The 71,468-nt window shown below is 46.4% G+C and overlaps 1 protein-coding gene across 1 annotated transcript; it reads left to right on the plus strand.

Annotated features, from left to right (window-relative positions):
- Nucleotides 1-9,502: 9,502 nt before the first annotated feature.
- On the plus strand, nt 9,503-57,609 carry PECAM1 (platelet and endothelial cell adhesion molecule 1). Its single transcript, XM_010983982.3, has 16 exons — nt 9,503-9,787; nt 9,874-9,900; nt 17,620-17,913; nt 21,158-21,463; nt 24,664-24,936; nt 27,300-27,548; nt 28,788-29,063; nt 31,930-32,217; nt 32,853-32,960; nt 34,042-34,069; nt 34,658-34,734; nt 36,523-36,576; nt 37,585-37,647; nt 43,415-43,471; nt 51,691-51,713; nt 56,581-57,609. Exons 1-16 carry the CDS (start codon nt 9,724-9,726, stop codon nt 56,608-56,610), a joined length of 2,217 nt encoding a protein of 738 aa, XP_010982284.1. The 5' UTR covers nt 9,503-9,723; the 3' UTR covers nt 56,611-57,609.
- The last annotated feature ends 13,859 nt before the right edge of the window (nt 57,610-71,468 follow it).

Genomic DNA, 71,468 nt, shown 5'->3' on the forward strand with positions numbered 1-71,468 from the left:
TCTGGTGTACAGCATAATGTTTCAGTCATACGTGTACATACATACATTTCTTTTCATGTTCTTTTTCATTATCAGTTACTGTAAGATATTGAATATAGTTCCCTGTGCTATACTGTAGAAATTTGTTGTTTATCTGTTTTTTATATAATGGTATCTTCAAATCTTGAACTTCCAATTTATCCCTTCCCACCCTCTTTCCCACTTGGTAACTATAAGTTTGTTTTCTATGTCTGTGAGTCTGTTTCTGTTTTGTAAATAAGTTCAATTGTGTAATTTTTTTAGATTTCACAAATAAGTAGTATCAATTGGTGTAGTCATACTACATGAGGTAAGCCAGAGAGAGAAGCATTCTTGAAACAGACTGCTTCCCAGAAGGGGTCCTGAGCGAGGGTTGTCAGATAAAACACAGGATGCCCAGTTACATTTGCATTTCTGATAAACAACAAATAATTTTTTGGTATGTCCCATGCGAGGGGTGAGACATGCTTATGCCAAAAAATAACTTGCTGCTTCTGTGAAATTCAAATGTAACTGGAGATCAGGTACTATTATTTGCTCTCTCTGGCGGCCCAATCTGAGCTCACCCAAGGTGGGATCAGAAGTGATTATCAGGATCCTCTGGGGAGGCCTGGCCTGGCCCATTTCCAGCCCTAACCACCTCTCACCTAAGGGGAGAATATGTGAGTGGGCTGAGGCTGCTACCCACTCAGGCCCCGTGGAGGACCAGGCCCCCCAGACCACCATACCCACTTCTTCCTTCACGCCTGTGGGCTTCTCAGACCCTAGTCATCTCTGCTGGTCTCCGGCCTGCCCTCCCTTCAGGGCTGAATCTGGCCTCCTTGTGCTAGGAGCTGACATTGGCCCTCTCTGCCTCTAGGGAGCCTAGCTCAGCGCTGAGGCCACCATCTGGAACAAATCTGACACCATGGCCTGTGCATGGCCACCTTACCTGATGACCGTTTACATCTGGCTGTGCTTCCAGCTCGTTCACTCACTTAGCAAATATTTCTGCAGGGCCCACTATATCACAGATATTGTGTTGACTGCATGGGCACTGCGGTGAGCCCAAGAGACCCAAGCCCATCCTCATGGAGCTGACAGTCTAATGGGGTAGATGCTTCTTGGGGATCATGTTGATACATACGGGATTACCAGCAGTGATGGGTGCGATGAAGGGGCAGATGGGGAGCTTTGAGAACAGGCAACCGGAAGCCTGTTCTGGTCCAGGAGTCTCCTTTGAGCTGGGCCTGGAGAGGAGGAGTTACCTAGATGGGGGTGGGGGGGGGTTAAGAAGAGCTTTCCAAGCAGAGGGGCAGCCTGGCTGCAGGCTGATGGGGCAGGGGGCAGGGAGTCTGATACTTTCCAAGGCTGAGGGGAGGCCAGTGTGCAGGAACCTTTCCACCCACCTCATCTCATCTGTTCCTATTCTTGCCCAAAGTCACACGCAGGACCAGTTACATGATTTGTGGATCTATTGCAAAATGAAAATGCAGGGCCCCTTTAACAGCATTATTAAGAATTTCAAGATGCCACCCACGGGGTGTTAAACCCAACATGGACTGTTCTGAGCACAGGGCCCTGTGCAATGGCCCAGGTCATACTCCTGAGGAGCTGGTACTGGTCTCATGATTCGTGTGTGTCAGGTCATGGGCAGGATCTGAATCTTCTGCCCACGAAGGTACTTTATAAGGTCAGTTACTGAAGGCCCCAGAGCAAGCCAGATAGGCATCAGCAGGTGGATGTGACTCTTGAGAACTGGTTGATACTTCACCTTCTGGCTGTTTTGCCATCTGTAACAGGGATCATGACACCCTCTGAAAAGGGCTGACAGTGGTCCCCTCAGATATCAGGTCCTAATCCCTGGAACCTGTGAATTCTACCTTATAGAGAAAAATGATCTTTACAGATGTGATTAAATTAGGGATCTTGGGATGGGTGGATCATCCTGGATTATCTGAGTGGGCCCTAAATGCAATCATAAGTGTCCTTAAATGAGAAAGGAGATTTGACACACAGAAGAGAAGGCAATGAGAAGACAGAACAGAGGTTTGAAGACGTTGGCCTTGAATATTAGATGGATGCAGCCACAAGCCAAGGAAAGCCAGCAGCTGCCAGGAGCTGGAAGGGGCCAGGAGCAAATTATCTCTTGGAGCCTCCGGAGGGAGTGAGGGCATGCGGCTCTGCTGTCACCTTGATTTCAGTCCAGTGATACTAATTTTGTATTTCTGCCCTCTGGAGCTGTGAAAAAAAATAAGTTTATATTATTTTAAGCCTAAACCTACAAATCTACTTTCTGTGTCTATCGATTTGTCTCTTCTGGACACTTCATATGAATAGAATCATACACTATTTGGCCTTTCATTCTTGGCTTCTTTTCACTTAGCGCGATGTTTTCAAGGTTCATCCATACTGTGGCATGTATCAGGACTTCACTCTTTTTATTGCCAAATAACAATCTATCATATGAATATACCCTGTTTCGTTTTCAGCTGGTGAACATTTGAGTTGTTTTACTTTTTGGCTATTTTACATAACGCTGCTGTAAACATTTGTGTACAAGTATTTGTGCAGACACATTTTCATTCCTTTTTGATATGTACCTGAGAGTGGAATTGCTGCTGGGGGAACTGCCAGACTGTTTTCCAAAGTGGCTGCATCATTTTACGATTCCACCAGCCTTGTAAAGATTTCTACGTATCATCCTCAACATTTATTATTGTCTGTCTTTTTAATTACAGCTATCCTACTGGGTGTGAAGTGATATTTCATTGTGGTTTTGATTTGCAACTCCGTAATGACTAATAATGTTGAGCATCTTTGCAGGTGCTTATTGGACATTTGTATCTCTTCTTTTGAGAAATGTTTATTCAAGTCCTTTGGCCATTTAAAAAGAAATGGTTATCTTTTTGTTGTTGAGTCATAAGAGTTCTTTAAATATTCTGAATCCTTATCAGATGTATGATTTCCAAATATTTCCTCCCATTCTGTGGATTGCCTTTCAGTTTCTTGCTGGTGTCCTTTGCAACACAACAGTTTTTAATTTCAATGAAGTCCAATTTATCTTTTTTTTTCTTTTGTTGCTTGTGTTTCTGAGAACAGAAGGCACAAATACCTATTGAGTGTTTCACTTCAGTGCCTGGGACATGGTGAGGCTCTTGCGCCTCTTTCCAGACCAATTCCTGGGCCACTTGGGGAAGAAAAGAGCAGACCCCTTGGCCCCTTGGGCCATTGTGCAGCTGACCTGCTGTCAGGGCAGACTCGGCCGTTAGGCCCAGGAGGTGCAGTGCCAGGGGCCACAGTGCTTTTATGGGCCCATGAAAAAAACAAATTTTGGGGTTTTTTTTTCTTTTCTCTTTTTCTTTCTTTCTTTCTCTCTCTCTTTTTTTTTTTTTTTTTTTTAAATTTTGGGGAGAGATAGTTTTTTAATTGAGATACCGGAGATTGAACCCAGGACCTCGTGCATGCTAAGCACACGCTCTACCACTGAGCTATACCCTTAAAAAAAACATCGTTTTTTTTTTTAATCAAAAGAATATAAAAGAACTTTTAGGTCAAGTAATTGTGTGTGTGTGTATATATATGTACATATATATGTACACATTGTTTATTTATTTAATATATTCTTATTTATACCAATGCAGTTGTAAATATATATATATATATATATATATATATATATGTATATATATTTTTTTTTTTAATGGAGAAAAGGGCCCTCAGCCATGAATCCTGATATAATCCTGCCTTTCTCCTTTCAGTGGAATGGAGGGGGCCCTCCAGCAGAGGAAGGAACAGCACTGTCCCAACCTGCCTCCCTTTTGCACTGCTGCCCACCTTTGCAAGGGGCCAGACTTGGGCCATGAGGGCAGGACCTGGGTAAGCACTGAATTAGGGACTTTAAGCCCCTCCCCTTGAGCTCATTAAGACAGCTGATTTGCGAGAACAGCAATTCAGATAGGGCAAGCTGGGGCCCAAAGCAGAACTACAACTATTGTTATTACTCTTACTGTTTTTATTGTTACTGCGTTCTTACTGTGCTCTGCTGGTTAAATGTGCTTTCAAATGCTGCTCTCATTTGCTCTTGATAACAAGCCTGTGAAATGGGTAGAGTGGGCATATTATTCCCATTTTATTGGTGCGGAAAGTGAACCTCAAAACACTTCCGCCATCAGACCGCAGAGAAGGCGCTGAAACCCCAGGCTTCTGGTCTGTGTATTAGTACGTGCACTTCTGTTCGGTGACTTTCAAATCTGGCAAATGGGGTATTAGTCCCACTCATAAACTTGCCGGGGTTAATTAGTCAGGACACCAACCCCATCCCACCTCCCACCCCCCGCCATCACAGACTGGTCACATGTCACAGGCTGGGGGAGGTGGCCAATATCTTACTTTCTATCACTGTGGTCATGAAATAGATGGGAGGTTGGTCCTGCCTGGTGCCTGTAGCCCTCTGACATCACTGCTGCCTGCCTCCCCCACCTTTCCTCCTCCACCCATCCCTAGCTTCTCAGAAAAACCACTTCCTGAGGTTTATTCCACTGGGCAGCTTCTTCAGGCAATTAATGGATTGCTGTGATTTGGATTTGTGACATCCCTGGAATTTGAAGGCAGAGGCAGAGCACATAGAAACCACTCTGTGCCCCTTCACCTGCCTTTTGGCTGCGAAGAGGAAGAAGAAGGTAGTGCTGTGGGATAAACAGTGTCCTGGGTGGAGTGTGTTGTGTCTGCTGGGTGCGCCTGGGGTCTCCATCCTTGGCGATGTAGGAGTCAGTTTTCTTGATTAATCACCAAGGAGTTAAAATAGTCATGTGGAACCTTTTTTTTCCTTTCTGATTAAGGAATTCACTAAGAACCAGGGGAAGGAAGGGGGAAGGTATGTGGAAGCCAGACACATATAAAAAGCCACTCAATTTCCTATTTTTAAAAAAGTGAAATAGAAAAAATTCCTTTTGCACATTTTTAACTTTAAATAAGACACTCATGCTTTACAAATAAAGAATAAGGAGCATAGTTATCTTTTCGAAGAATAAAATAATTGACGGAGAATATATGCTTCAGTTCTTATCTCTAAGTTGTTATAGCCAAGGCATAGAGAGGAGGAAGAGGTTTCCATGAGAGCTAGAAGGAGTAGTTTCCCAGGAAAGAGAATGAGAGGGAGACAGACAGGCAGACCCATGGAGAGTAGGTGGAGGAGGAAGACTCTCCCATGAGTATCCGCAAGCGCTGTGAAGGACCAGCCCAGTGCTGATCTGGCACTGAGGCCCCAGCACAGGTGGCCCCACTGCAGCACTAGCTGGCTCGGCTGGAGTGGGTACAAGCAGCCATTTCAAATGATTTCCAACCCCCGAGGCGCAGCTTTTATTTTAAAATGCAATTTCTTAATTTGATTTTTAATAGGAATGCATTTACATGATTTATAAACTAAAAAGGACACAGAGGTTTATAATGAAAAGTATACTGAAAACTGTAAAACACTGCTGAGAGAAAGTAGACTTAAATAAATGGAGAGATATGCCAGTTCATGGGCCAGATACTCAGTGTTGTCCGTTCTCCCCAAATTGATTTATAGAGTCAATGAAATTCCAGTCAAAATCTCAAAAGGCTTTTTTTTTTTAATTGAGAAGCTGATTTTAAAATCATATGGAAGGGCAAATAGAATATTCCAAATAACTTTGAAAAGGAAGAAAAATTAGGACGAACGCTACCTGACTTCAATGTATTATAAAGCTACAGAAATTAAAGCTGTGTGGTAGTGTATAAACAAATAGATCAGTGGAACAGAATGGAGTCTCCAGAAATATATACGTCCATATATGTGGACAACTGATTTATCAACAAAGATGCAAAGAGAATTCACTAGAGAAAATATAGTCTTTTCAACAAATGATGCTAGAACAACTGGACATCCATATGCAAAAATAAATAAATAAATAAAAAAGATAAGAACAACGTTGATCCATACCTTGCATTGTATTCAAAAGTTAATTGAAAGTAGAGAATAAATCAAAGTGTCAAACCAGGGGGGAGATTGTTTAAGACCTTGGTAGGCAAAGGTTTTTTTATATGTGATACCAAAAGACTGATCATAAAAGGAAAAATCGATAAATTGGACTTCATTCTTTAAAATTTAAAACTTCTGATTATCAAAAGACAACTCTTAAGGATCAAAAGACAAACTAGCAGAAAATATTTGCAAATCACATAATTAATAAAGGATTTGTATCCAGAATATATAAATAATTCTAAAAACACAATACTAAGAAAACAACCTAACTAAAAATTGAGCAAAGGATTGTAATAGACACATCAGATGGCAAGCAAACACATAAGAATATGCTCAGTATCATTAGTCACTCGGGAAATGCCAATTAAAACCATTTCCTATTAGACAGCCCTGCACTCCCCAGTAGAATGGCAAAAAATGAAAAGATTGACCTGCCAAGTGTTGGTGAGGGTGTGGAGCAACTAGAACTCTCATACCTTGCTGGTGGGAATGTAAAATGGTGTAATCAGTTTGGCAGTTTTTTAAAATGCTAAATGTACACCTACCATATAGCCCAGGCATTTTATTCCTAGGTACTTATCCAAGAGAAATGAAAATATGTGTCCAGACAAAAGCTTGTTTATAGTAGCTCAATCTATATTAGCTCAAACCTGGAAACAACCCAAATGTCCCTTAGCAGATCAATAAGCAAACTGATATTTTCATGCAATGGAATGTTACTTGGCAATAAAAGGGAATGAAGTATTGACTATGCTTATTGAAAGAAGATAGGCCAAAACCAAGAACAACAAAAGTACATAATGTATGAGTCCATTTATATGAAATTCTAGAAATGCAAACTAACCCACTATAAGAGAAAGCAGATCAGTGTTTGCATGGGGGATGGTAGGTATGGGGAGATGGGTGCAGGGAGGAAAGGATTACCAAGGGGCACAAAGAAACTTTTCGGGGTGATGTATATATTCATTTTCTTAATTGTGGTCATGTCACGGGGTTCACATACGTCAAAATTTTTCTAATTGTAACTTAAATATATGCAGTTATTGCATGTTAATTATACCTTGATAAAGCTGTTTAATTTTCAATTTCTTAAAAATTTAAAACGTAATATAAAAAAGAGATAAAAATAGTCACATAACTTAAAAACTAAAAAGTACAAAAAGTTTACAATAAACTACTATAAAAAATAGATAAACAACAAGGACCTACTGTATAGCACAAGGAACTATATTCAGTATCTTGTAATAACCTATGATGGAAAAGAATATGAAAAGGAATATATATATATATAACTGAATCACTTTGCTATAAACCTGAAACATTGTAAATCAACCTTATTTCAATAGTAAAAAGAGTTTGTATCAAAAAAAATTTTACAATGAAAATTCCTACCTGCCCAGGTTCCACCACCCATCCCCCACTACAGATAACTTGCATTGCTATCAGCCTTCCATAAGTAAATGTTTACCTTTACTGACCATAAAATATCCTACTTAATATAGTAAGTAGCAATTCAAACAAAGATTTACATACCCCCAGAGAGTCAGGTAATTCCTCGGAGAGCCTCCTAGTCAGCAGGCAGCACTGAAAGAACACATCGTAATCCTTTTTGCCTGTCTCTAAATTTCAGATACTTTTTCTTATATTATCTATGTGTTCATTCTCTTTACCCATTTTTCTTTTGTATTGTTGATCTTTTTCTTCTTGATTTCTGTGAGCATTTTACATTTAGAGAGGTTAGCTCTTTGTCTATGATGTGAGTTGCAAATATTTTTTCTGGTTTATGTTTTTCTCTTGACTGAAGTTTTTTTGCAAAGCAGAACGTGTATTCGTGCAGTGTAATTTATCAGTCTTTTGTATTATGACATACTTCTGGATTTTAAGTCCTAGTTAAACCAGCCTCTGCCCAAGGCCATGAGGAATTCTTTCATGTTTCCTTCTTGAACTTCTATGATTTAATTTGTACCTTCAGATGATTGGTCCTTTTGGAAATTTATTCTGGTGCATAGAGTAGGTTGTGGGATATAGTTTTTCTGCTTTTCTTTTAAAACATTAACCCTTGGTTTTGAAATAAAGCTTTATTTTCTTCTGCTTTTTAAAAAGTATTAGCATTGTGTATGAAACAATGACTAATTTTTAGTTTACTTTGGAAGTTAGGAGCATGGGTGGGACATTTATCACTAGAGCTTGAATGTCACTTTGAGAAGCAAAAGTTGCTTACACTACAGTATGTAAAAGTTAACCTTTGAAGCCAACATTTATTTTATTACTCATGGTGTTTTCTTTTTTTTCTCTGTCAAATCAAAATTTGGTAGATGGGTGGGGATAATTTCCAGTAGGTTGCCAAAGAAGATAGTTTACAGTGGGGAATGGAAAATACAAAACAAGAAAACAACCAAAGTGAAAAACACAATGGAATAAATTCCTTTATGCATGTATCGCTCTTAACAGCTCTTATCAAAACTTCCACTGAACCATAGATCAGAGAGAGGAATTGTTCTCTAGCTGGAAGCCATCACTTCTCGGTAATTGCCCTGAGGCAGAGAAGGCTTTAGTGTCTGTGGTCCCAGTTCAGATCTGACTTAGCTCTACCATGTGACAGTATTAAAGGGCAGCATTTCAGAAACTGGCACCGTGACCCCAAGGTGATGATAATCTAATCTAGACAATACAGTTAACTTGTCCTCTTTCACTCAATCACCCATTTTACTAATTTTTTTTGATCATCTACTAGGTCCCAGGCACTGTTCCTGCCACCACGGAGCCACCAGTCCACTTGTGGGAGGCACGGCCATTATGGCAGATGGTAGAAAGTGTCTGTCATAGGGCAGACAAGGAAGATGAGGAGCCCAGAGGAAGGGCAGCTCAGTGTGGGGAAGACGGGGGAATTCCAGAGGAGCTGATGCCGAACCGGAGTTATGATGAGGGGGTAGGAATTTGCCAGAAGAGAAGAAGGGGACGGGTACTCCAGGCAGGGGAACAGCATTGGCAAAGGCACAGACATGTGACATGTTCTGGGAACTATAAATTCTAGCAACCAGAATATAGGGGCAAAGACAGAAGTGATGAGAGAGTGGGCTGGAGAGGTAAGCGAGGGCTGCATTGTGAAAGCTGGGAAATTGACTCTCTCTGGAGGGTAATGGGGAGCCATTACAAGGTCTCCCTGATAAACCTGCAATTTTCTGGAAAAGTCAGAGCTCTCTACAGCCTTGGCAGGAGAAGCAGGAGGTCCAGACTCATGCCATGTGACAAGAGCCCCTTTGTGGGGGGCCAGAGGAAAAAGCAGAGAGATTTGGTGAGAGTCTAAGGAGAGAAGCCCTTTGAGGGGAGGTTGGAGAGACGGAGGAACCCTCTTACCCTGCCATGAGAAGGGGCCCTAAATCTGGGCGAGGCAGAAGGAGGGCTGAGAGTGCTGAGTAAATGTCACTGGTACCTTTTTTTTTCCCCCATGAAAAAGCTAAACAAAGCAGCTGCGTTCAGTGGCCTCTCAGGAAAGCCAGTCATTTCCTGAGGAGATATTAGGCGGCCCAGGCATTGTTCCTGGTTTCCAGCATGGCCGCCATTACCTGACCAGCGCCAAGGCCAGTCTCTCTGCAGCTCCTGGAGAAGCTCCCAGCGTGGTCTCTGCTTTTCACAGGACAGGCTTCTCATCTGTGTCTCGTGGGAAGTGTCTTCTGCCCCCAGGGCAGAACTAACTGCCCGAAGTCTCCGCTCTCAGGATGCAGCTGGGGGGGACCCAATGGGGCACAGTGTGGCTCACAGCCCTGCTGACACTTCTGCTGTGTGAGTTTTTACTCTCTTCCCGCATCGCTTAAACTTCGGGAGCATTGATGCTCATGAAACCAACATATTTCTTCTGTCTTTTCCAGGTTCAAGCCTCAAGGGTCAAGAAAACTGTAAGTTCTAAAATTCCTACCTGGCTTCCTTGTGTCATTCTGTGACCTTTTAAAAACTCATATCAAATTACTTGAGTTTAATATTTATAACAATTCAGAAACATACTCCAACTGGGAGCTAAAGTTGATTCCTTTCCTTATTTTCAGAAGGTTTTAGAACAAAACGCTTGTTCTAAGCCAAGTTTTAATCAGCAGTTTCTCGAAGTAGCACACATTTTCTAGATCCCAGTGAACTTCTTTTTGTTAGGATTGGGGAGGAGATAAGAAAGTGATTCCATAGGTTATTTTTTGTTGTTCTACCATGATTTCTTATTTTTCATATTCCACCCTATCCTCAATTGTTTTTTTTCGCAAATGAGACGGAATCAATTTGTGAGATTCATGAAGCCAGGACATAGTTTAAAGATCGTTATTGTGACTTTTTTTTTCTCTTAAATGATCTAAAACAGATTAGATTTCACTTCCCATCCACCCAGGAGGCTACGATGATGTCAATAAGCAATGTTTTGTGCTTGTGCACAGGATGGGGGGGCTTCTGCCTGTCTTCGAAGTCTGGTTTATCATCCCCTTTAGAGCTAATTTTGAATCTCTAAGGTTTTGTTTTGTTTCGTCTGGGATGATGTGAATGAAAGAGGGGACTGGGCTGAGTCTGGGGGCTGAATGGAGGGATAGCCTACAGAACAGGATGCCCTTGTGAGAGGTCACTTCAGTCAGTGAGGAATCGGGATGACCGGGTTGCAGACGGTTGTACAGCTATTTGGAAATGATGTGTGTGGGCGATACTGGTTGTTTGAGACAAGGCTTGGAGCTGTAGCTCCAAGACAAGGAGGGCTGGTGTGGCTGCTTGGCAGAGCTGGCCTGGTGGGTCTCCTGCTCGTGTCCATGTGTTTGATCCCCATGGCAACCCATGGAGGCGGGATGCCCATTATCCTCAAATCATCCTCAGTTGACTGATGATGTCATGACACCCCAGAGAAACAATGGACTTGTCCAAAAAGAGCCAGTTCGCAGGGCACCAGAACCTCCCCTCCCCAAATCCCCCATCGTTGGAGCCGGCAGCCAGTGGCCTGACTCAAATCTTTAAAGCCACTGTTACTCTGTCTCTTTGAGCCTTTTCCCCTCACTCTGTAAAATGAATGTGATAAGAGTCGGTATAGACAGGAGATTAGATAAAAAGGTGACCCACCTGCCTGGCATGTGGTGATTAGTATACAGTGGTTTACTGTCAGCCCTAGCTCACCTCTACAACCTCAGCTCCTGTCCACTCCAGCCCACATACCCCCTGCTCTTGTCCAGACCACACCCTGCCAACACTGGTGCCCCTGGGCTTCTGCGTCTCTGAGTCCTGTTTCCCGGGACCTCCAATCTCCCATCTTCCTTCCCATCGCAGGTGGCAGTAAATCACTCCCTGCCCAGGTTTTCCAGAAAGGTCTTTGTACCTTCAGGGGAAAACTTCAGAACTGCAGGACCTAGAGCAGGAAGACCCTCCAACTGCCTCTCCAAGCCTCCACCCTGTTTTCCATAAGGTACTTGCACTGTGTCAACTCTGGTGCTGACAGAGCTGGGGCTGAGACCCAGGCCTCCCATCCCTTAAGCCACAGGAGACCACACTGGACGTGCGTGTGACCTGCCAGCCTGCTCAGAGTTTGAGGGGCTTGGTCAGCCCTGGCCCTTCCTCCCCCTTTCCCTCAGGTCCCCACCCAACCCCAGCCCGCGCATCTCAGGGGATGACCTCAGCTGCATCTTCACCTAGAACACAGTGCTGTTTGCAGGAAACTCCCTCCACTTCCCGCCCTGCTGGGGCCTCAGGCTTATCTGCCTCCCCACCCGTCCCTGGCTTCCCTCCTGCTTCAGATGCCATGTCCACCCCATGGCTTCTCCAGGCCAGCCTGTCCACCTGAACCTGGAGCCCATCCCTCTCATCGCCCCCTAGGACCAGCCCTCACCCCACTTTTAGTATCTCTACCCCCATCTTTCTGGCTCTTTCCTTTCAGTCTACGGACAGTCTCTTGTTTTTTTAGGAAGAAGAAAACTCACCCCCACCTCCATTTATCTTGTGTCCTCCTACCTGTCCGTTCCCTTCCTCCGTCAGGCTTCTCCGAGGCCTGGTTTGTAATCACCGTCACTTCTTCCTCACCTCTCAGGCATCCCTACTTAGCGGCTCTGGCTTTGGCCCCCACCACTCCCTGCAATTGGAATCCTCTGACTAAGGGGAGATGCCAGATGCCCCAAACACCTCCAGCCCTTACCTTTCTGGTCCCCTGCATTGCCTCTGCACAAAGCCCCTTTCCTTGGCCTTCTAGACCCTCCTCCCTGGTGTTCACCCACCTTTCTGACAAACCCTCTTATCTTCCCCCCTGGGAGACTTGGACTTTCCCAGGGTCCGGTCGTCTCTGGAGCTCAGCCTCCCCTCTCTACACCTCCACATGCCCACCCTCCAGTCCAGTGAAGCCCTGGCCGCTGCCCTGAGCACCTGGCTTCCTATGGGGCCAGTGGTTGACATCTCCTCTGGATCATCACCCCCCAGCCCCCCAATCCCGGCTGCACCGCAGGGACTTTGTCCCCGTCCTTATCCTTTTCTGGCCTTCCCTCCTGCAGTCAGCACACACATATCCTCCTGCAGGGGGCACTACCTAATCCAGGAACCTTATCTTCCACTCTCTGCCTCGATCCCCGTGTCTTTTTTTCTTTAATTGTAGTAACATACATATAACAAATGTTATTAATGACATTTAGTACATTCATAGTGTTGTGCAAACATCACCATTGTCTAGTTTCAGGAAATTTTCTTCACCCCAAAAAACAAGTCCTTTTGCATCCACTAAATATTTCTCAAGTCCAACCCTTCCCTTCAGCCCCGCTGTGTCTGACCTAGTGCAGACCTCCTCAGCTTTGACCTGAACCGTCATCCAAGTTGTCATAGGCCTTCGATATCTCCCTCCAGCCCACAGTGATCTTTCTAAAGCTCCAGTGTCATCCTGTTACCCCTCCCACACCCCCTGAAGACCCTCAGGACAGGACCCAGCTTGTCAGAGGGCAAGGCCTTCTGTTCTGGCCCCTCCCAGCTGGCCCCCTGACCCTCTGGCCCCACACTCTGGTTCTATAACTGCTAGTGCCCAGAATGCATTGACTTCTCCTGCCCCTATGTCCTGGGACATGCTGTTCTCTTGCCCGGAGCATCCACCACCCATTCCTGTCCTGGTCCAAGTTTCAGTTCCCAGGTCACGTCTTTCAAACTTGACCTCTCCTGGCCCCACTTCCTCTTGGTGCTTGCAGCATTTTACTCCAGCTATCTGGGTCCCCACCAGCCTGCATGGTCTAGGACAGCAGGGATGGTTTCTTATTCACCTTGTAAGCCCCACACCTGGCACAGGTGCTTGATAAATGTCTCACTGAAGGGTACCCAGACTGAACTTAGAGGTGCTGGAGATTCAGATGAGCTGGGTCAGCACACTCCATGCTGGGCCTCAAAAGTTCATCAGTGACTCCAGGCTTCATGGCTCCCTGTATTTTCCTGACAATGCAGGGTGGCCTCTCCTCTGTCCACTCCCCCCTTTCTTTCTGAGTCATTTCCAGGTTGAGAGCTAAGTGTCTGGCTGAGTCATGATGCCTCACCTTCCCGGGGAGCATCAGCATCCGCTGACTGGTGTCTTGAGGTAGAGGGAAGTGGATTCCTTTGTTTTAGGGCTTGGGGACTTAGCACTGTGATCCCAGGGTGCCTTTTCTGAGCTGTGGTGACTTTGTTCCTTTGAATCGTCTCCATCAGCCTTCATTTCTCCAGGTGGAAAAGATCTGGCCTCTTTAGGCTGTTCCGTGACCCCGTCCTTCCATTACAGTTCTGAACCTTTTGGGTCCTCTTCCCAGAAAAACACACACTCGCATATAATTGGAGGTGGTTCATAGGCCTCCTAACTCCCATCCTTGAACCTCCAGGAAGCCCAGGGAGCCAAGTTGTATCAATCACTCTATTGTGTAAATAGTGAGACCTGTGCACAGTAATCTAGTTTGGCTGTTCCTGGAAAGTTATTCACAAAGTGGATAGTATTTTCCATATTAGCTTAATAATCAGGTAGAGATTTTTAAAGATTGGTCGGGTGGTGTACTTGTTATCTGTTGATGCTTAAAAATTTACCCCAAAACCTAGTGGCTTTACAGTAGTGATTTGTTGGTTTGTTGAGAGGTTGCTGATAAAATGTTGGTCAGGTTACAATTGTCTGATGCTGGGGACTCTACTCATGTGGCTGTTCCTCGCCATGTGGGCCTCTCCATGGGGATGCTCGGGGATGCTCAGAGCAGGGCAGATGGCTTTGCCCAGAGTGAGTGATCCCAGAAAAGGAAAGAGTGACTAAGATGAAAGTTGCAACATCTTTTATAAACTAATCTCAAATGTGACATACTAGCATTTCTGCAGTACTGTTAGTCATAAGACCAACCCTGGTGTGATGTGGGAGGGGACCACATGCTTGTGTGATATCAGAAGACGAGGCTCTTTGGGGGCCATCTCGAAGACTGGATACCGAAAGGGCGGTGGAGGATGTGGTGGTCATGGTGACAAAATCTAGGCTACTTACCCTGTTGCATCAAATCAGTGAGGTTAAGTTGAAGAGCTGGCATTCATGTATTGATACATTTTGTAAAATGCTTTTCCCTCTGTCCTGTCCTCATTGCTTCTCCCTTGTCTGTTCCAGCTGGCCATGCAAGTGTGAGGTCCCTACCAGTGAATCACTTGAGTTAATTTATTAAGCAGATGTGTTTTAGAGTTGTTTAGAAAAACAAGGTGGCAGGAGTGCCTTGTGTTTTTTAGAGAGGCTTTCATCCTCTCTTAAAAACCACTACCTTCTGCTTTAGCCAATTTTAAAATTGTGAAACAGTGGTAGGGTGCCTATAAAAAGGAAATGAACCAGGGCCGCTAAGCAGGAGACCCAGGCAGGGTAGGCGCTGAGGCTGGAAGGCCTGGAGTAGCGAAGAATTGTGAAATGCAGACTGTGTGCTCCAGGCGGGCAGGAACTGTGCCAGTCTCACTCTTTTCTGAGCCCCCAGTTTTGGGTGCAGTGCCTGGCACAGAGTAGCCCCCCTGAAGTGTCTGCTGAGTACGCAGTGCTAAGGCAGCTGGAAGGAAATGTCAGCCAGGGGCCAGGCGTTGGACAGTACATACTCCATCCCTTCAGCGCCCTCAGCCACTTGGTTCAGTCACTGTTCAAGGTTAAAATGTGAGGGGAGGCAGGTATTAGAACTCCTGCTTTATAGGAGGAGGAGTGGGAGCCTGCAGGGGTTAAATAACTCCCCACCACACCCAGCCAACGGCTGTCGGATGAGGGGTTTGGACCGCTGTGTGCCTGACTTGCTTTATTCCTGCTCCCAGTTCTGTGTCCGAGTCTGAGGGGCACCAGCTACGGGCATGCCTTTCATTCAGAATGACTAACAGTAAAGTAGCCCAACACAATGGATGACCAACACTGGGAATCCGGACAAGTGGTTGTAATTCACCTGGGAAATTTAAAAAATGGTTTTCTTTTGAAAAAGTTCACTAGAAGTATGGATTCGAGAAAGAGCCTTTAGTGACCTCAAGACTCAAGAGTTGGTTTTATATCTGCAACTGGCAGAATCTAGCTAACATTTCACCTGTACCAGGAACTGTGCTCCAAGGACTTAAATGCAGGTTTTCACTTACACTTACTATTATTAGGTCCATTGTATGGATGAGCAGACTGAGGCTCAGAGCTCAGTAACTTACCAGAAGCAGTTTGTGAACAGAGATGGGATTTGGCCCAAGAAGTCGGGCTCTGCACTTATCTTCTGCTCTCTATCTCCTGAGAGAATCACTATACTAAGCAGTGTGGTTTAAAATGAAGGGGGAGGAACTGAAGGGGTAGGGAGACCTGCCTGTCTCCCTGGGATGGGAAACTAAACACAGATGAAAGAAATTTCTGTTCTGAGAGCTCCCACCACAGGCTTATCAGACCAGGAGCTAATAAGGAATAGAGAAAGACGGAAAAAGGAGCACTAAGATTAATCCTGCAAAAAATAACTTATACAATCACCTTGTCTCATGACTTATCAGGTGCCATTTTTTGTTAAATTAATTGCTCATAAGAAAGGGATAGGGATGGACTGTTGTATTCATTTTAAAACCTGAGACATGTTACAGACAAGTTAGATTCAGTTATTCCCAAAAGGTTTGACTTTATTAAAAGAGAGGAAAGAAACACCATTTTGCCAGTATCTCTGGCCAGCTAGCTACGTTTGCTTGTAAAATGATTTGGGACCACTTATAAAATAAAAATGATGTATTATCATTCAATAGGGTAAAAATAGATGAGGAAATCGGAGTGAGAAGAAAATAAAGGCAGACAAATAAAACTGTGGCCCTTTTAGCACACGGAAGTGCATCCCAAAGGTTGCCAGAGGTAAAATTTTGAGTTTATATTTCTTAGCAGCCAAAGCAAAAAGGGAAGCAAGACCCATTAGAAAAAGAGATTTCAGGGGAAGGGTATAGCTCAGTGGTAGAGTGCTTGCCTAGCATGCATGAGGTCCTGGGTTCAATCCCCAGTGCCCCCATTAAAAATAAACAAATAAATAAATAAACCGAATTACTACCCGTACCCCCCCCCAAAAAAAAAACTAACAAAAAAGTGGTTTCAAGTTCTTACCCATCTGGTGAAGCTGAGTTCATTAGATAGAAAACACCAGCTGAGACTGTTCTTATCTGGTCAGGCCTGGGCGGGGGTGGCAGGGAGGAAAGTTCCTGGGCATGACTATCTGATTTCATGATAGCACAATGGTAGCCATCATTTATTAAGCAATTGCTGTGTGCCAGGCACTGCGCTGCGTGCTTTCCTGCTCCTCTTCTGTAAGTCTTGCAGTAACCGACTACGTAGGTACTGTTACTTCACTTTCTAGATGAGGCAGTTGAGCTCAGAGAGATTAATTGCGCAAGGTCACACAGTATGTGGTGACTTGAATGTTTGTCTCCCTGAATCCTTTGCTCCCTGCAGGGGCGGTGATATGGCAGCTCATAGGCTGCGGGCATCTTAGGGACACGTTTCCTCGATCACAATCAAGGCTGCCCCCTGGTCTTGGTGGGAACAGGATCGTGCCTGACCTACCACACACAGTCATTACCACCTAGCCACTGTGGGCATTTGAGACCCCTGGACACTATACTGCACAGGATGTGACAATATCAGTCTGACGTGGTGAAGGTCACCAGGACGCTGTTATTTCTTTCCTTTTTTTTTTTTAAGTTTTGATTTGCATTTACATTTTACTTATTTATTTATTTTATTGAGGTACAATCAATTACAGTGTGTCAATTTCTGGTGTACAGCACAATGTCCCAGTCATGCATACACATACATTTTTCATTTTCATATTCTTTTTCATTAAAGGTTATTACAAGATATTGAATATAGTTCCCTGTGCTATAGAGAAGAAACTTGTTTGTTTGATTTTTTTAAATCTATTTTTATATATAGTAACTAACATTTGTAAATCTCAAACTCCCAAATTTATCCCTTCCCACCCGCTTTCCCCGGTAACCATAAGACTGTTTACTATGTCTGTGAGTCTGTTTCTGTTTTGTAGATGAGTTCATAGTGTCCTTTTTTTCTTTTAGATTCCATGTATGAATAATGTCATGTGGTATTTTTCTTTCTCTTTCTGGCCGATGTTTTTTTCTGAGATAACAGGTGTGTCTGCTATCTTTCCCTTGGCATTTAGCTTTCACCGTCAACAGCATCGAAATGGCGATCTTGCCAAGGAACGAGGTGCAAAATGGGGAGAACCTGACCCTGCAGTGCATCGTGGATATCAGCACCACCTCACATGTCAAGCCTCAGCACCAGGTGCTGTTCTATAAGGATGACGTGCTGTTTCACAACGTCTCCTCCGTGGAGAACACAGAGAGTTATGTTATTCCCCACGCCCGGGTCTATAACACAGGGATATACAAATGCACTGTGATCCTGAACAACAAGGTGAAAACCACTGAGGAGTATCAGGTGTGCGTGAGAGGTGAGTCCATGGAATTGAACATAGCTGGAGTAGATGAAGTGTTAACACAAGCAGTAGCAAGAATAGTAATTGTATGAATAGTAACACCAGACCTACCTGCTCGTCTGTCATCCTTCTCACTCAACTGCCTGGCGTTTTCCTAGCCTGAAAATGTAGGCATTAGACTTGCTCCCGACATGCCAGGATTTTCCTCACCTCCGTGCCTTTGCGCATGCTATTCCGTCTCCCTGGAATACCTTCCTTCATCTCATCTCCTCGTGAGCTGCTGTTTCTCCTTCAGCATGCAACTCAGTGATCTCTTCTCTGACACTTTCCCAAACAAAATTGATGTCCCCCCAGGTCCCGGTCCTTACAGCTCTTATGCTCTCTCTGCATTTAGTAGTATTTGTATAAAGGCCATTGGATTTGAGTGTTGACACTGGATTCTGCAGGTACTCTGCCTAGATTCCAATCTGGACAAGTCCCTTAACCTCTCTAAACTTTAAACTTCTCATCAGTGAAATGAAGATATAACACGGCCCAGCTCAGGGAGTTACTGAGAGGATTAAAAGATACCATGTTAGTAAAGAGCTTAGTGCAATTTCCAGCACATAATGAGTTTCCAATAAGGGGCAATTACTACTTCACTTGATATTGCAGCTTTCTCACACATCTGTTTGTTCTTCTGGACTGTGAGATCATGAGGGAAGAGATGGTGTTTGGTCTATTTTTGTATCTTGAACAAAAAAAATCTGGCTCATAGGCACTCAAGTAATTGTGGAATAAATTTAAACAGGTGAAAAGAGCAAGTAGAAATAGACAGGGATTGAGCAACAAGAGAAATATCATTGTGTTAAATTTGGGTTCATAGATAAAGTTTCAGCCACTCATTCATTCATTGATTTATTCCCTCAAGCAGCATGTCCCAAGGCTGCAAGTCATGAAAAAACTAAGTGCTAGAGAAAAATGCATCAAACAGGTCCTAACTCTAGAGGCAGTTACAGTCCTGTGAGGAGGAGAGACATTTGAGCACATCATTACAGTCCAGTAGTTACATGATCTGAGTGCCTTGGGAGCACAGCAGTGGGAGGAAACAATTCTGCATAGGGAAGTTAGGGACTGTTTCCTGGAAGAAGGGACACTGGGTCCAAATCCAGAAGATTGTGTAGGAGTTTGCTGGATGGTGAAGTGGGGCAAAGGGCAGAGGAAAGTGCTGGAGCATAAACGTGAGAGAGCAGAGGCTGAGAACAAGGTTACTATACCAGCAGAGTGCCCCTTGATCGAATTCCCCAACTTCTTGAAGACAGGTCATCATTTCCTGTCTCTGAAATACAAGTAACTGATTACTATACATACCCTTGAAGGTTATTTTGTTTTGAGGATAAACGGATAGCAGATAAAACCTGTTTAGTGGCCAAGTGTCAAATGAATGCACGGCCTATCAGGTGCAAGTCCCTCGGCCAGACTATCCTTAGAAAATAAGAGCCCTTTCAGCAAACAGGAAGCAGGAAGATGCAGTGGGCAAGTGTCTGGGGGCACTTTCCTTTCAAAAGTAGACAGCCTCTGATCACTTTCCCGTCGGTCTTTGAGGCTCACACAGAGAACGTGACTGCATCGTCCTCCAGGCCAGTTCCTCCTGGGTGTCTTACAGACATTTGGGCCTCTGCTGGCCAGACATCCCTTTGTGTCACCAAGGGCAACAGCCACAGGGATGCAGACCAGCTCTTCATCTCCACTGAGGACAGGGGAGGAGCCAGCAGGTCTGGGCGTTTACATTAGTGATGAGGAAAGATTGGCAGGCTAAGAGTCTGGGAAGTGTACGTTAAAAAGAAGTGTGCTGACCACAGGGGATGATTTAATGGACACAGTGAATTGAGCCCTGTGCTTCCTTAACAGCTGCTGCCACAACTGTCATTTCTGCATTTTTGTGCTCACTTTTGTGATCAGGAGAGTCATTCATACTATTGTTACTTCCAGTAATAAGAACTACCACTTATCAGGTCCTCATGAGATAAAATGGTTCTAAGTGCTTTACATACATCTCATTTTACTCCTGCCACAGCACTGGGAGATAAGCAAGTTTCCTCCCATTGACATATGTGGACACTGGGGCTCTGAGAGGTTGAGTGGCGTGGTCACATCTCATAGTTCATCAAAGGCAAAGCCAGAGTTAGGACCGAGATCTATCTATCTATCCAAAGTTGGCCTCTAGCTTGATTATTAGGATAGGTCTTTGAGGTAGACAAAAGACAGTTCATTCATTCAGTAATCATTTATCCAGTTCCCACTCTGAGCCAGGCCGAGGACCTAACAGTGAGTAAGACATGTTCCCATCCCTTGGGGAGCTCATGTGAAGCAGGGGAACACCTTCGCAAACAGCTGCCACCACAAGTACCCATAGTGATGAGAACACAGTACAGATGTCTCTCCCAAGAGGACAGCCCTCCATCTCTGAACTGGGGGGGGAGTGTCAAAAAAAAAAAAAAAGATGTATGAGTCCTAAGTGATGGGGTGAGGTAGCACATCCAGGAAAAGGCAGGGTTAGGATGCAAGCAAGTCTGTGTGACTCCAGGATGGAGTTCATGACCACCAGACCATGGGGCCAGGCTAGGCTCTCCCAGCTCCTCCTAATCTGACCCTGGCTCACTGCCCATTGTACCTTCCCCTCCCCCCCTTTCTCTGCTCTAGACCACCCTCCTGAAAAGCCACTCATAGTCCTTGGCACAAGCAGTTCCCTGAGCACCTGTGCACCCTGAAATGCCTGTCGTTAGCCCCACCCTACTTCATCTGTCCAAAAAAAACCCTTCCTCCAAGACTCCTCTCAAGCCCTATTCCTTTCTAGAATCTTCTTTGATTCCCCAGCCAAGGAGGGCCTCCTCCTTTCCTGACTGCCCCGTCACTCACTGCCTCTGTGACACATTCTGATGTTTGGTTATTTTCAGCTTTGCTTTTTGAACCGGGAGGCCGTGCATCCCTCCTCTCCCCCTGCCCCTGAGTCTGGCTCTGGAGTCAGATAGACCTGGACTTGAATCTCTGGGCTCTGGGGCTTGATGGCTGTGAGCTTTTGGATGAGCCTTGAACCTCTCTGAACTTCACCTTCTTCATCTGTAAAATGAATGTAATTTTCTCTTTCATGCCCACCCAGGAGGTTTATAACGAGAACTACATGGGGTCGTGGATATAAAGTCAATTCTAGCTTGTGATTGACATTCAGTAAGATGTAACAACAGTCAAACATGCTAAACGACTTTCTCTTCCCCCAAAGGTGTGTCCGATCCCAGGGTGACGCTGGACAAGAAGGAGGTGATAGAAGGCGGGGTCGTGGTGGTCAATTGTTCTGTCCCAGAGGAAAAGCCTCCAATACATTTCACAATTGAAAAACTGGAACTAAATGTAAAAGGTTCCAAGCAAAGAAAAAAGAAAACTTCTCAGAACCAGAATTTTGTGACCCTGAAATTCACAGTCGAGGAACAAGACCATGCTATATCATTCCAGTGTCAAGCTATGATCTTTTCTGGGACCCACATGGAGACCTCTAAATCCATCAAGAGTGACCTGGTCACCGTGAGGGGTCAGAGTCCTACTCTCCTTTTTATCATTCTTTCGGGTTTGCTGGTTTGGTCTGGGGAGAAAGCTGAGATTTGGAAAGGGGCTGGGGCTTCTGGCCGGGCTGCTCTCTCAAGACTATTCTAAATCACTTTATATTTTTCAAACTTTTTGGCTGTGACCCAGTTAAAATATATATATACACACACATATATATACATATATATATATAATGTATATATGTATATATATGTACATGAATTTCCCCTCCAAAAGTTTTCCATATGATACTTAACCTTAACATATGATGCATTTTGCTATTTTCTTTTCCATTCTGTTTCAGTTTTTTAAAACACTGGCCATGACTCACTGAAATGATGCCTTGTGTGACCTGCAGTTTGGAAACCGTGGCTTTAAGCCAGTGCAGATCAGACCCAGGAAGTGGGATCTGAATAGGGAGGGGGTCTGCAGGGAAGAGGGGCCAGGTCCTCTGCCTTTGCCGCCCACATTTGATGAGGGACTCCCCTCCTCTGTCCACCCCAGAATCACCAAGACATTGGACAAATAGCAAACAAATGAGTTGACCTGAGAAGTGCTCTCAGGAGAGAAAGACACCAGCAGTGGAAAGCCTGGGTGTGAGTGTCCAGGACAGAGAGTGTCCAGGCAAACAGCAGCTCCCTGTGACCTGAGGGAGAAGGACTTGTGAAGCAGGGAAGAGTCAGGGGAAGGCACACTCTAATGCAGAGAGCCTCAGATATTTTCAAAGTAGGAGCCCTAATGTTTATCATAAATGACTATCTGCTTTTGACACCTTCTTTCCCCCTGCCCATTGTGTATACATAATGCTATATGTATTATGGGTACATAATACATTTACTATATAGTATTATGTGTATATAACATAGTATTTTATATACACAATATTTTTCTGATTATAATACATGAGCTGAGTTAAATTTTCAGAAAATATGGTAGTGTATAAAGTGTAAAGTGACAATCCTTCATGGTGCCACTCCTCCAAAAACCTCTTGTATGACCTTCTAGATTTGTTCTGCTCATTTGTCATGCACTCACAGTTTCTGCTTGTTTTTCTTTGTTTTTACAAAAAAAAAAATAGGGCCTGAGGGGAGAGTATAGCTAAGTGGTGGAGCACATGCCTAGCATGCATGAGGTCCTGGGTTCAATCCCCAGTACCTCCATTAATAATAAATAAATAAGCCTAATTACCTCCTCCACAACCAAAAAAAAAAAAAAAAAAATAGGGCCTGTTAAACTTTTTCTTAACAACCAAAGCATGTATGGACTTTTGTCCAGATCAAGAAATATGTATCTATACCATTTTAGTGACAACTTGGAATCCTGTTGTAAGGATGTGCCGTAATATATTTGCCTCACTTTCTATTGATAGACATTTAGGTATTTTCCCAGTTTTTTGCTACTAAGACAATCTTGCAACAGCCATACTTGCACTTATAACTTGTGTACTTTGGCGAGTATTTTATTATTTATGGGGTCAACTTTTTTATTCAAATGTTTTGTGGATTTTCAATATTGATGGATATTGCCAAAGTGTGCCTCAAAACAGCTGAACATTTCCATCAAAAGTGTTCATTTGCCCACATGCTTACCGACAGAATATTATCAATGTTTTTTTAAATTTTTTTTAATTAATCTTTCTTGGGGGGGGGAATTAAGTTTATTTATCTATTTATTTAATGGAGGCACTGGGGCTTGAACCCAGGACCTCATGCATGCTAGGCATATACTCTACCACTGAGCTATACCCTCCCCCCATTATCAATGTTTTATTATTTTTGACAAGCTAGTTGAGACACAATGATATGTCATTGTTGTGATTTACATTTCTTTGGTCTTTAGTGACTTGAGTGTGCTTTTTTTGTTTATTGGTCTGTTACATCCCCCTGCCCCATAAACTGCCTGTTCATACACACTTTGCCCACATTCACCACTTCTGATTGATTCGTTTGAGCCCTTTATAATTTAAGGGATTAGCTCTTTGTCAGGTACTGTGCAAATATTTTACCCACTTTTTCATTTGTCTTTTATTTTTATTTCCATGAAGAAGCTTTTAATCTTTAGTTAATCATATTTATGCATCGTTTTTCCTTATGATATCCAGTTTTGTGATTCACACCTAAAGTTCTTCCACACTCCAAGATTGTTAATGAAAAAATGCCCCTATGGTTTCTTTTAAGGTTTCTGTGGTTTAATTTTTTTTCTGCATTTAGATCGCTGGTGTGTCTGGAATTAGCGTGCGTATCAGAAAAAAAACCTTTAGTTATTATCAAGCTGGCCCAGAGGGTACTTGTTGAATGTCCCAAGTCCCAAGAGAATGTCCCTTCTCTCTTTTTTTGTTTGTTTTCGACTTTTACTCAGGAAAATAGCCCTTTTTTTAAATGATAGCTTTTTATTGTGAATTTCAATGACTTTACAGTTAAAAAAATAACTAATGAATATTAAAGTATTATATCACTCTAAATTCCCTATTCTAAATTGGCATTTTTAAATGCCCTTAATTGTATTTTACATAGTTATAATTTGTGCATATACTTTCTTATGGTCTGCTATTGTTTTGGTGGGAGCAGAAGCCTAGCCCTACTTCACCATCTTCTGAAGGTCCGACATCCTGGTATTTTATTAAAACAGTGTTTTTCAAACTGCATGAGCCATGAAATCAATTTTGTCAGTCACACCAGCATTATTTAAAAAGAGGTAGAATAGACTAGAAATCACTTTTTGAGGGCATACAGTTATTTAAATATGCATTTCCATGAAGCTACTCTTGAAAAGCTATGGAATATCTATGCTGAAATGCCAAAGTCCCATGAAATGGTATGAGAAGAGCCTAGAAAGTCCTTGCTGGGCAGGGGGAAGGGTCTGTTTCTAACTGCTGTGATTATTTCTGAGATCATTTGAAGAAGGTCCTGCAGATGAGGGCTAGGGAAGATGGGTTGGCCTTTGGGAAGCTCAAGAAAGTTAGAGAATTGAGATTAAGAAGCCTGAAGATGCAAGAATGAGCGAGAAGGGAGGGAGCATCCCAGCAGCCTAGGCAAAGGTTTTGGAGAAGAAAAGGTTGAAAAAATTGTTTTTAATTAATAAGGAAAAACTGTGGTGGCATCAAAAAGAGTAAAAAAGGGGAGGAATTGCCTTCTCCCCTTACCCAGGTTTGAACCTGAGTCCAACCAGCTTGTCCTCTTCTTGTAGAATCCTTCTCTAACCCCAGGTTTCACATCAGCCCCAAGGGACTGATCACAGAAGGAGATCAGCTCCACATCAAGTGCACCATTCAAGTGACACACCTGGCCCAGTCGTTTCCGGAAATCATAATCCAGAAGGACAAGGTGATTGTAGCGCATAATCGCAGCATCGAGGCCCAGTTCTCAGTGATGGCCATGGTGGAGCACAATGGCAACTACACTTGCAAAGTGGAAGCCAGCCACATATCCAAGGTCAACAGCATCGTGGTCAACATAACAGGTAGGGCTGCTGTCGGAAGGTGTCGGCATATGGCGGGCTCAAGACTCAGCTCTGCTGGAACCCAGGGTGGACAGTGAGAGCTGACACTTCTGCTCCACTGGTCTGCACAGGGGTGTGGTACTTGTGGGGAGAAGTCATGGCAGGTTCCTGTATCGCTGTCCTCACAGGGTCAGGGATGAGAAAGCACTAGTAAACTCAAAAATAATAGTAACAGTTCCTCTCTGTTGAACATTCGACGCCTGGTTACTTTTCCATTTCATGCTCATAGCTCTACTGTAAGGTAGGCGTTATGATTCTGGCTTTACAGATGTGGAAACTGAAGCTGAGAAGTTAGGTAACTCACGCAACAATTACAGGGGTGCCAAGTGGCAGAGCCAGAATCACTCCCAGGCCTGTTAGATTTGCAAAAGTTCCCTTGGACTCCTTCTGCCTTTACCTGCCTTTACTTCTCTCACAGCACTTACCACCAGAAAGACGTGGCCCTTCTTCCTGTGTATTGTGTGTATTCAGGCACCAGAATATAAGCTAGTGAGGACAGGAACTTTATCTATTTTATCCAGTGCCATATCTTTAACACCTAGAACAGTGCCTGGTACATAGTAGGAATTCAATACGTATTTGTTGGATAAACAAATGAGCATTGGATGACAGTGCTGCAGAGGGCAGAAGCAGCACTTCTCGGTTACCAAGTAAAAGTGTCCATTCGTTCATCATTTGTTCACATTCTTGATTTGTTCAATCGTTTACTGAAAGCTTCCTCCTTGTCAAGCATTGAGTGCATGGTCACAGTGACAGTCCCCGGTGTCATAAGTACGCTGCCAACTGCCCAACTAGGTGACTGGCATGTGTTGGATCCTGCTGGTCTATACCAGGTTGGATCCTGGTAACAATTTAGTTTATTATTTTTATTTTGTTTTATTTTATTTTATTTATTTTGGGAGAGGTAATTAGTTTTACTTATTTATTTATGTTTAAAGGAGGTACTGGGAAGTGAACCCAGGACCTTGTGCACGCTAAGCATGCACTCTACCACTGAGTTCTACCCTCCCCCCTAATTATTGATAATGGCATATTTTGATGGGACATATTTTTCACTGATAAGACATACATTATCTCATTAGAGAAAAGTATTCAGTTCAACATCTACTGAGAACCTTGTGTATACTGGGCAACATTGAGGGGAATGGAGAGCTGCCTAAAGCCAGGCTTTGCCTTTGAGGAATTCACAGACATACACAGATCGTTAGAATACAGTGAACAACCACACTAAAGGCATGGGTATTCTGCTGTGAGGGCAGCAGGAACCAAGTGGCAAACACATGGGCTATTTCACCCTTTAAAGCAGCACCCTGACCTTTGGGCCAAACTACATTAGGAAAATATAAAGCATCATTAGACCATCAGATACTCTTGTGGTAGCTGACCCCCCACATCCAGAAGTCTGAGTCATACAGGGTCTATAAGTCAATCAGGAGCTGGGTCTCCCCAGCCCAAGAAAGCACAGTGTTCTGCTTGGCCTGCCCTTCCCAGCCCCTCAGCCTAGGGCTCTGTGATCCTGTTCCGTGGAGAGCTCCCCAAGCCATGCCAGGGCTGGCAGGCAGCACCCCCACATTCAAGTGCTACAAGCCTTTGGACATGGTTCCAGGCCCATGTACGCATCTGGTTTTCCACTCCTCTTTTGCTATCAAGCCTCACTGTGAGTGACTCCATACAGTGATGTTGGAGGCTCACAGTAATTTTGTGAACATAAGAATCATTTAATTAGTCATTCATCTTTGGATGGGAAGTGGGTTTTCTTCACCCCCTACTGTCTGCCTTTTCAGACCCAAACTGTCATCAACTTTGCTGACTCTCAACTCTGTCCTGTCTTCTCATCTCTGCAGTCACACCCTAATGATTCTCCAAGCCTAGGTTCAGCGTCCCCTAGTCTATGGGCTCTGCTGCAAACGCTGCGTGAATCACCCACTACACATAAACACTTTGGAGTCAATGACTTTTTCACTGCTATCTCCCCCAAGCCAAGCACAGAGATGACCTGAAATAAATACGTGTGGAATGAAATGAGTGGATGAATAAATGAGTGAATGCCTGAATCATTACTTGCTGCCTTGCAAGTTGCACATTTTTTCTAATCCATTTCTGTGAAATAAATTGGATTTATGGGGGAGGAAAACCTGCCACTGGAATCCCAGGCAAAGAATGAACCCTAGCTCTTCAGTTGTGTGATCATCAGGTACATGAGAAGCAGAAAGCGGGGAATTGATTTGCCAAAAGCATCTGGGCCAAAGGCCTCTCCCTCAAGGGGGACTCTGGGGTCGGTACCAGGGAACATCTCACCCCGTTCCCACCCACTGTTTTTTCAGAGCTATTTTCCAAGCCAAAGCTGGAGTCTTCCACCACACGTCTGGACCAGGGTGAAGGTCTGAACCTGTGGTGCTCCATCCCGGGAGTGCCTCCAGCCAACTTCACCATCCTGAAGGAAGACACGATTGTGTCGCAGTCTCAAAATTTCACCAAGGTAGCCTCAGCGCGGGACAGTGGGGCGTACATCTGCGTCGCAGGCATGGGCAAGGTGGTCAAGAGAAGCAACGCGGTTTGGATAACTGTGTGTGGTGAGTATGTCCTCGCCGGCTCAGAGAGTCCCGGGATTGAATGGGAGAAAGAGAATTTATCACCAGCTGCCACTCTCTCCAGTCTGAAGGCAGTGCAGACTGAAGCAGGGTAAGAACTCGGGGGAAAGAGAGAGGAGCGGAAACAAGAGCCCAACAGCAGCAAGTGGGTATTTCTGCTCAGAGTACAGGAGAAAGGCCATCCGAGGAAGATGTCGCTGGTGAAAGTCACGTGCAGGGCTTTGTTGTGGCTGCGTGCTGATGATGTGGCCTCTGAATTGGCAAGATTCTGGCTGCTCAAACAGGCACCCACCCAGAGGGTCAGGGAGGAAACATGGCTTAGTCAACGCTGAACTTTAAGATCTAAGTTTCAGTTTTCAATCCATACCCTGGCTGACCAGAAGGGCTAGCAGAAATAGGTACTGGGACCACCTAGAGCCAGGCTTCTCAGATTGAACGTGCCCACAAAATCTGGTTAGGATGCAGGGCAGGATGGGGCCAGATTTTGCACCTTGGGGATGCTGCTGGTGCTGGGCCCTGGACCACACCCTGAGTAGGGAAGTTCTAAGAGGATGTGGAACTCCAGTCCAGCTGTCACTGTCACTGTTCTTATTCAGTCGTGGTCCTTCAGTTTAGCCTGTGGCTTTGGTTTATCTAGCCAAGATCTTAGTCTCAGCCAAAGCAGGATTTTAGCCGTCATCTAACATGAGAGACAAATGTGGGTCATTCCATTTTAACCTTTTGTCTTGCTGTAGTTCTTGGGAGGAGGTCATTTCATTTTATAAGCTAATTTCTAAATAATGACCTAGTATAATTTATGTTTCTGAGGTGTGAAATTTACTATTTGGAGAGGCTGAGGCACTGAGAATTTGTTTAAAATATATTCTGGTTAGATATTTGTTATAATTTTTAATGTTTTCTTGTGTCTCTTCTCAATACGAAAAAAAACCACCCACATGAGTGTGTACGTATGTTCACATAAATAAGATATGTGAAAATATAAACATGTATTTAGGGGGATGTAATGTTCTTCTTGAATTTGTGTCATCCTTTTTTGTTTGTTCTCTTTTCCTCTCCCTCCTCAACAACCTTAAAGAAGTTCTATAAAGGTAGATAAGGCAGACAGGCATTTTAAATCACAGTAATGACAGAGAAAGCTAAGCCCAGAGTTTGGAGAAGGAACCCCTTGGGCAGGATGTTTCACTTCAGACTGTTTCTCTCTCTCTCTCTCTGTCATTCTAGAAATGCTTTCCAAGCCCAGTATTTTTCATGACTCCAGGTCTGAGGTGATAAAAGGACAGACCATAGAAGTCAGTTGTCAATCCATAAATGGAACCTCGCCCATTGATTATGACCTTTTAAAAGCAAGTAACCTGTTGGCGAGTCAGAAAATAGGCTCAAATGAGCCGGCGGTATTCAAAGATAACCCAACAAAAGATGTAGACTACCAGTGCCTGGTGGATAACTGCCATTCCCACGCCAAAGTGGTCAGCGAAGTTCTTCGGGTCAAGGTGATAGGTAAGTTGCTGTGCCGGAGAAGAATTCACGTGGGATTGGGGCTTTAGTTGACATTCTCAAAGGTTTAGAGTGGACTGGAGAAGTGAGTGGTTCTTGTGCAAAGTTCCTACACACGACACGTGGCAAAGCAGGACCAAGGCCCCAGTAAATGGGGCGGGAAGGTATGTGGGAGTTATTGGTGTGGCCAGTGTCACTTCTTTCAAACAAACTGCTAAAATATAAGCGGGAAGTGTCCCAACTTCAGGAAGTGCTTTGAGGCCCCGCCAGCACTCGCTCCTGTTTAGATGAACTGACAGCCATCTCTGAGAGTTACAGGCCAGAGCTCTCACACCATGAGCACTCGGCGGGGCAAGTCTTGCCACATGTGGAACGACCAGCAGTCTGAGCTGCAGGCTGCCGCTGGGCTCTCCTACTCAGGAGAAATGAACCACTGTCCTCGGATGGATACTTTTCCTCCAGCCTCCATCTTCTCAGAAGGCCTCAGGAGGACGATCGCTTGTGCCTCTGAGATATTCTGCATCTTGCTGTAAAAAGCTTGATAAGGCTTCCTCTTCCTCCTCTTCCTTTCTCTTTAATAACTGCTTATCTACATGTGCCACGTGGACTTCTTGTGTTGGACAGCAAGTCCTCCTACTGTTAATATACAACCTAAGAGTAGCAATACTTTTCAAATTAACATCAATATATATTTAGCACCTTGTGCTATAAAGCCTATAGGAAAAAGAAAGAAGACATATTCTTTGTTTTCAATGATATAACAAGAAACACAGGATACATTTTAATATATTTGAGTAATGGTGCAAATGAACATTGGGGAAATGTTACTAGGCAACACATGGTTAATTGTCACACAAGCTCTCCTTACCATGATGGTGATAGGAATTTAGGGCATGAAAGAGACCATCCAGCTGGAGGGAGAAGAGCTGGGTTAGGAGCCAGGGCTTGACAGTGGGTAGGCAGAGAGGGCTAGAGATGGTCACCAGCATAGTCAAATACATGGGCAGAAGGCTGTGTGGAGCAGATCAAGAGGCTGTGAGTGCATCCGATGGCTGGAGACAGAGGTTGGTAATGGAGAGTCATTGGATATAAATTGAAAGGGTGACTTTTCTAACTGCAAAGGGAGTCAAGCACCAGTCTTAGGAGTTGGGAACTCGTCTTGTGTGCAGTGAAGAGCCAGAATATGGAAGAGGGACATGCAGAGAATGGGATCTTGGGAAGATTAACCGGCTGGTCCTATCAGTTAGAAGCAGTGGAGACTTCAGACCTTACAATACCTTAAGAAGCTAATGTAGAAGCCCATGTGAGACTATTGGTTTAAACTGGGTCAATGTTAGTGGCTAACATTTACTGAGTTCTGACCACGTGTTCACCCCTATGTGAAGTATTTTAGTAAATTATTCCTATTCATACTTACAGTAGCCACATAAGACCCATAATAATATCATCCTTATTTTATAATGAGGAAACTAAGGCTTAAGATAAACAGCTGGGGGGCAGTAGGGTTAGGAATTGAGGCCAAGCAGTCTGGTCCCTGAGCCTGGCTTGCCGCCACCCCTTGTGCTTCAGGAGAGAGGTTGTCAGGTCAGGCTGCACCCTCCAGGAGTCTGCCCTTGGGGTTGACCCCACTGTCCCATCCTGGGCCTGCTGCTCCCTTTTGTTGGCTTGGCGGCCCCATGGTCTGGCCACCCCCTGCACTATGCCAGTCTGCTGATCAGTTCATTCTAACACTAGTAGAAATGTACTTGGGAAGACAATTTAGGATCAGAATTTTGGTGGCTGAACAGGGAGGGAAAGGAGATACAGGAGGAAGGTGAGTTTTGCTTGGATCTGCCGCGAAAGAGAGGCAGGCAGGGGTTCTCAGTGGAGATGCCCAAGTAAAATTCAAAACTCAGGATTCAGGGGAGTCACCTGGACTAGAGCTATATATATAGGCATTAAATGCTGTATGTTTACGTGTTAAACGCACAAGCAGAAGCTATAATGTAGGTGAAATCATCAAAGAGGAGCACAGAGATGGCAAACCAAGGACTGAGTTTTATAGGAAGCCTGCATTTCAGGAGCAAAAGGAAGAAAGATTGGTGAATAAAGAGGGACTGGCAGGCAAGGAGGTAAGAGAATAAGGGTTGTAAGGTATCCCAGAAGCCCAGAGAAAGCTGAGTTCTAAAGGAAGGGCTGGGCGTCAGGTGAGAGCTGTAGGGAGGCTGAGGATGGGAAGTCGGGAAGAACACCTACCCCTGGATTTAGTCTCAGGGAACTCACACGGATGAGCTAGTCAGGGATCAGCTGACGTTTCAAGTTTCTTCAAAACCAGAGGTACTGTGCAGTTTCAGAAGCAGAGGGATAGAAGTCAGATTTGGGGGCTGAAAAGAAAGTGGGAAATGAGAAAAGGAGGAGAAAAACAGGACAGTAGCCAGTGCGTCAAGGTTATTTGCTCATAAGACCTGGAAGCGCCATGCATCTTTGTGAGCAGAGAGAGAAATCACATACAGACACACACACACTCACTTACACAAATACACACATTCACACACACAGGCTCCCCCAGAACACACCCCCAGCAGAAGACGTGAGTTCATGGTAGAGTCAAGCCGAGTGCTCAGTAGTACTTGACATGGAAGGTGAAGGGAGGTGTCCCTAGCATCTTGTGTCTAGTCAACATGCTAGGACAGGGGGTATCCACTGCTGCCCTTCTGGGCTACTTGGGAGAAAATGTGAAGAATGTGGGATCCCAGGAGTGACTTGAATAAAGGGCAAAATCCAAGTCCAGGTCACAGTGGGCGGAAGGCTGACCTTGACCAGTGGCTGTGTCATGTTGCTTCTCTTCCCCACTTCTTTTCTCAGTGCTAATATTTTTCCTGCTTTTCAGCCCCAGTGGATGAAGTCAAGCTCTCCATCCTGTTGCATGATGAGGTGGAGTCTGGGAAGGCCGTTGTCCTTCGGTGCTCTGTGAACGAAGGATCTGGTCCCATCACGTACAAGTTTTACAAAGAAAAAGAGGGGAAGCCCTTCTATCAGACCACTTTGAATGACACCCAGGCCATTTGGCACAAGGCGAAGGCTAGCAAGGAGCAGGAGGGACAGTATTATTGCACTGCCTCTAACAGAGCCAACCTTTCCAAAAATGTCCTCCAAAGCAACATACTGACAGTCAGAGGTGAGTCGCGGCCTCAGTGGCAAAATGTAGTGTGAGTTCTTAGGGCGAGGCCAGAAAGCACACGACTTGTAAGAGGAAGTGGATGGGAGTTTAATGCATCTTGTTGAGGGTTAAGGGACCAACGTCCTCCAGGCTCTTTGGCTGCAGATCACAAAAACCCACTCAAGTATAAAATAGGCACTGATTATTATAAGGAATTAGAAGTGTTTCACACAGTCCTAATCACAGATTCTTGGTGGAGAGGTACCAACTGGCCCGTCTTGGGTCAGAGTCCACCAGGGACCATTTATGGACAAGAGGATTGGGTCATGCAGAGCAGACGTGGTTAGAGGAGCCCACCAGCCCATGTGGTTAGAGGGTTATTTATAGAGAAGGAGGAGGGATGAACAGACACCCCAAAAAGAGCCTCCTTTAGTCCTGTGGTCCTTTTGGACCATCACTGACTCTCTTTGTAGCAGAAACAACCATTTCTGCACCAACTATGAGCACGGAGTCCCTCAGAGGTACACGTTCAGTGTAAGACGCCGGTTACAAGGATGTAAAAATCAGTCCTATTTGTTGCTTAAGGCTGATATTATTTCTCGCTGGTGGAGGAAACACCTCTATATTAAAATTTTTTTTTTTTGCATTTCCAGTCTATCTTGCCCCCTGGAAGAAAGGGCTTATCGCAGTGGTTGTCATCATAGTGGTGATTGCCACCTTGATACTTGCGGCCAGATGCTATTTCCTGAAGAAAACCAAGGGTGAGCAGTCCTTTCATTCTGCTGTGACAGCTGCCTTGCCGGGGCCGGCCGTGGATGTGAGGGGCTGCAGTGGGAGCTGGGGAGACGTGACTCACGACGATTGTTTTCCTCCTGCCGTGTCACCTTGGTAGCCAAAAATTTCGGCTTTGGTGGGTGTGGAGCTCTTATTGCCCCTGGATTTAGCTAGGCAGAAGTGAAAGCCATGGCTTTCCTGGTTGGGCACCCCAGAAAAGATGAATTTGGGGGGAAGTTGCATCAACATGTGCTCAGAAGTGTGGATTTGGCCACACCTCGTCCGACAGTTGGTAGAGCTGGGGGTGAGTGTTATGGAGACACTCCACAACACACACCCTGAGTGCCTCCCAGTTCATCTGCTGGTTGTGCCATGATTTCTGCCCTGTGCTTGGGGCTAACCATGCCTGGAAGGGAAGCCAGGCTCACCCACGGACACTCAGGATTCAGAGTCAGCTAAGCCAGACTCAAGGACAAAGGCACAGCACCAGTGAAGTCTGCAAAAATTTGCTTGTGGGATAAGGTGGGTTCTGTTGGAGCCCCTGGTGCTGCTGCCTAGGACGGGAGCGGGCAGAAGGGATGAGGAGGGTGTTTTTTCCTAGAGCAGGAAAGGGGCAATCCCTTTGGGCAGACAGACTCCAGGACAAACTCCTTCCTAAGGCTGAGTCTTGGTCTCAGGCCAGTTTGGAATTCAAAGCACAGGGATGGATGTAGCCTTTACTTTGGGGGATGGTCTTGAAGCAAATAGTTGTCTGCTTGTCTGGTTCATGTGGTTCCCGTGCTGTTGTCTTCCTCTCTGTCACATTGCGCAAAGGAAAACTGCTCTGAGCTAAAACAGTCAAAATGTCATATTTGGGGGGAAATGGTGTGAAATCTCTTGATATAAGGCCAAGAGAAGGCCTGCTTTGTTTCCTTTTTTTTAAGTGGGACTATGTTTGGCTTTCTGTTCTCTCTTTTTGTGGGTATTCAGTATTGAAAAAAAGTCAAATGTGGTGGAAACGATTGTTCCCCTCTGGTGTGGATGTGGGTTCTTTATACTGACTTTGGTTCTTCTCTTTGTCTTTTAAAGCCAAGCAGATTCCTGTGGAGATGTCCAGGTCAGTGTACTTGAAGAGGGGAGGCTGTCCTGTGGGTGTGGACAGACTTGTCTGGAGGGATTCCTGTCATTAGAAGTTTTCAGTGGTTCTTGGCAAACTCAGAAAAATCAGGACCTTGGGTGTGAGTGGTGTAGGGGTGTGTGTGTGTGTACGTCTGTGTGTGTGTCTCAGTGAAAGATTGCCAACTGTCCTTCACAGGAAGGAATGGCTTTTTTCTGAGGTCATGTCCTTTCTACATTTTTCCTTATGAAAATATAATGGTAGTAGATGGAATTTTAAAATTTTTACTGACTTGGCAAAATAGAGTTGGCCTTAAAAAAAAAATGGTTGTACTATTTTTACTGTTCTTGAAATCTAAAATCCCAAAGTATGGAAACTATAGCTCTGTTCCTGAGAGAAACAGGAGCACATTATTTATCAAATAATCACAGAGCTGAAAAAAACATTAGTTCCAAATGAGAGTGAAATTTTCCTTGCTTCAGAAAACTCTTCCTGGTTTTCTCATGATCTTTCTTTGATTTTTTTGTTGGTTTGGAATTAGAGTCAAAAAATGTGATTTTTTTTTTCTTTCTTAAATTTCAATTTAAGGCCAGCAGCACCACTTCTGAACTCCAATACTGAGAAGGCGTTGTCTGATCCCAGTACTGAAGCCAATAGACATTATGGTACAGTGATGGTTTTGTGCAGTTGCTAAGAGTTTTCCCCAGCTTGCTACACACTCTCCTATCCCTCTGAGCAGCAGAATCTGTAGGCGGTGGGGTGAGGCTGGAAGGGAAGCCCTGGCTTCCAGCAGGGACACTTAATCTAATCAGTCATTGGGTGGTGAGCTAACAAGCAAAACAAAAACTTAAGAAAGGCAGAACATTGTGCTCTGATTTTTGCCACCTTGTAAATATCCCGAGGACTGAAAGGTGGGGAACCATTACAATTACAATGCTATGGACGCCCCTCGTGGGTTATCTCCCAACACTGGACCCTGCCCAAGTGTCATCATTCTTCATTTGCAAGAGAGAGCCCAGCTATCAAATGAAGGCATTGGTAAAATGTCTCAGATGGAATTATTTATTGCAAGCACAAGGCAGTTTCATTTCAAACTTGACATGATGGGAAACCAACTTAAAGATTTCACTGTTAATTCCACTGCTTTGGCTGCAATAAAATTGATTTTGAAATTAAAAAAAGAAGATTTCACTAATAGTAAAGGCATTTGAAAAAAAAAGTGGTACAATAAAGGAATACTTGGTTATGAGGTTTATTGCACACTTGAGAGTCAGCTCGGTAGGGTGGGGTGGCAAACCCAGGAGATCTAAATCCCATTAGGTCTGTGAGAAAACCGTTCAAGCCTTTTAGCACAGATGCTGGCAATTTCCCAGGGGGCTATGATTATATCACACTAAACGTTCTGTCCCAGACAGGTTTGGGAATTAAACACTGCTGTTCTTTTCTTAATTCTGTAGCAATGTCCCACAAAATAAGAAATTTTTAGGATATACCAGGGCATTCTTGAGAAATGAATAAGCAATTCCTATGGTACTAAATCATAAATGTTTTAAAAAGTAAAATAAGATATTTGTCATAATAAAAGCCATGTGCTAATAAAGAGAAAAGAGCAAATATGTCATTTAAGAAACAACATTCAGAAAAATTTGGTGAATATTTAGCAAAAAGTAACCCAGTGCTGTAACGAAAATATCTCTTTGTGGAGTAAAATGGGTTATGATGGTAATTTGTATTATACATAACTAGAGATATAAGACTTTAAATTAAATGTTGATAAAGGCTTGTATTAAAACAGAATTTCCTCCCAAATTTCCAAAAATGCAAGAAATACTCCAATTCTTATTATATTTTCTTTGCATAGATTATTTCAGCTTATAAATATGTTAATAATCACAGTAGTAGTTAGTAAATACATAATGGAACAGAATGGAAACCCAGGTGTTCTTCAGGAATAATATTTAACATTCATAAGAATTCTTTTTAATAAAGAACAGCTTGACAAAAAAGAGTAAAAATTTTTTGCCCATGCCCATGGAGGTGACAGCCCGGAGGTCCTTCAGGCCACATTCTCATGGATCCAGTTCTGGAGAGAGTTAGTTTACTAGCATCCTTCATGTTTGTGGTCACTGGCTTGTCCCTTCTAGAATTAAGCTTAACTTCTTTGGAACTTGCTTCTAGTGAACAATTCTGAATTTGGCACAATTCATAAACAGACGTTGCCCTCCCGTGCAGTGGTGGGCATCTCACCGGTTTTAGAAGGAGACCAGGCAGTGGGTTGGCTGGGGCCCAGGGGCACCAGGAGGAAACTCAGAACCCAGATACACTGCTGGCTGCTAACTGCACTGAAGAAATTAGGCTTGACTCTTTTCATTAGTGGCATTGATTTTTTAAAAGTTATATAGAAAACTAAGAGTTCCACCGTCACTCATCTTAATTGTTACTTTTCAAACTAGGTTACAATGAAGAGGTTGGAAACCATGCAATGAAACCATTAAATGAAAATAAAGGTAATTATCTAATTAGGTGTTGTTTTTTTTTTAAATTAGAAACCTTTGCTTTTGAGTAAAAGACCCCCAGGAAGAACTAAACCTGTGAAGACCTGTGAACATTTCTTCGCCTCTCTCAGATGGAGGTGGCTGTTACTTCTCCAAAGAAACTATCTAGTGTCTTGTTGTTATTATTTTCAAAATAAGTGCAGTGCTATTTTATTTTATATAGTGTATTTTTCATTTTTATTAAACATTTAGTAGATACAAATTATAAGTTGTGTGTAAAATATAAACAACAGCGCTTCAATAACTGCATACCCATCCCTTTTAAAAAAAAAATTTCCTCTACCTTTAAAGTACCTTGTGTATTTCTCCCCACCCCAGCCCCTTAACATTTTTTTTGCCAGCTTTGTTGAGATATAATTGACATATAACATTGTGTGAGTTTGACGTGTACAACGTGATAATTTGCGTTACTGCTGTATCAAAACCCACCTGGGCCTCTACTGTCGAAGAGGAGGGAGATCCTCCCTGATTTATTTAGCAGCCCATTCTGAATCAGGAAGTTCCATTTTGGGTGTAACTTGATTTCCTACCTCATATGTATGCCTCATATACATCTCAAAGCAATTTTAGGCTGGGGACCCCATTCCCCATTTCCTAAGATCCTTTCCACCTTGGAGAAGGTGTTCTGTGCCTATGGCCGTGGAGAAGGCTTCTAGGGTTAACTGCTGTGGCTGATGCTGGGTGTTTTCTGTAGCTACTGAGCTTTGCAAATCCTCCTACTGTAGTAACAAGGGGACCTGAGCAGGAGGGTCCTTTCACATCCTGGGGGGCTGCAGGCCTCATCACTACCTCTTCCGGCCTGAGTTTTCTCACCCATTTAGAATAAAGTCAAGCCTGCATCTGACCTCCCCTTTAAAATACAGTATACTGTGATCATTTGAATGGAAATCTTTCATGTGCTCTGATGCCTCCACAGGGAGATTTTATCTAACTGCAACGTGCTGTGGTTCTTTTGAGCAGAGCCTCTGACCTTGGATGTGGAGTACACTGAAGTGGAAGTGACCTCACCTGAGCCTCACCGAGGTAACACCATCACTCGAGTGATTCCCCATGCTTTACTATCTGCTTGGGTGTAGACGCCAGGGTGGGCTGTGTTGCAGCCCAGGGACCAGAGCCCAGTCACCCTCCTTGCTCAGGAGGGAGGTGGTCAGCAGACAGATGGGCTGGTCGTGCTTAAGGCAGGAGCGGTGACCCCCATCCAGGCTTGGAGGTGTAAAACGTCATTAATTTAGCATACTACTAATAACAAATGTATTTTATTGAGCAATTACTAAGTGTTAAGAGACGGTTTGCAGGCAGCCTCACTCCTGGGTGTCTGGACATTCTTCCAGAGTTATCCCCCTTGCCCTAACCCGGCACGTTTCTTTAAAAGTTGCTTGCTGACTGAGCTTATGTAAATAAAATGCATGTTTGAAGGAAGCAAGGGCTTGGCTATTTAAAGGGACACTTGGATAAAGCCTTTTAAAAGCACAGAATCTCTCTCCATGTAAACAGTGGCACCATCTTTATTCAGGTTTTGTTTTTATGTGTGTGTTTCTCTTGGGGGCAGGCTGCCCTGGAGGAAAGAAGAGATCCCGAGCTCTGGTTCTGGCTGGGGAGACTGACTCAGGGTGGGCTCGTCCACAGCAAGCTCTAGGTCAACAATCTCAGTTGCTTTGGGCCCCACAAAAAACTTGCATATTCTCCCAAACCTCCTTAGCGTCCCCAGAGGCTGCCACGCAGAGGAAGCAGCCACCCCGAGCCTTCCTGCCCTGCTGGCTTGCATCCCGTTTCTGCTGAGGCTGATGCCAAGCTGCGTCCACTCAGCCTGGCACACCTGGGGCCACTTTACAGACCATGCCTGTGAGCATTAGCCAGAGCCACGTGGTGACGGTGTTCTCTTGTCATCTCTTGCTCCATGATCCAGAAGGAGTTTTGGGTTCCTTCCTTCTTCCCTTGCTTAGCATGGTTCCAGGTACCATGGCCGCAGGTGTGTGCGTGGAACCTTCTGGGCAGAGCTGGCTGCAGCACAACAGGACCACCATGCCCGCAGTCTGCAGCCAGCATGGCCCGATCTACACGGCTGCACAGGGCATCCCACTTCCACGTCTAGACTGGACCGGGGAGGGTGGGCACCATGGCTGGCCTGAAGTCCTCTTCCTCTTTATTTCATGGTAAAGCGATTCGCTTGTTGGGTTAACAAATTAAGGGCTGGTGATAGACCAGCCCCAAAGTGAGCAGCAAAGATACTTATGTGCCCCCCCCCAATAGAGATACAGCCTATGTGGGAGCCTCGGAAACAGAACCGATGAGCAGATAGTATCAGGTTAGAGTCAGTGCTCACAGGAAGAAGCATGGGGTGTGATGAGAAGGTGTGAACAGTGATGCGTTTTCTGGCTGCCTAGTGTTAGGAAGCCTGCTTGCGGCGTGGCTTTGAGCTGGGGCCTGAAAGGCACAACCAAGTTGGCTCCACCAAGAGGAGGGAGGCCTAGGAGGACTGAGGACATGCACAGGACAGGGGGAGGTGGCCTGGAGCTTGGCTGGTTAAGGATCTGAAAGGAGACTCGTGTCTGCAGAGAGCGAGAAGGAGCAGAGCCAGGTGAAGCTGGGAGCACAGGGCGGGGGCACCAGAGGTTCTCTTTGTTCTAGTCTCAGTGCATTGGGGCCTTTGGAAGCTTTTAAGCAGCAAATTGACAGGTTCCAATTTCCTTCTTTAAAAACCATCCTGGTGGCTGGTGTGGAGGACAGATTGAAGGGGCCAAATAAGGAAACCAGGCAAGAGGGGGTGAAGATGGAGCCAAAGTGCTGGTAGCGGGTGGATTCTGGATATATTTTAGAGACAGATCGCAGCCTATGGCCAGGATGGGGAATAATCACATTAACACTGTGTGTTTCTTGTCTAAACAACGGCATGGATGGTTGTGATGACTGCAGTTGGGAAGAACAGGCTTATGGGGAGCTTGGTTCAGTTGGGTTAAATTTGACAGCCCAGGAGAAGACACCCCAGGGGTTTGATGCTCAGAACTGGGTCTGGGTGGACTGTGGCCAGTGGGACTTTAGGGGGCTCTGCGCCAGCCTTCCCTGGTCCAGCCCAAGCCCCTCCATCCTGTGCATTGTGGGCTCCATCCCATGGGCCACTTCCTCTTAAAGGGGCTTCAGGTTTGGGGAAAAAGGGGAACCACAACAAGAGGGCAGGGCTGAATGTGTGAGGGGAAACCCCGCTGTCCTCCGCGCATCACTGGGCGCTCCAGCAGGCAGCGATGGCCCTGGGCTCTGGCCTCGAGGATCTGATACCTATCCCAGAGGGCCAGGCCCCACTCTCACCTGCCGGCTGGGCCAGGGCGAGAAGGAATTATGAGGGCTTGCATGAGGCCTGGAGGGCTTGGGATTTATGGAAACTGAAGCAGAAGAAGGAAGCAGGATTTGGCCTTGGGAAAGTGTCCATTTTCCATTTCTCTAGGGATGTTTCCACGTTAGCAGTATCTGGTTTTCTTTTTCTTGCTTGAAGGTGAGGAGGGAATGGAAGGGAAAAGAGGACCCCTGAGACTGGGTGAAGTGGGGACATTTCCTTGCCCAGCTGTGCAGCTGCAGGGTTGTAACCACCCAGGTCACCTTTCCCCAGTTTGCACAAAGGTGCTGTGTGGTCTGTGCGGGCCTTGGCAGAGCTGGAATGAAAGTCACTTGGATGGAAATGGAGAGTTTCTAGAGGATTCAAGTTGCATTTTCTGGACCCAGCCTCCTTGGCAACTAAGGGACAGTGGGGGAGGGTGGCCTGGCCCACGATGCTGTCCCCTTACTTTCTCATGGGTGGGGAGTGGGGCGTTCCTAGGTGAGGAAAAGACTTTGTGGGTTCAAGGCCAGCGGTGAGTAAACTTGGCCTGGTCTTGGCCAACCCAGTTCCCCATCCTCAAGGCTTCCCTCCTCTACAGATGGGGTGGAGGAAGCAATGAGGACTGCATCCAGCACTAGCCCTGCCTGGCAGCTGACCAAGTGGTCACTTGGGGATGGAGGAGGGGTGGGAAGGAACTCGTTAAACGCCGGTTTGCTGCCTGTTTGCTCTGAGACCGATTCCTGGGAAAACCCCATGACGTTGAAGCCATCTCTTTCTCTGTTAACAGAGAAAAACAGGAGCCAAAATAAAGCCCATCCGGAAACATCCCTGACAGCACAGACAAACAGCCTGTTGGCCTGGTTTAGTCATTAGCAGGCAGCTGCTGCCACGGAGCAGCAAGGGGAAGGCAGCTCTGATGAGCTGCAGACCCCGCCCCCATCGCTGGGCTGGGCAGAGCCAGGTGGGCAGCAGGAGAAACCCTGGGGGCAGCTGCAAATCTGGCAGCTCAACCAAGAAGTGAAACCACCCTGCCACCCTGGCTGATACACAGAGTTGTGAAGTGGAAGAGAGTCAAGTGCAGCTTCTTGGGGCCAGAGGATGTCAGAATGTCCCCAGGATGACTGGGGAGGGCCACCGGCCACCCCTTATGTGCCTCGGGTTAGGGAGTTCCCAAGGATGTCCAGACCCCCAGGCTTGGCTGTCCAGCGCCCTCACTCCATTCCCTCCTCACCGCCCCCAGGTCCCGTTTTGGTGCTGGGTCAGAGGATGGGCTGGCAGGGCCCCAGTGCACCTGGCGTGCAGTGTCCTAGAATGTTTATCACAGCATTGTTTGCACACCGTCTGCCCCACAGCCTGGAGCTCCTCAAAAGCTGGAACCAGGTCCTGTTTACCTTTTCCTCTTCCATGGCGTCCAGCACACAGTAGGTGTTAGGACCGTGTGACTTGCCCGGGCCTGATATTGAGCAGACTGTACCCTGAGGATGTGGTAGATCCCCCAACAGATATGGGGATCACTGGGGCTTCCCTCTACATCCCCAGATCTGGTGCCGTGGAGGGAGAGTGGTGAGTGGTGTGGGCGTCTCTGCTGTCCTCTTAGAGAAAGGCAGGTGTCCCAGCAGGGGGTGCCACTCTGCTGAGTCGCACCTCCTATGTGATGCCCTGGGGGAGTCAATACAATGCCTTCTACAAGGCCCTGGCACCCTAAGTGCCCCAAGTTCAGCTGTCAGGATCTGAATTGCCACCCAAGCTTTCTCTTGGCCCTGATACCGGAACCACCAACACTTAGTGTGGGATGAATGACCGTGGTTTTTAGTCCTAAAACCTGAAACCTCAGGGATCGGGCTGATCATGCCAAGACCTTCCTGGAGGCCAGGGTTCTGAGATGGAGACACCTGCAGGAATATTGGCTATTGTTGTCACTGTCCCAACAAACCTTTATAGGTGCCAGGGAGGAGGGTATAGCTCAGTGGTAGAGTGTGTGCTTAGCATGCATAAGGTCCTGAGTTCAATCCTCCAGTACTTCCATTAAAAATAAATGAGTAAATAAACCTAATTACCTCCCCCACCCAAATTAATTAATTAATTAATTAAAACAAGCCAAAAAAACCTTTATAGGTGCCTCCAGGCAGCCAAATAAGGCCTGGGATCAGGAGGAGCACAAGACCCCAGGCTCTGCCCTGGAGGAGCTCGGGGTCTGCCAGGGGAGATGGTCATGGGGACAGATAGCGTCAGTGTGTCATGGGCAAGTGCCCCCTAGATGCTGTGGGAGCCCACGTAAGTGCCCAGAGCACAAGGGAAGACAGGATGTAAGAGGGAATAGGTAGGTGTGTGAGGGTGTGTGCCCCCGAGTGCAGGAGCCAAGCTCATCCTGGGCTTGGAGGACGAGGAGGAATGGGGCAAAGAAGAAGGACCGTGCGGGCAGCAGAGTGTGTGTAGGGTCAGGATGCGAGAGAGGGGGGCACCCCTGGAGCATGGTGAGTCCAGGGTGTAGTAGAGTCCATGAATTTGCAACGTCCATGTGGCACTGACCATGGCGGCGGGAAGCATCACCCTGTCTGGGGTTTCTCAGTCTACAGAGGGAGAATGCTGGCCACACGGCATTAGGCGCCATTCTACACTAAGTCTTCCTGGTCCTTTGTGCAGGTGAGAGGGAGGTGGCGGGGTCCATCCTGTTTCCTGAGTGTGTGTGTGTGTGTACAGTAGACGCACTATGAGTGTTTGTGCTTGTGTGTATACACAACCTGTGAACGTACATCAGATTAAAATAAACAGATGGCCGTATAGGGACTCTTTGTCTCCCAAGCCCTTGAGTTTCCTCTGGGTGTAATCCATACCCTAAGTCAGTCATCTTGTCTGCTATTCAGAAAGGGCCCAGACCAGAGGTTCTCAACCCTGCCTGCATCTTAGAATTCCCTGAGGAGCAATTAAAAAACACCAATGCCAGGGTCCACCCTCAACCAATTCAATCAGAAGCAGCAGTCAGGCCCAGGTGTTGGCATCGGAAATCAACTAGCCCAGCTGTCAAGATTTGTAAGCAGGTCTCAGTCCCAGCTGATCCTTAGAGATCCAGACGATGCCCAGGCTCTAACCCAGACCTTGGGTGTTTGGGAGGCCATAGCCCAGCATCCTGGGAGGGGCTGGCAGAGCAGCTGGACACAGGGAAAGAGGGCTGGGGCCACCGAGCTAGAGGCTGCAGGTCTGTGCTGGGGGTCCCTCTACCTTTGGCGCCCTAGGTCCAGGGTTCCCACAGCGGTCTGTTGGCCTTGTACTTCCAGACTGAGAGTGGTGCTGGTTAGACCAGGATCTTCTAAAGCTGGGAAACGGCTTGGGATTAGTAATGACAAGGACTCCAGGTGCTCCTGGAGATGGGCGCTTGTGGGATGGGGTAGTGGGATGCAGCCTCCAATATTTTCCGGCTTCAGCAGTGGGCTGACCTGGCGCCCAGAGGCAGCTATTGACCTGTGCCTGGTCCCTTTCCAGGTCTGGGAACAAAGGGCACGGAGACGGTGTACAGTGAAATCCGGAAGGCTGACCCTGGTAAGTGAGGACCCCCTAACTGCCCCAGTCTGGGGTTGGGGGGAGGGCACTTTCCCTGGAATCATCCACAGGGTCTTGGGAGTGGGCAGGGAAAAGAAGGAGCAAAGGAGGCCAAGAAAGATGCCACCTTACACCAGAGTTGTTGACTCTGTCTCCCCCCCCTCACCCTTACAAAGTGGCCTCGGGTTACAGGTACTATTTATTTCGTTGATTGCCGGCTGCATGCCAGGCAAACAAAATCTCATACATTCACACTCAGCAGTGGCCAGTTGGACTAGAGCGTGTCCTGGTGCCGCTGTATGCTCACAAGATGCCCAGCAGCATTCCGGGCACTTGTGACCCCCGAGAGAAGCAGTGTGGCCCTGCCTGTTCTCAGATACCAGCCACAGAGCCTCACCTGCTCCTCACACAGGCCGGGCCCTGGTGCACCGGGGCTCCTGAAGGTCTCAGGCAAAGTCAGTGCTTTGCTTTGAAAATGTTCAGTAGCTCCAGCCTTTCTAAGAGCACAACGACTTTAGGTGGCGGGGTGTGGATCTGCTCTCATTTCCTTTGACTTCTGCCCAGAACCCACTTCATTTCCCATCTCCACTGCTTCCCCAGGAAGAGCTTCCCCCAGGACTGAGCACAGTGCCCAAGCAGACACGGAACTGGGCAAGTGCCCAACAGTCTCATTTTTGTGTAATTATTCTATTCTCATGAAATGAAATCCACAAAGACTACTTTTATTTATTTTTTATTTTATTTTTTAAAATCTAGTTGACATACAATGTTATGTTCTTTTCAGGTGTACTACATAATGATTTGATATTTGCATACATTATAAAATGATCACCACAATATGTCCGGTAACTATCTGTCCCCATATAAAGTTATTATGATATTATTGGCCATATTCCTTATGCTATATATTACATCCCCGTGACTTTTTTTTAATGTAACTGGAGGCTTGTACCTAATCCCCTACACCTGTTTCACCCCTCCTCCACCCCCGTCCCTTCTGGCATCAGGTTTGTTCTCTGTATCTATGAGTCTGTTTTCACACAAAGACTACTTTTAAATTCTGAAAATAAGTTGCAACCCAAAAGACATAAACATTCTGGGGGAAATGGTCCCTATGTGGCTATCTTGCTTTGTACAACAGCCTTCTATTTAAGTGGATCCTTTGAAAGGAAATTATTAAAATGGGCTGGGCAACTTCCGTAAAGCCCAGCTACCCTGAGGGTGGTCCAGAGACAGGCGGCAGTGGTCTCAGGCCCAGCCCAGACCCGCAGAGTCAGAAACTCCAGAATCTGAACTCCAGCAAGGTCCCATATCTCTCTCTTTTTTTAAATGCTAATTAATGGTTTTCTCTAATTCTGATATGATGGACTAATTTACTTTTTTCATTATTACCTTTATTACATTCTTACCTGTGGTCAGTGATTTTTTTTTAATTAAGATATAGTCGATGTACAATATTACATAAGTTACAAGTGTACAACATAGTGATTCACAATTTTTAAAGTTTAGATTCCATTTATAGTTACTACAAAATATTGACTATTCCTTGTGTTTTTTGGGTCCCACATCTTTCTGGTGCCGCCAACATTTGAGAGACACTGTCTTACCTGAAGAGCCTACTTTTTTATCTACAATAGGAATCACTTCTTAATTAATCTTTTTTAAAGTGATATTTTCATGGGTGGAGCAGAAACTCAGCCCCTTGGGGAACTTGACCCTGACTGAAAACCATTTCTTGGAGGATTTTTGGCTTCAATGCCTCATTTTGCATTCTTAATATATTCAGAGCTAGCAAAACGCACATCTGGAAAGAAATTCTTCTAGTGAAACAGAAAGCTAAAGGTCATTTAGGGTCCCAGTTGTTGAGTGGTTGGGCCAAAACGCACCTCTTGCTTTCCTCGTGGTCCCTGAGGTGGTTCATTTTCAGTTGCTTTGGTTATACAAACACTCACATTTACTGAGCGCTTGCTGTTTGTGCTAAAAGAGGTCTATGTTACATTATCTCTTTCCAGCCTCCACAACAAATCCCATTTTACAGATGAGGATACTGAGGCACAGGGAAGTTAAAACACTTGCCCAGGGTTAGGGTTAGTCCCCGAGAACTGGCCCACCCAGGAGCCGGAGTCCCTGCTCCTGATCAATGACCTGCGCTGCCTTTGGTCTTGGGGAAGGAAAGCTGGTGAAGTGCACGTGGCCTCCACACTCCCCGCCCTGGTGCTACCAGCTGTGCAACTTTGACCAAGATGCCTAACCCCTCTAAGACTCAATTTCTTCAACCATTAAATGGAGGTGGCATTAAGTGAGAAAAAGGGATGAGATAGCATCAGGGGAGATGGCCCCAGTTATCCCGAGCACGCAGTCAGTGTGTTACCCCTACCAACAGTGAGCATTCAGTCCGTTGTAGCTGAAGATCGCGTGAGGAAATTGAGCCCTTGAGTTCAGTGCCTGGCCCAGGGCAAGACCAGCGCCATCTCGGGGCTCCCAGGCCAGGGCACTCCCACTGTGCTATCGGGGCCACTGGGGGTCGACTGGGGCTTGAGTCTCTCTGCAGTCTTGTCGCTAACCTGGCAGCCGGCTCCTGCCCAGGGATCGAGGGCGGAGCGAGCCCTGGGTCTTGTAGGCAAAACTGTGTCGCTGCTGTGGAAACCTGCGCCCCCACCTTGCTGAGGAGGGCCCTGTCCTGGGAGCCCGGAGTTCCTGCTTTTGAGTATTTCCCGCTCAGCTGCTGCCCTAGGGGAGGAGGCTGCAGGCCTTGGTTGATTCTGCTCCCCTTTTCTTTCTTTTGTTTCTTCTGTCAGCTGCTCACTTAATCTTAAAATCATTATAGGGTTGATAGAAGCTCCATTATTAGTCCTGCTCTACAGATGGGCAAGTGGCCCCGGGGTGAAATAGCTGGTCCTGGCCCCAAGGCCCGGGGTGGTGGAGCAGGGATTCGAATGCAGGGTGCCTGGCTGCAGAGCGATTCTCTTTACCAGCCTCTTGTTTGCTCTGTGTTGCCAAGCCAACTGGTTTCCACTTTATCATCAGCCTAATTGGAGGATTCAACTCTGTCTGCTTTGGAAGTTAAGAGTAACAGCCTGGTATGGTCTGGGTGACCCTGGCGAGTCATGGAGCCTCTCGGGACCTCGGTCACCTTCTCTGTGGAATGAAGGGCATGGGCTGGAATGTAGGTCAGGTTTCTCCAAGTTTGTTAAAATACAGGTGGTTTGACACCACCTCTGACACCGGTCTGGAGTGGGCTGAGAATTTGCATTTCTAACAAATTCCCATGTGCTGCTGCTGTTGGTCTGGGAACATACTTTTAGAACCACTTTCTAGATGCTCTGAGTTCTGCTCTGCTTCTTGTTTGAAGGGGTAGAGTTGTTCTTACTCCCCAGCAATCGGAGGGATTGCTCCAGATTGGCCAGCAGAGAGAGAGAGAGAGAGAGTGTGTGTGTGTGTGTGTGTGTGTGTGTGTGTGTGTGTGTTGAGGGGAGGGTGGGACCCACAATAAAAAAACGGCCCCTGTGTGGGTGGGTCCCTGGACTGGTCAGTGAGCAGGCTTAGTGCAGAGCTGAGTGTTAGCAAACCTTCCCTCCTCAGCTGTACACTCTTCCCCACCTTGACTTCGCAGTTCCCCACCGTCTTCCAACAAGCAGCACTTGAGGGCTGGCTATTTTGGGAAATGGCTCACAGGGCGTAGCTCTGGCTCTTCAACCCCCTTTTCCCCTGAGTAATACAAAGGAAAACTGCTCCTCCAGATAAGCAAAAGGGCATCGGCTGGCCTGCTTCCGAGGAGCAGCCTGGAGGGGGGCTCTGGGGAGGACCAGGGCCCCGGCGACGGTGTTGGGGGCTGCCAGCTGAGGATGTCGGGGATCCTGTTGGCCGTGGGAGGCAGCAGGTCTCTGCAATCTTAGCTTTAGGCTCTAAGCTCAGCTTTTTTTTTTTTTTTAACTGTGGTAAAATATACATAGCATTTGCTTTTTTAACCATTTTTAAGCATATGTTTCTGTAACACCAAGTATATTCACACCAGCATCACCATCAGATGATACAACTCTAGAACTTTTCATCTTTCCAGACTGATACTCCTACCAATTAAATGATAGCTCCTCACAACCCCCAGCCCCTGGTAACGACTGTTTTACTCTGTGTCTCTGTGAATTTGACTACGTTCAGCTTTTTAATCTGTCAAATCAGATGGTTGAATGAATGAGCTTAAGTTGCCTTTCAGTCATAACATTCTGAGAGTCTCCAGTGTCCTGGCATTTGGAAGCAATGCTCATTTGTCTTTGCCTTGGTCACCCCAGACCTGTGCCTCTGATCTGTTTGTTGCAGGGGCAGGGAGTCGGTCACTTCTAAGAGTCACTCCCCAGGCCCCTTGGAGCCAGTCCTAATCTTTTACGCACCCTTGACTCCAGAGTTTTCCCTTCAAGTCTGAATTAAGTCCTGGATCCCAGAGGCTGCATCCGTGTCAGTCAGAGGCCAGCCTGGACGGTTCTTGAAACTGCAGACCTAGTGGAAAACATCCTAAGCAGGAGACCTGGGGTTTGGTCTCAGCTCTGCTCTTGTCAGGTTCTAAGCCTTGGCCCCACCCCTCACTTCTCTGTCAGGCATTAGTTTTCTCACTAATTCTCAATAAAATGCCCTCAGCCTCTAGGATTACTGCAGGGTGAACACCTTGGTGTTCCTGGGGTGCACGTGGTCCTTGAGTGGACAGGGGCTGCGGTGGCAGCTAGGTTCTATAAAACGGGAAGGAGGGAGGCGTCTCTTCCAATTCAGTCTCTCCCGCTGGGTCTTGGCCACGGTCAGGCATGTCTGCTCTTCTGTTTGGAGCCCATTTTGTCGACATACAGCTGAGCTAACATCTTCTCATCCCAGCAGTTAACTTAGTCTAAGGCGAGGAAACCTCTCGACCTTTGAGCTTCTTTGCTTTCCGTCTCTTAGACGATTCTTTGCTATGTGTCCCCTGCCTGTTAGGGAGGGAAGGAGAGGGTTTCTCAGAACTAGAAAGACTTGATCAGAAAGACAGCAAATTGAGGGAGACCTAAGGAGACAAGAGAGCAAGTCCTGGGACACAGCCAGGATGGGCGGAGAAAGTGTTCCTGCCTCTCCGTAAACTTCGGCTTTCCTAGGGGAAGGGGGAAAATGCTGACACTCTCATCATTTAGATCTGTAAGCTTAGCATTTGAAGTTTTTTTTTTAAAGTTCTCATTCCCTTTTCACTTATTGGCCTGAGGTTAGGATTTGCAAGGCCCAGTGGCTGTGCTCTGGGTCACAGGCCCGCCTGCAGTCAAACGCCCGCCCCCCACCCCTGCAACCTGTCTTCCTCCTCCGACGGGTGCTGACTACTCGAAGGGAAGGCTTGATTTTCTTTTCCTTGCCCTTGTTCTCCTAGTCCTCACCTAGTGACACAACTGAAAGGGAGACACTGTGGCTGGGTAGAGAGCCCCTCTGAAAAGTCACGGTTATCTGTGACTCACAGTGTCCTTGTCAGCTTCTCAGCCTAGTTTAGGCTTGTGTGTTTGGCTAGCCAGGATGCTTTGTATCTTCACTCTGGTTCAGTACTGGTTTTATAGTACTCCAGCTTATCCTGAAAGTCCTTTATAAAACGGTTTGCAGTTCATCCAAAGCATAACTTGTTAACATATACACTGTTTACAACAGAGGGGTAAAGTGGCTTATTATAATTAATTGGCAACTCAGTCAAGTTCTTCCCTATGAAAGAACTCAGGTCTAGGATCAGAGTTCCAGAGTTGTTTAGAGCTGTGGTCCTCAGTGCAGGAGGCATTTGGTAATGTCTAGAGACAGTTTGGGTTTTCATAATTTGAGGGGCAGGAGGGGTGCTACTGCATCGAATGGGTGGAGGCCAGGGATGCTGTTAAACATCCTGCAAGGCACAGGACAGCCCCCACAAGGAAGGATTATCCAGCCCAGAATGTCAACAGTGACTGTGTTAAGAAACTTAGGTTTGGAGGAATTCACCTCCTGTGATTCCTCCAAGACGAGAGCTGGAGTTCCTCCCTAGATGCCCTGTGCCCACCTGGGAGGGGTCCTGGGCATGTCCCACCTGAGAGCTCATGGCTCTGGGAAGAGACACCGAGTCCTGCTCCAGACACTAACCCATGTCCATTGGGTCAGATGGGGCCCACCTTCACCACAGCCTCCCTCTTCTGCTTTCTCTTTGCCTGGAATTCAGACTTCTAGGATGCTTCTTAAGGGAGCCAAGGAGTGGGTGGTTGTGGAGAAAGGACCAAAGAGCAGAGGGTCCCTCTGCTGTGTCCCCTCTGGGAGGGAAGGAAGAGCACTTGAGGGCCCGTCCCCTCCCATCCTGCAAGGACCGGAGCCAGCCACGCCATCGGGTACTGCCAGCCCTGCCCTTGGTGTGGAGGCTCCTGCTTCGGAGTGCAAGAGGGTAAAACTTACTCCACGGGGGCGGTGGTGGGAGGGTACTACCCACCAGATTCTATTACCAAAAAAGAAACAAAGCAAGTGCTGTGCGTCACTCAGAGCACCATCAGAATCATCAGCGTCCTCAGGTTTTCTATTCTGTGTCCATATCACTTCAGGACACGCAGCCTTTTCCTCTTGTGTCTGATTCTGGAGCCCTAGGGGCTCTGGAGGAGTGGGAAGCACTGGACCCTTTGGGTCCTCCCAGGTCAGATTTGGGCTGGGGGTGGGACGCTGCCCGAGGCCTCACTCAATGTGTGGAAGTTTACACAATGGCTGGACTTCGTGGTCGGGCTGATTCATCCATTTGGCCTTTGACGCCTGCCTGTGGCCCAGCCAGGACAGAAGGGGGCCCCTGAGGAACTTCTGGCCCTGGTCCCTCTAGAGGAGTCGCACAATGGGGCTGTGATAAGACAGGGTTTGAGGAGGAAGTGGATTGGTGGAAACAGGATATTTTTAAACTAGAGAAAGAAACAAGGTTGTGACTCCCGTTGTGACAGCTGGGCCCTGAGATTCAGGAGGGACTGGGTTTGAGCTTGGGCGCTGAGTAGAAACTGAGGGCCCTTGGATTGTGTCTCTCAAGTAAGACTGAGGATGTGGTGGTGGTGGTGGTGGTGGTGGTGGTGGTGGTGGGTTTAGGGCCCTCCACCAACTTCAAGGACAGCAGCCACTCCCAATACCCTCATCTCCTCTCGGGCCTTCTGCAGGCTTCTCTGTCTTCAGGTCCATGCCCATAATGGGCTATTAAGGGAATCAGCCACTCCCCATTCAGAAACTCTGCTATCAGTGAGGGCCTGGTCCTGTCCAAGGGGCAGATCACAACCCCTCTTTCCTCTTGTAGTGAAACCATCTCTTACTAATACAGCTGGAGGGTCACTCACCGTCCACACAGTGTCTCCTGTTCTCGTTGGCCTTTCTCACCCTCACTCTCATCTTCTGGACATCCTCTGCCACCATCAGTCTGGCAGGGCCACTCAGTCTGAGCATGCCCTCTGCCACGAAGATGCTGTGGTCTCCAGATAGTCGAGATGAGGCTTCCCACGGAAAGGGGATGTGTGCTTGGACCATATATGCCAAGGGCATCGGCCACATCTGTACCTTCTGTTCCACTGACCCCACTCCTGGGAATAGACTAACTTGTGTGAAATATGGAAGTAGCTTTGTTCCCAAAGAGGGTACTGGCAGTATTTTTTAAAATAGCAAAACCTTGGAAAGAACCTAAATTTTTAAGTAAGGAGCTGGTTAAGTAAACAGTTGCACATCCACTGAATGATTATTATGCAACTACTAACAATTATGTTTAAGAAGGTACCAGAAAATGTTTAAAAGATGTGAAAAAGATAGACTATAAAATGGCATAGACTGTGTTCTTATAACCCCCCCAAAAAAAACTCTGCTCTTAATGGAAAATAACTGGAAGACATTTCAGTCAACAGTGGAGCCAGAGATAATTTTCACCTACTTTCTACTTTTCTGTAGTTTTCAGGGGTTTTTTCCTAAAATAACATATGCTATTAGTTTTTTTCAAAAACTGCTTAAAATGTCAAATGAGCTGCCAGGGACTTAATGTGCTTGTCATAGGGAGCTATAGGGCCCAGGGAAGCTGTCTGTGGGCAAAGGAGTCATAAGCCTGTGCGCTCCGTAAGTTTGAGGGTCTGGCATCTGCTGCACCGCCGTCCCCTCCCTCCCTCTTCCACGTGCTTAGCCCCCGAGGTGTTGGGGGTGAGGGTAGCCTAACTCGTGTTATTCTTTTTGTATTGCTCACCTCCATGTTGTCTTTTGTTTTGCAGATTTCGTGGAAAACAGATATTCTGTAAGTACACATTTCATATGCATTACTTAAAAAAAAAATAGTCCATTGAACAGTGAAGTCTTTCCAGATTCACCCAGTACTGCAGCCCCACCAATTACACCACTGTACTGGCCTCGTCTGTTCTAGACCAGGAGCCTGGGCTCCTCTTGACCAGCCAGGTTTTCTAGGCCACTTGTGATTTTGAAATTCCCTCCCGCTGTTTCCGTCATTACATCTCCATGCACGCATGAAGGGAGACCCGGGAAATCCCCCCTAGGATGGGGAGTCCAGGGCACTTAGTTCCCGATGACCGAGTCCACATTTCCTCCGAGTCCAGGGCTCAGTCTTGCGAGGTGAGGCAGACTCGGGGACGTGCCTGGAGACATCAAGCATCCAACAGCTCATTTCAAGTCCGAGAGCCAGTCACCCTCACGCACCAGGCCGTCTGCTGCAGGGGACACTCAAGGTCTTGGACCCAATGAGGGAGTCAGATGTGTTCTCACTGATGGGAAAGCAAAGTGATAGCAGCTACACCAGAGACCATGGGAACAGAGGAGAGAGGTGCTTCATCCTGCCAGGTCAGCGGTCTCTGCACCAGGGAGGGGTCCCGTGGCTGGGCCAGGAAGAATGAGTCGTTTACGGCAGCATCCAGGTGGAAAGATCAGCCGGGGCAGAGGCATGAGGAATGGGGCTGTTGTAGCAGCTCAGAGAGGGAGCAGACAAGGTGCTGGTGACAGTTGACAGGGGAAAGGTGAGTCAGGGCTTGCTTGGGAAGGACTCCCACACCTCATTATGAGGTTTCATTCAGTGGGAAATAGAGGATTTAGGCAACTGCTACTGTTTAAAAGAAATACAGAGATCCAAGTTTTGCAAAGACCCATCTTCCCCATCTTCCTACTCCCAACTTTTTTATGAGCTACCCAGCAATGCAGGAGTTAACTAACTGGGCTGCTAGCATCTTAAGAAACGAGGAGTTTTGTCTCTCCAACTGCTTCTTTAAAGTCTGAGAAGAACTTTCAGCAAGCTTGCTGGTAGCCCTTGTAGGGGGCCCCCTGGCTTCCTTTGTTTTGCCTGAGTCTGAATTCTTGTAAAACAGAAAACTTATTATGTCTTTGACAGACAGGAAGCCGCTGACATTCTTTTTTATGGAGGAAGGCTATCAATTTCAGGAAAAGAGGAATGAAACAAATGTCTTTTCCTAGCCTAAGCCTACCTAGACTTCTGAAATCAGAAACTGTTGCATTGGAAAGATGGGGGGCCCAGTTTATAGGTGAGAAAACCAAGGCCTGAATTTGGCAGAACAGCTTGCCCAGGGTCACCCAGCTTGTGAATAGCAGAGCCAAGACCAGAACCTAGGCCTCCAGACTCCCGGCCACTCCACAACATGAGACTCCCTCCAAGAAGTGATGTCACTGACCCAGCCACCTTGGCCTGGAGAGAGTGGAAAGTGAGAACTTGGCTCCGAGGGCCTGGTGGGACCCAGATAAAGAGATGCTCTCCCGCTGCAATAATCATGGCCATGTCCACCCAAGGCAGGTCTGCTGGACCTGCAGGAGCGACTTATTTACTTTGTCTTCGATCCAAATGGTCTCTGTGGACAAAGGCTCCGAGCTCCAGAACAGACAGAACTTTCCCTTTCCCTAGTATCTGGCCTGTGAGCCCAGGAGTCTGCTCCTGAGAGCTCACCCACGGCTGCTCCTGCCCCCAAAAGAATAAAGCCTTTTGGCGGGAACACGGGTTCCCAGCCGTTGGGAAAGGAATTTTGAATCTTTAAGCAAATGCATTTTGTTTGTAAAAGAAGCAAGTATAGTTTCCCTAATAATCAGCTGGTGAGGGTCAAGAGAAAATTAGTTGAATTGCCCAGCAGGGAAATGGGAGGGGATTTCCTTCCTGAAATCAAACCTGGCAATCATTCCCAGTTGTTTAATGGCCGTTGCTTCTGAAAACATATTGGAGGAAATATCTTAACAATGAGATAGCCACTTAGCCAAATACTAATTTAGTATTGTTTGACTTGCTTCAATGGCACATTCTGACTTCATTTTTCCTCTGCCATTTTTGCCTTGTTTATAAATCATGTTCGTGGCCCAGGCAGACAGATAACGTGAAAGAGAACACCCTGTTCCTAAATGAAAGGGATGGATCTGGACCTGTGTGGGTCTCAGGATCTTGGAGAGAACTTGACTTTTTGCTGAAAAAAAAGGCAATTCCTAGTTACCACTGTCCCCCTTGCCTCCTGGGAGCCAGCAGTCAGCTGGGCTGCAGTGGGAACAGCCCTGGGGTGGGGATCAAGAGGCTGGGGCTTGAGTTCCAGCTCTCCAGACAAGCCTGAGCTTCCCCGTCTGTAAAATGGGGATGATGATGACAACAACAAAAACAATATTTGCCTATTAAGGAGTTTCTTAAGGGGTAAATGAGAAACACATGTGCAAAGTGCTGTGCAGACTGCAAACGACTGGAGAAAAGCTAGTTGATTATCTGCTTTAAAGTTCTTTTCCTGAAACACTCTGGCAGTGTGGAGCATGGATGGGGAATTTGCTTCCCTTGGTCCTGAAATGCCCCCTGTCACATGAGAGGAACGTAGCAGTTGCTTAACTAAAACACTGGATTCAACCAAAGCCAAGCTTTGACTTAGGAAGCGGGACCCACGTTAAACGTGTTGACTTTTCCGTGACAGCTGTTTTATTAGACATGTCACTTCAGGCAGATCTCCTAACCTCTCGGGGCCTTGGTTTCCTCATCTGTAAACTGGAGGCAATAAAGTCCTCTCACTTGGCTGTTGCAAGGACTAGGTGAGCCCCCAGCACAGATCTGGTTTATTGGAAGCGCTCAGAAGGAGCACATTCTAGAAGCAGGAAGTCAAGCTCCCAGGAGAGTTAGAAGCACAATGACCTTTGAGAGTGTCTGCACCATGTTCTGGCCAGAAGTGGGGCAATTTCTTGGCTGTACTTGGGTGCCTGATGGCTGGGCTCTGATTTAAACACAGGCAAGCACAGGCTTCAGAATGCCAAGGCTCAGATGACTGTGGCCCAGCCCTTCCCATCTATGGTGCTGGTCCTGTGGCAGCTCCCCCAGCACTCACTTCCCCTGGAGAGGGAGAGCGGAGGTGTCTGGGGACGGACTTAGTCTGGAGCCTGCAGGAAGGCTGGACACCAGTGTCACCCCTCCAGGCGGAGTGGAGGAAATGGAGCGAGGGTAGCTGACAGAGCTGGCAGGGCTCCAGCCCCCTGGGGCCAGCACAGCGCTGTTAGCCTGCCTGCCTGGGTCTCTCCTTGGCCTTCCAGCTGGAGCCCCACGGACCTGTATCCTGTTCCAAGAGGCTCCTCAGACCCAGCAGGACCAGAACAAAACAGGGACTCTATCTCAGCCAACCCTCAGAGGGACTAACAGCGTGGCTAGTGGGGCTCCTAAGACCTTGGCCAGTCCCCACAACTTCTGCCCCTGCCTCCCTGTGTTCCACCTGCAGCAGGGCGCCCCGTGCTCACAGAGGGTCCAGAGTCATAGACTCTTCTGGATTCATGGTTGCCCAGGGCCCCTCTACTCCAGTACTTCCCGGCATACTTCACTCTTGCCCCCTTGCTCCCTCCATATGTCAAAATCCACCCCTGCTTGGAGGCCGGCTCCAGAGTCCCTTCCCCGAAGCCCAGCCAGGTCCTCTCACCACCTTTGAACTCCTTCTGTGGTTTGTTAGGAGCTCTTCCACCTTCTACTTCATAGTAGCATCGCTTGTCAGCAATCGATAGGATATAAAATTCTCGGGGACATGTTCTTGCATCCTCAACAGAGAGAACAGTGCCCGGGTCACATGGGGGTCCAGTCACTGATGGGTGTGTAGGTGACACAAATACCACATGGAGCAGTTAGAGAACTCCACGAGATGGTATATGGAATATTTAAAAAAAATTTTTCACTTTTATTGTAGCAAAGCATACACAACATGAAATTTACCATTATAACCATTCAAAAATTTTTGGAGGGGGAGGTAATTAGGTTTAATATTTTAATTTATTTTTTAATGGAGGTACTCGGGATTGAACCCAGGACCTTGTGCATGCTAAATGCTAAGCATACACTCTTCCACTGAGCTATACCCGCCCCCCTCATTTTAACTATTTTTAAATGTTCAGTTCAGTGGTCTTAAGTACATTCTCATTGTTGTGCAACCATCGCCACCATCCATCCACAGAACTTTTTTTTGTCATCCAGACCAAAATTCTGTCCCCATTAAACCCTAACTCCGCATCCCCTCTTCCTCCCAGAATGGCGGCCACCATTCTACTTCCTGTCCCCGTGAACTTGGCTGTCCTGGGTACCTCATCTAGGTGGAATCAAACGACACTCGTTTCTTTTGTGTCTGGCTCATTTCACGCAGCATAACGTTTTCAAGGTTTATCCATGCCGACATGTATCAGAATTACATTCCTTTCTGAGGCAGAATCATAGAATTTTAAAACATTTAAGTTTGACCAATTGAGTTCCGTCCTTCATTCTTGACATTTAAAAGGAGACCTCATGTTAGAGGCAGAGCTGGAGCAAGAAGCCAGGTCTCTCAACTTTACTTGTCTTCTCCTGTGGGCACGTGCGGCACCCACGGGACCTAGTGCTGGGTGCACATGGGTGCTGGATGAGCCCAGGTTCTAGCCTGCGGTAAGTGTATATACAGGCAGTGGAGGCTGCAGGCCCTACCGAGCAGGCGTGGAGAGAAGGGGGAAATGAGTGTGGGCAGGAGCTGCCCCCCAGGGTGGGTGGACCCGCAGATGACAGCCCTGCTTTGCAGTTCCTTTGAGAAGCACAGTCTGCGGTCTGCAGTTTTGCAAATCTTTCCACCAGGCCTGTCTTCAATCCTGGAGTGTGTGACCATAGCTCATCTTGTCTCTTGTCACTGCAGAGAACGGAAGCCTCCCTCGATGGAACTTAGGACGGCGAGAGCAGCGCTCCTCCCTGGGAGGCACCCGCATTCCGAGAAGAGTAGATGATGCCTGTATTCCAAGAGTTCTGTGCACTTATTTATGAACTTGCCCTGCTCCCACTGAACGCAGCAATTCCTCAGGCCAAGCCACCAGTTCTTAAATCCATCCTAACTACATTCATGCTGGGTACAAAGAGACCGTTGAGGGGCTGGTTAATTTCCCACGTGGCCCGCCTCCCACCAAGTCGGAGCACCCTTGGGAGTGGAGAGCAGCAGCAGGGGGTTCAGAGTAAACCGGCCATTGGGATATTTTGAAACTTGAATATTTTGTCTTGTACAGGATAAAGACCTTCTCCAGATACCCTCACACACAGAAACCTGTTCCTGTGTTGTAGTCAATTACGTCTAGGGAACCGCCTGGCTTAGAGGCTGGTTTTTCTCTTTGCCTTTGGTCCTTCAAAGGTCTGTGGTTCCAGCCAGTCCTTGTTCCTTGGAAGAGCACAGCATGGCCCGGACAGTGGCACCCTGTCCCCTCTGTGACCTCGCCTGCCACAAATGGGAAAACAGAGCAGCTTGGGAGCAACCCCTTTGAGATGCCAACTTGAAGACCAGGTTCATTCTGGGCAATGCACCAAACAGAAGATGAAGTTGGACAAAGCACAGGTGTTCTTAGGCTGTTTTTCTATTCTCTTTTTTTGTTTCCTCTGCCATGCTGAAGGACAGGAAGATGGTCACTTCCAGCAAATTATTTTTAATAGGAAAATGAAGTGCATATTTTTCTTACTAATTTTTTTTTTATTTATTCCTTGCTGAAGAAATGGTCTCCCTAGGTCTTCACAGGTTTCTCATGTTGTCTTGAGCGGGTGGACCAGGGGCTGCGGCCATTCTGCAGTGGGATTGCATTAGTGAGCACACGTAACCCAAACCACTTCCCTTGTCCTCCCCAGCGACACGGTCGCAGGGACCCTGCAGGGTGTTGTATTAAATAAATTTGATCTTTACTCTTCACAGACCTGTGAGATGTCATCTTCTGAGAGGACACATGCGTACAGAGCACCTGTCGTGCTTGGGGACTCCCTAGACCATTGGAAGTCACAGAGAGAAGCAGGCAGGTCCTATCAGCAGGCTGTCTTGTTCAGGCCAGGGCCTCTGTGCCCTCACTGAAGTCAGAGGTAGTCTGAGTCTCAAACACGGAGTTATTATGTCCACTGGCTGGGGCTTCAGTGTTTGTCTCCCAGCTGAAGACTGCTAGGCTGTTGTCAGACTGAACAGAAAACAATAACCAACATGCCCCAAAATCAGGATGCCCAGTCAAATTTGAATTCCAGATGAACAGCAAATAGTTTTTGATTATAAGTATGTCCCATGTGACATTTGGGACATACTTATACTATAAAACTATTCCTTTACCTGAAGTTCAGATTTAACTGGGCATCTTATATTTCATCTGGTAATCCTACTGGCAAAGCACCCTCCCACCCCTCCAAGCCTCAGGACCCACCCTGCCCTGTGGCCTCAAACCAGACCTCACCGTCCCACAGGCCAGGTCCCCATGACAGCACCACCCTATTGGGTCTGAAGGCAGAGATCTGAGTGTGGGTCCTGGCTCTGCCAGCTCATAGCTGCAGAAGCTTGAAGGAGCCTCTTAACCTCTGCGCTTCAGATTCTTCATCTCTAAAATGAAGAGGTTAGACTAATGGTTCTTAATGTTTGGAGGCTTCAGCCTCCTTTCAGAATATGTATGACTGAAACAGTATGCTGTACACCAGAAACTGACACAACATTGTAAACTGACTTTAATTCAGTTTTAAAAAATGATGGAAGGTATGGGCACACACAATGTTGTATCACAGAGATGTTATAGTTTCCCAGTTTTGAGGGCCATGGACTTAGGGTGGAGACAAAATCAAAGTGTTAGACAATCTCTAACAACCTTAGTCTGACAGTCGACAGTCGATGGTTTCGTGAGAGCCCAGAGTCCCCGTGTCAGCTGCTCAGTCCATTGCTGCCACACCAGAGCAGGGCCATTTCTGTGAGAGCTGGGAAGACCCTGTTCGTACTCCTTATGGCTTATTTTTTATGGAGCATAAGTGGGTCTTTAATTATATTCCCCTTGGTCTTTATATGTCTGTGGAGGAAACCACATACACAGGGGTCTTTGAGTAGATTTAATGGCTAAGAGCCTCTCTAAACCCAGGATCCTGGTTCTGCTGTCCTAACCCAATGGCATCAGCAAGCACCTAAGCCCCAGCTCATCACTTAACAGGAGCGACCGTCCCTCACCACTTCCAGGAGTGGACATTTTCTCCGCCGTAGAGCTTGTTAGAGCGCCCCCTCGTGTCCTCACGTTGTAATCAATCATGAAAGACTAGACCACTTAGAACGCACACAGTGGAATTTTTTCCCCTCTCCTGAGGAGCCACAAGAGGTCAGCCACCCAGTTCATAAATACTGAGCGCTCCATCAGCATGAACTGATTAACTGAACCCTCAGTCCCTGACAGACTCACGATGGGTGAAGTGGCTCCAAGATCAACATTCATTCATTCAAGCAGTGGTTTTCCACCAGGCAGCGCCTGGAGACATTTTTAGTTGTCATAACTGGATAGGGTGCTACTAGCACGTGATGGGTAGAAGCCAGGGATGCCGTTAAATACCCTGCCATGCACAGGACGGCCCCCATGGCAAAGAAATACCAAGTCCAAAAATGCCAATGTGCCAAGGCTGAGAAGCCCTTCCTTGAACCAGCCACTATTCACTTACTCAACAAGCTTGTATCCGTCGTGCTCTGTTTTCCCGACACTGTTAGGAATAGGAAGATTAAGAATCACGTGGGCCCTGCTCTCCCGTACAACCCAGTAGAGATACAGGTGAGTAGAGAGCCAGTTACAACAGCGGGACAAAGGCTGTGATGGAGAAATTCAAAGCAAATGGGGGCACAGAGAATGGTGTCCTCAAGGAATAGCAGGAAGACAGCCTATCATCCCTGGGTCCTTTCCAGCCCTATGATTCAATCAGTTCTCTTCAAAAAGCCACAGCTGTCCCCTGAGAATTTCTGCCAGGAATCCCATTGGCCTGACCCAGTCTTTGAGAGTCTTAAGATGTTCCCCCAAAGTTGCTCAGCCAGAACTCACCTCCTGAACACAGTTGTGTTGAAGATTCTCCACCAGTGTCATTAGCATGTTGGAGAGAAAACCTCTACCAGAGGTCAGATTCAGCCCTTGCTCAGGGCCTTGAGGCTCAGGTGAAAAGATGGACTGGATGCCCCGCTGCCTCCACAGCTGAGGTCCCCAGAGGGCATTGGGGTAGGTCATGGTATCTGTGAGCCCCCTGAGTATGGGTGCAAAAAGTTGTGAGTACACAATATTCTGGGAGAGAGTTCATAGCTTTTACCAATTTCTCGGAGACATGATCCAAAAAAGGGTGAAGAACTATGAAATCATTAAAAACTCTTGTGTTCTCCAGACGATTCGATGTCAGCTGAAAACCCAGAAAGAGTGGTCAACTCATTTCTTACCGAAGGGTCTACTTCATGGACAGTTTTAAGCCCACTGTCCCAAGAGGGACTTGGCTTGTCTTGGAAAAACTGCTCAGAATGAAAAAATAAATGGTGATTTCAGTGTTAAAAAGAGATAGCCCTCATTTCTCAAGTGTAATAAGCTATTAGACTGTTTTGGAAGGCCCAAGGAATAGGCAGTAAATATTTCGAAAAGCTTCAGAGTCCAAAGTATTTCTGAAGCCTGAATTGTCCCTTCATACAGATTTCATAATTCAGTGGGAAGTAAATCTTTGTTTCAACATGAACTTTGACAACAGAAGAGAAAAATTGTTTTCATGTTCACAGAGGATGAAGGATACTGGGAATAAGAACAATTCTTAAAAGACAAGTTGGAACATGAGATTGGCTACCGGGTGTCCCTGAGACCTTGGAGAGTTCACACATCCTGGAGTCCTTCTGTCAAAGAAGGTGTTAGTTTGCTGAGGCTGTTGTAGCAAATTATCACAAACTATGACATGAAGCAGAAGAAATTTATTCACCCACAGTTTTGAAGGCCAGAAGTTCGAAAGCAAAATGTCAGTCAGGCCATGATCCCTCCAAAGTCTCTAGGAAAGAATCCTTCCTTGCTTCTTCTAGCTTCTAGTGTTTGCTGGCAATCCTCGGTGTCCCTGGCTTGCACCGCACCACGTGAAGCCCCGCCTCGTTGTCACGTGGCCTTCTGCCCTATGCATGAGTGTCTGTGTCAGCACATGGCCTTCTCATAGCGACACCAGTAATTGGATTCAGGGCCCAATCCTAATCCAGTATACCCTCGTCTCAGCTAATTACACCTGCAAAGGCCCCATTTCCAAATCAGCTCACACTCTGAGGTTCCAGATAGACAGGAAGTTTCGTTGGGGCGGCGGGAGGGAAGGGACCACCGTTCAACCCAGTACAGAGCGAACTGGGCAAGATGACCTCATGATCTCGCAGCTCTGACCTTCCGTGTTTCTAAGACACTCATGTAACTAGAAAGTTCTGACAACGATGACTTACTTTCACATAACGTAATCTTTGAATTACAGTCACACTGGTTCATAATATTGTATAAGTTACATTATATTTCGACTTCTGTAGACACTACAGCATGCTCACCACCAGAAGTCTAGTCTCCATCCATTCCCATAGAGTTGATACCCTTTACCCATTTCGCCCTCCCCCAACACCACTTCCCCTCTGGTAACCCCTACTCTGTTCTTTGTATCCGTAAGGTAATCTCTTGCAACGACTCAATCTGGTGTTCTTTCGCTGTGCTCTGTTCTCTTATGTCATGTCTCTGCCTCTGAAACTGTTTTTGACGTTGTTTCTCTAACCTTCAAAGGTCCCCCTCCATCTCCTCTCATCCTTTCCCTGCTTCATATTTCTGCTTCTTTCCCCGACCCACACAATTAATTTGCCATAATACAGAACCGATGTGTATATATTTATTATATGGATGGATGAGTTTTATATTCCTAGTAATTTATTTCGAGAGCCAATGCATGGAATATTTTCTCTTTTTCTTTCTTTAGGAAAAAAAAATGCCTTCAAAAGCCTGAAAGGTTGTTTTCTATCTATATTTGACCTTTGGTGGGTTATTTTTCCAAGGATTTATTGGATTCACTAGGAAAAAGTCCCCCGTTGCTGCCTTACTTCCTCCCGATCCTGGGATGTGCTAGTTTTCCTGGAACCTCTTGGCACAGGAGAGTCTGGTTTAGTGCCAGAAACTATTCCATCAGTTACTGGTACAACCAACACTCCCTTCCTCGGGGCTTAGGTGGTTTGGGCCAGAACTTGCAGAGTGAAGAAACCTCCCACTGTTGGGACTTTGAAGGAGCCTAGGACTGGGTCCTAGAAAAAGGAAAAGAGTGGACTTCAGTGCCTTCCAAAGTGGGGGCAAACCATGAGCCAGGATCTGACACCCTCCCTAGAGCCTCCGTCACACCACCAGCCTTCAATGAAAATGCGTCTCCGAGCCAAGACGTGTGCGGATTCCAGGGTGCCTCTTTGGCAGGCTGGTTTCAGAAGAACCAGATGGCGGAAGGAGAGGCTCTTCGAGGTTTTGATGATTTAGAAACACCCTGGAAGACTTGGGCGTGAGGCAGGCAAGTGGCCCTGCCAATGGGCCCTGTGACGGGGCCAGTTGCTGAGTCACTGTCAGTTCCCTCAGGGGTCCTTTGGCCCCTGCCACCAAGCCCAACTCTAGGAGGCCCAGCCTGAGGCTCCGTGTGCCCCTCACCCCAAGGAAGGATATGGGGGGGGAGGGGCAGAGGTGGAGGAGCAGACAAAGGACAGTCCCCAGCACTGGGGAGGGTGAGCTGCCCCTATGATGGAGGCTGGTCCCCCAGGGAAATGTCTGATGGCACAAGGTGTCCAGGGAGGCCAGACACTAGGCCCTGGGACTTGCAGCCTCGCCCGAGATCCCCGAGTACCTCATGTGACAGAGAGCCTGGGGAGCCACTTGTCTTCTAGGGACCTTGGGAGCCTGAATCACCAGGAGCTTGAGTGGTGACCACAACCAGAATCCATTCCTTTCCCCTGTTTTCCAGGAACCACATCCTCCTTCCAGATTCAAGAGTGAGCCTAGCCAGGCCCCCAGTGGCCTCATCTTATTTATCAGATATTTTTGCAAAAAGCACTTTTTCAGTGCCTCTTAAGGCACAGATCCTATGCTAGGTTCAGAGGCTGCAGCAAAGAACCAAACAGATGTGGTCACTGGGGCTTGTGATAATTTGCTCCCATTTTTCAGTCACGAAGTCACAGTTTGGGGCAGGAGGGGATAGCTTGGTAGTACAGCGCGTGCTTAACATGCATGAGGTCCTGGGTTCAATCCCCAGTCCCTCCGTTAAATAAATAAATAAACCTGATCCCTCCACTCCCCCATCTCCCGCCACCGCCAAAAAAAGTCATGTTTTCAGTCGGAGAAGTCCCATTCTTCAGTCTTGCTTGTTCAGGGGGAAAGTTGCTGGAATGTGAAGTGTTCCCAGGGGTTAGCCCTTTCCAGTGTTACAGGTCTATTCAGGAAGTGGATCCCCAGTCCTGGAGAGCTTTGGAATTGTTACAGAAGGTCTTCAGATGCGTGGGGACATACTTTCATCAACTTACAAATGCAGAAAAGACAATTAAGTTCATGTGGGAGTCTCTGCAATTTTTTTATGTTAAAGAAGAGTCTTTGTCCTCAAACAGATTGGGGCCCCTTGGTCTACTGCATTCATCTCTGAATCTGTCAGAGTTTCAATTGCTGTCTTGAGCTGATGTGACTGTCCTGCCCTCGGTCCACGAGCAAACATGAGTAGACATGTGCATGGACACACACATGTGCTCACCCATATGCACACACACACACATGTGCACAGTGCACTACAGAACAAGGATGCCCCGGCCCTGCCCTTGAACAGATCCTGTTCCAAGACCAACACAGGTGCTTCTCTCTGTTTTGTGGGAGGTGTTGGCATATGGGGATGTGATATTTAAATTAAAAAGTGAAACTCAAGGCAGCGTGACTCCTAACACTCCAAAGTATCACCTTTGCTTATCAGAGTTTATTCAACAAACAACAAGCGTCTGGTTTGTGCAAGGCTCTCGGCATGTTCTGTGGCTGCGCAGAGGACGCCAAAGAGACCCCTCAAAGAAGCAGGAGCCCACACACAACCAACAGAGACGAGAAGCCCATTGTTGACCTACCCGGACCTTGACGATAGCAGCCCCTCCCACGATGCTTTGCACACAGCTGGCTCGTTGGCAAACCCAGTCTGGTCTCTTATTTCAAGGTAGAAGCAACTAATCCATGCAGAGGAATCCAGCTCATTCAGGCAAAAGCCCAGGGCTTGACTGGAATAGAACCCAGTACCAGGAGGCGACTTGACACATTGCAGGTTCAAGCCCTGGGCCGTCTCACAGCCAGGGTGGTCAGTGTGGCAGAACCAAAGTCAGGTGGAGACAGAACATTCTGTGTGTGTGTAAGATGTGTCTGTGATGGGCAGAGGCAGAGCGTGGTGGGGCTCAGTCGAAGACACGGTCACAGTGATTTCTGCATAAAAGTTTACCAGACAGGAAAAACAATGCCTTGAGAAGTATCTTTAAATATTTTCAAATCATATGTCTATAAGGGATTAATATACAGAAGATACAGAGAACTCTTAAAATTCAACAATAGCAGCAAGGAGGGTATTGCTCAGTGGTAGAGTGCATGCTTATAGCATGCACGAGGTTCTGGGTTAGACCCCCAGTACCTCTATTAAGAACAACAAAAAAAAAGGAATAGAATTCTGCTACATTATGGCTGAACCTTGAGGACATTGTGCTAAGTGAAAAAGCCAGCCGCAAAAAGACAAATATTATATGATTCCACTTGTATGAGGTACTTAGAACAATCAAAATCATAGAAACAGAAAGTAGAAGGGTGATTGCCAGGGGCTAGAAGGGGAGGACTGGGGGTTTTTGTTTAATGAGCATAGAGTTTCATTTTGCAAGCTAAAAAGCTCTGGAGATGGATGGTGGTGTTGGTTGCACAACATTATGAATGTATTTAATACCACTGAGCTGTACCCTTAAAAATGTTTAAGATGGTAAATTTTAGGTTATGTGTATTTTACCACCGAAAAAAAAATTTTTTTAATTGCACCAGACAGAAAAATATGCCTTGGGAAATCTTTAAATAACATGTTTTTAAAAGACAAGGGGGTTATAAGAAAAAAATGTATTGTCATCTATTAAAATACATCAGCTAGTATTCACTCACAAGAGATTCAGAGGCTTTTGGGGTTTGAAAAAGCACCAGCAGAAAACAGAGCAATTGTCCCTGCTTGACGGTGGAGGACAACACCCTGGTGGCCAGAGGAGGTGAATTTGCTAGAGGTGCAGCCTCTCTCTTTTGGGTAGAGAATAAACCCCAGCATAGCAAACACTTCATGCACCTTAAAGACACAGAAGTGGCTTCCCCTCCTGGCCTCTGCCCTAGAGCTAGCTGGGCCGGGGGTGCCCTCTGGGGAAAAAGAAAAGTGAATTATATTTAGAGTAGAAACTCAAATATTTGTTGAGCATATGAAAATCCAATCCATGAATTGCCTGTGGTTCAATGTTTGTCTAAGATCTGAGACAGCAGACATTTATAAAAGATAGTCCTAGACGTGTTTATCTGTTTTCTTCTAGATTCTCTAGTTTTCGTCTTTATTTTCAGGTAGAGCATCAGAACTGAACTCACTTGAACTGTGTTCCCAGCAATCGTGTGACTGAACGTTATGCTCTGAGGCTTCCCAGATAAAAGGATCGCATTCTTCAATGAGGACTTTGGGTTCTTTGTAAACATTAGCCAATTGGGGGTCTGATGGACGTTACACAGAGTTCTCCGGTGCTTGTATTCAAATTCCTCCTGGAAGTGTGTCCCCGCGGAACACTCAGACTTTCTTAGGACAGACAACGAACACCATCCAGTCCCACGTGCTTTCCCGTTTAGCTCAGCTGCCAAAGAATTCAGAGCCAAATTCTGTACCCCATTAGGGTAATTAACCACCGTCAAGGGCCTGTTAATGTCAACTCCCTCTTCCTTTAGATGATATCGCTTCCATTTTGATTTCTAACTGTTCCATTTTATATGACCTTTAATCTTGTCAGCGGCTTCAGACCCCTTTTAAGAAAAGGCCTAACACAAACAACAAAAATTTAATTGGTAGCTTACAATTTAACAGATAGAAACAAGTCCTGCTTTTAAGTCATATTCCTTTAGCTGAATAGGACAATATCCCTAAAGCCCGTGTGACCTTGGGCAAATCTATCTTGCCCAGAGACCTGGAGCTCATTTCTTCATCAGCCAAATGAGGGGATTGGGCTCTGATATCTTGAAGGTCATATTAGGATGCACACATATTTTCTTGTGCACCTACTATGTGCCAGACACTGTTGTAGGTGCTTGGGAGGATATCACTGAAGAAAATAGACAAAGACCCCTGCCCTCATAGAACTTAGATTCTAGCAGGGAGAGACAGAAATAGGCAATTAATACAATAATAGAAAGAGCTGAGCAGGTTGAAGGGGAAAGCAAATCAGGGTGGTGGGGCGGGGGCAGTATTCAGTAGGGCAGTCAGGGCAAGCCTCATTAAGAAGTGAGATTTGGGGAAAGAAGTGAGGGAGCTGAGGGAGTTGGCCAAGCCGAAGGTATCTGGGGGAAGAGACTCCAGGCAGAAAGAACAGCTAAAGCAAAGGCCCTGTGGTACAGAAGCAAGGAAGCCCAAGGGCTGGGGTGGAGGCATGGAGGGAGGGAGCAGGCCATGAGACCAGCTTCATTGCTGGTTATGATATAAAAACGAAAGTTGCCTGATTGTAAATGGATATGTTTCTTTACATGCTTGTTCTGCTACTCCTCCAAGTGTGTTTCCCAAACCAGGCAGCTGATTGGAAATGCAGACTCCTGGGACCTACCCCAGCCCCAAGGAATCAGAATCCTGATGAACGATATTCCCCAGGAAGACACGCTTGAAAGGATACCACCTTTATAAACAGACAGGCATTTTAAACATATGCTTTACCAAAGAAGAGCCTTATTTGATTGAGACAATCCATCCTTAAATTGCCCTTTCACAAGGACTGTTGTAGGCCAAGGGCTACCAAGAGCGCCACCTACTGGTGGCATAAGAAAATATAGCTCTCTAAGAAGGATCACATGCTGAAGTCCAGCAGCATATTTAAAGCAATCATAATTTTAACACAATTGGCTTGGACTTTTCAAATATCTCCATGTCAGAAAAGACCAAAATGGGCTGAGGAACGGCCCTAGATTAAAGGGTACTAAAGAGGCTGGACAACTAATTGCAACACATGAGGCTGGGTTGAATGCCCACCAGGCCTTTTTAAAAAACGAGCTATTAAAAGACAGTATTGGGCCAGTTGGAAACTTTTGAATATGGAATATATATGATACTAAGATGGTATTAATGTTCAATTTCCCAAGTGTGATACTAAACTGTGGTTATGTAGGATGTCCTCATTCTTAGCATTGGGAAAAAAGCATCCTGATGTCTGTACCTAAATTTCAAACAATTCAGCAAAAATTAAAATTAATACTAGAAAGAAAGAAAGAGAGAGAGAAAGAAAGGAAGGAAGGAAGGAAAGAAAGAAAATGAGCAAAATGTTAAAAACCAGTGAGTCTAGGTGAAGAATATACCCGTGTTCATTGTACTATTTCTTGTAACCTTTCTGAAGGCTTGAAATTTTTCAGAATGAAAAGAGAAAGAGCTATCACCTGTGGACACATTTTAAGTCACAAGAAACTGCTTCAGGGGATCTGGGACCTGTGGACCAAGTGGTAACAGCGGGGGTAAACTTGAACCTTCCCTCACCATGTTTATCTCTGTTTTCTGGCTGGTTTCCCTGGAGAGATTAAAGATCACATCTTTGAGCAGAGGGGAAGCCTAAAGGGATGGCGTCCCCAGAAGCAGACGAGGGACACCAGCTCAGGCCTGTGTCTCTGGCCGTGGCTGTTTCACGGGCTCCATCTCTGCCTGTCCCCTCTGTTTAACTTCTTCATTCTGTATTACTTTACATTACAGACATGATGCATATTTATTGTGGAAAAAAATCCAAAGACTACAGAAGGATAGAGGGTAAAATATGAAAACCCTTCTTAAAACCATTTCCCTGCTCCCGAACACCCTGCCTGCACATAGGGTGAACAGTTCCTTCCAGGCTTGTTTCTGTTTAGCAATAAACCCTGGTTATGCACGTTCCGTGAGGGACAAGGTTTGTGTGATTTTTGCCTTTTTATCCACAGTGCCTGGAATATAATAGGTCCTTATTAAATATTGGTTGAATAAATTGTTTCCTTTTACATACAGGGGATGATTCTGAACGTATTTTATTTCTGTCAGCTGTTTTCATTTAACGGTAGATACTGTCCCGCCGTCTACACAGGTTTACCTCGTTGTCTTTTTTGCCTCATTATTTTTAACTGCCTAGTGCAACTGCCTGGTATCCCATAATATGCAGGGACTTTCACTTATTTGACCCATTGCCCATTATTGTGTTATCTTCCCCCATTGCAAAAAGCTGGGAAGGTCCTTGCAAACAGCAACACGTTCATGTGTGACTATTTTCTAGGCAAGCGTCGTGGCCTGAGACCAGCAAGCCAGAGGACATTTGACATTTGAGTGGCTATTGTCCTCCTTTGGATTTGGTCCTGGGCAGTTCCCTCCTCCTGGAAACTTCTTTTCCCTACTGTACTGGTAGATTGCAGAGACCTGACACTGCTTGAGGACTGTGGAGGGAGCCATGGCCGTTTCCACTCTAAGGCAGGAACCAGCCGGTCCAGCAGGCCTTCTCCTCAGCTGCAGGTGGGTCCAGATTTTGAGAAACTCTGCCCTGACTTGTCAGAGGTGGGTGGAGGCAGAAAGGGAGAAAATGTGAGACATGAAAGCCAAGGGCACTGAGCTTTAAGCGCCAGTCTAGGTGGTGGGCAGCCAGCCCCCTGCCCGCACGGTGGGTGTGAGCACCTCAGGGGAGGGGACTTGCCCATTAGCTGAGCCTCTGGGGAGGAGGAAAGGAAACTCAAATGCTATATATCTCGGCAAAAGGGAGAGAAAGAGAGAGAGACAGAGAAACAGAGAGAGACTGAAGCTTTTCTAGGAAAACACACACGCAGCATGAGCCGGGGAACACAGACGAAGTGACGGGTGCTCACAGCATTGGCAAAATTACCAAGCGTGCGCAAAAAGAAAATAATGACTGTGCGTTCCCGGGCTTGATGAAACAGTAATTACACTGCAAAAGCTTGCTAAACGTCCCTCTTAAGAAACCACCCAGCTAGGCAATTTTTCTTTCACATTTAATAGCAACTATTCTTGTATCCTTCCTTGTCCAAAGTGGTCATAATTATGGGGGTGTGGGGAGACAAGCACCCTCACGAGCCGCTGGCGGGAGAGGGGAGCGGTATAGCCCCTGTAGAATCGCTCCTCCAAGAGCTGTGAAAACCTCCCTGCCTTTGGCTCCGTCCTTCCATGGCTAGGAATCTATCCTCGGGCAATAAAGAGACCCTAGACAAAGATTTATGAACAAGGATGTTCACCCACAGCCTTGTTCGTAGTACAAAAAAATATTGGAAATCACCCAAGCAGTGACCCCTAATGAGGAATGCATTTTATTTTATATTTATAATTTTAACCTTTTTTGTTTTTGGGGGGGAGTAATTAGGTTTATTTATTTATTTAATGGAGGTACCGGGGATTGAACCTAGGACCTCGTGCATGCTAGTATGTACTCTACCACTGAGCTATACCCTCCCCTAGGGGTACATTTTAGAATCAAATGGATATTTATCAAATGTGCGTGCGCACACACACTGGGACAGAAGCTGGGTGGCCCAGCTGCAGTTTGAGCATCTCTGTTTTTAACAAGCTCGAATAGGTCATTCTGATGCTAGTACCAGTTTGAGAATCATTCACCTGATCTCTCTAGGATTATGGGTATTTCTTCTTTAAATATATATCGCATATACATGTATGTTTTTTAAAATCTCACAGTGGGCATGAATTCCTTTTTTAATCAGAAAAATTTATAGAGAACATAGACTGAACAATAGGACGTTCAGCTGGCAAACACCTCTTGTGTACCAGGTGTTAGCGCTGAAATAAAGCAGACACGAGATGCCCTTCACCAAGCTCACAACCCCGCCACAGGAGACAGCCATGGGAAAACTAAATGTTCCCTAGAGAGATGTGCTGTGCTAGAGGTAAGTGCTAAGCCCGGGGCTGGTGCAATCGACGGAGTGACTAGTTCTGGTTGGAAGCCTTAGGAGACCGCTTCCGGAACAGGAGACTTTTCAGCTGGTCCTCAAGGCACACGTAGGAGGGAAGGCGGGGAAACGGCATTCCAGGCTCAGGGCAGGGACAGGCTTATGCAAAGACTAGGAGGCATGAGCCCCGTCACACGTTTGAGGAAATGTGAGCAGGGAGGAGTGGCTGGAGCAGAAGGGTGACGTAAGGCACCAGAGGAGGGGAAACTGGAAAGGCAGGCAGGCTGGGCCCAGGGGCTTGTGCACCTGGCTAAGCACCTGCAACCGAAGCAGGAAGGCCGGTGGTTCCCGGGCTGTGTGCTGAGGAACCCCAGTCCTCCTTCCAATTGTGATGAATGCTCAGTGCAAAGGGGTTCCATGGCAGAGTGACTTTGGAAAACTCTAGGTTAAACTGGGTTTTTTTTTTTTTCTTTTTTTCATTTTTTAATTGAAGGATGCATCAAAGCCTTTAATAGACTAATACGCCAGGGATTCTCCAAGACTGGGCAGCATAGGGAGCAGGCCCCAAATTTATTCAACCACCGACCTGCCACTTACACACACTTAATTGCTGATGTTCTTTTAAAGAAAACTTACTATTGTATCTTTTATATTGGTGTCCCAAGGGCAGAGTTTGGAAAACTCAGCTGTGGTCAGCAGGAAGCCCATGAGAGAAAGCAATGAAATGAGAAGAACACAAAGCTCAGAGTCCCCAGACCTGGGTTCAAATCCCAGTTCGGCTGTTCATCAGCTCAGGGATCCTGACCAAGTTAACATCAGCAAATTGCCTCCTCAGTAACGTGGGGCTCGTAAAAACTACCTTGTAGGCTTTGGGAGTGAAATGGAAGAAACCAGCAATATGGTAGACAGCCGGTAGGTTCTGTGCAATTGATGGTGACCTTTATAATATCTTCCTCTGTGTTTCAGAGAGATCCCTTGGCGCTGGCTTGGAGGGTGCTCAGCCAAGTTAAGGCCTGGAGGCAGGGGACTAATGAACATGCCGTGTGGCTGTGAGAGGCAGGAAATCGCAGGACTGGCTGACTAGACGGAGCAACAGGGCACCCCTGGGTCTAGGACCAGTGGGTCTGGGGGTAGGTGGAGTTTTAAACCAGGACAGAAAGTCCAGCAGCATTTTAGGGAGGAAAACAATGACTTGTTTCTAACTCAGACTCTTCCGCATGACTTAAAACTGGCTCTAAGAGCTACTCCTTTATGTATTTATTTTTTTTAGCATTGTAGACACAATGATTACTCCCGGTTTCAAACTGCATTTCATGTTGTTTTTCTCTGCCAGACTCGGAGGGTTTTTATTATGTCTTTTCCCCAGCCTATAATAACAAAAGAAGGGAGAATAAATTTTAGGTGGGGAAATTGGTTACTCAGCTCTCGCCTGAAAATTACCATGTGTGCACGTGTCTAGATGCTGTCAGAGAAGCATTGCAGTTCCACTGGCGCAGGGCGGGGGTGGGAGTAGAAGCGGTGTCTTTTGAATGGATGCCAGTGGCACTTAAATGTTTCCACACTGGGAGACAGCAGCGCATCCCCTTACGAACGTGTGTGTCCCCCACAAATCCACCACTTATTGTAAAGA

The sequence above is a fragment of the Camelus dromedarius genome, chromosome 16 (assembly GCF_036321535.1).
Source record: "Camelus dromedarius isolate mCamDro1 chromosome 16, mCamDro1.pat, whole genome shotgun sequence".
In the NCBI taxonomy this organism is placed as follows: Eukaryota; Metazoa; Chordata; class Mammalia; order Artiodactyla; family Camelidae; genus Camelus; species Camelus dromedarius.

Bases quoted from the DNA above. Each gene is read 5' to 3' on its own strand.
- PECAM1 (XM_010983982.3), top strand. From the start codon at position 9,724: ATGCAGCTGGGGGGGACCCAATGGGGCACAGTGTGGCTCACAGCCCTG. The intron at 34,735-36,522 runs GTACAGTGATGG...TTTTCAAACTAG, and splicing joins TGAAGCCAATAGACATTATG to GTTACAATGAAGAGGTTGGA. The intron at 36,577-37,584 runs GTAATTATCTAA...TCTTTTGAGCAG, and splicing joins ACCATTAAATGAAAATAAAG to AGCCTCTGACCTTGGATGTG.